This window comes from Triticum urartu, chromosome 5A (genome assembly GCF_056163025.1).
Source record: "Triticum urartu cultivar PI428250 chromosome 5A, HENAU_Tu73, whole genome shotgun sequence".
Lineage (NCBI taxonomy): Eukaryota > Viridiplantae > Streptophyta > Magnoliopsida > Poales > Poaceae > Triticum > Triticum urartu.
In genome coordinates, this window is record NC_141877.1 from 325,935,259 (window position 1) to 326,007,347 (window position 72,089).

Consider the following 72,089-nt stretch of genomic DNA (forward strand, 5'->3'; position numbering starts at 1 on the left):
GTTTGCAGTACATTGCCTTAGAACATATGCTGTATTTGATTTTGTTATTCTTCTCAGGGACAAACCTAGGCCAAGCAAGAAGGCCCGCCTGGACAAAGCGGCCGAAGAAGATGTCATTCTTGAACCAGGCAAGACACCCAATCTTGAAGCGGCTATTCCTGAGGATATACCCAACGATCCACCGCAGCAGGACGATGATCTTATTGCTGATGAGAGACCTACTGACGCCTTAGGTCCTGTCAATCAGCCCACAGGTTCCATCCGGATTGAAAGTTCCACCGGTACAGCAAAACCTACTAACAAGCCAACAGCCCCAGTGCAAACCGGCGGTACCCAGGATGATGAGGTTGTCATTATTGGCACTGGCCATACTGAGCCAAGCAATCCTGTCACTTTATCCAAATATTCTGCCAAGGAAGAATTTGCTGCCTTTGGCAAAGGCAAGTGGAACGCTGATCTGACGACTTATGCTGCTCTGAACGCCCAAGATATCCATTCCGGCTATCTGAACCGGTTGTATACCAGTCGCGACTATGAAGCCGGTCTGGTTAATATGATGAAAGAGAAATATGAGGTAACTTCCATATGCTCCTTCCTGCTTGTATGCTTCCATTCTTGCCGACTCTCCTAGCCCCCAAGGGCTGGTTTGTTATATTCTTTCAAACCGGGACTTACCAATATAAATCTTGATGCTTTGAAGTTTGCTGATGTAGCCCCCAAGGGCCGGTTCAACTTAACGTAGTTAAACCGGTACTTTAAGTAATTGAAATTGCCGCATCAGAATATATACGAGCAAATAGCCATTAGCCCCCAAGTGCCAAGTTGAATACTTGTATTGATCTTGGGACTTTGTAAGCAATTGAAAGATGAAGACCGAATATGCATTAGCCCCCAAGTGCTAAGTGCATAACTTGTTATGTGATTGGTACTTGAATCCTTATACCGATTTGTTGAAGCATATATCTGTATGCATGCAGGCGGAGCTGAAGACGAAAGAAAACCAAGTCACCGATCTCCAAAAAAACCTAAAAACCCAACAGGCTGAAACCTCCAAAGCAAAAGAGGAATTGGCTAGCACTTTAAGCGCCATGGAACAGCTTAAGGAGAGCTTCAAGAAGAAGCGGGCGGATTGGGCCACTGAAAAGTCCGCTTTGATCAAACGAGCAGAGGATGCAGAGGCTGCACTAAAACCAGTGGCGGATGAACTGACCAGCATAAAGCGGCACGTGCATGCCATGACTACTGCTATCTTTGGTAAGCCAGTTTGCCTTTAGAATTGGCTCTGCCTTCTGACAGAGTCACCGGTTTATTAACCCTTTATGGTATTTCAGGGACACGCATTGATCACTTGGGGTCAGATGTGTGGAAGAAACTAAAAGCCGCCTATACATTGGTTGAACAATTGTATATTGGTGCCCAGCGGATCATCTGTACCGCATCTCATAACAAACCGGCGCCCACTTTGATTCAAGATACTTTGATGAAACTGTCGGTGCTTCCTACCCGGGTTGAAGAGCTGACGAAATCTGCTGCTCGAACCGGTGCAATCAATGCCTTAATCCGGGCAAAAGCCTGGGTGCCGGATTTTGATCCTATTGAAGCGGCTCAGGGCTATCCCAGCTTGAAGGAAGATGGGTCAGAATTTGGCGAAGGGGATCTGCGAGCAATAAACCGGGAGGTACGTCCGCTAGCTTGTCAACTGGCTGAGGAAGCAGACTTGTCTCATTATCAAGCCCAATATGACAGTCAGAACAAGCGAATAGCTGCACCAATCCATGAATCGGAAAATCTGATCCCTCCAATCCGTAAGCATACTTACGCTCCCGATATTGACTCGTCATTGCTGATCCATGATGAAGCTGTTTTTCAAGCATTAATGGGAATCGACTGGACAACTGTGGATAGAGAAACGAAAGCTGAAGCGGCGCAGGATGACCCACAACCATCAGGCCAGGCTGGTGGCCAAGCTTGAACCGGAAGCCGGTTTTAAAACTGCCTTTCCTTTGTGAAAAACAATTATATTATTATGGGCACCATGTTGCCTTGTAATAGGCTAGCTGATACCTTTGATGTTGATATGCCTTCGTGCATAACTTGTTCTTCCTGTGGTAATGAACTTTCCAAAACACTTTCTGAAATAAGAAATTCATCAAGTGCCACCGCGGTTATACCGTCAGGCGGAATATGATGTCTGTATATGTGAAATCAAAACATCCAAAACAAAATTTTAAGTATATGATCAAATTTTTGAGATACATAATACCTGCCATCGTTGAGTGTGAAGTTGGCTTGGCCAACCTTGAAGCGGAGTTTTGCAAACCCACACTATTGGAGGAGATAACAGCTCATGTATATATATATATGACGCTGGTTTACCATGTAAACCGTGCTGGGTTATAATAAACACCGTGTTACTCCATAAGAGGATGTTAACAACAAGGATCAAACCGGACAAATAGTCTCCGGATTGACGTGAACTGTGTTCCGTCAATTGATTGGTTAAAAAACTTTGTCGGTTTAAAAAATACAATGAAAAGCAAAAAAACCCTTCAAAGAAAAGTGTGAAGCAAAAGCAACAACAAAACCGTTTGCCAAAAAAGGTTTATTTAAGCTGATCAAATGGCGTTACCATGGCCAAACACGACCAAGCTCCCGTTAGGTGTAACTATGGTTCTAGTCAGCCAGGTCCCCAAATGAAACCGTGGCATTTATGCTGACCAAATGGCATGGTCATGGTTCGGGTTCGACCAAGCCCCCAAGTGATTCTGTGGCCTTAGGCCGATCAAGAGGCATGACTGGTTCAGACATGACCAAGTCCCCAAGTGATCTGGTGGCTCTCGCCTATCAAGAGGCATGGTATTGGTTCGGACACGACCAATCCTCCAAGTGATATAACACGATGCTTTTAGCAAAGCGAACTCAAGGGGTAAACCGGAGGCCGCTTTAGAGCAACTCCGTGTAACCTCACATGATGTAAAAGAACAGATACCCCGCTTTAGCTGAGGTTCTGGTTTATTATATTTAATCATAGTATATACATTGTCGTAATATGTACATAAGTATAGCCAATGGCTCAGGTATAGTAAGGCCGAAGATGAGCTATATTCCACAGCCTGTTAGTCTCCTCCTCTGATGTACGTGAGTCCTTATGCTCTCGAATATCGATCAGATAGTACGACCCGTTGTGCAGATTCTTGCTGACCACGAAAGGCCCCTCCCAAGGTGGGGATAGCTTATGCATATCAGTCTGATCTTGGATGAGCCGAAGCACCAAATCTCCTTCCTGAAAGGCTCTGGTTCTGACCCGGCGACTGTGATAACAACGAAGATCCTGCTGGTAAATCGCCTGATCAGGTGGCTGTGATGTCACGCTCTTCATCCAACCGGTCCAAAGCATCTTGCCATGCTGTCTTGTTGTCCGCTTCAATATAAGCCGTGACACGAGGTGAATCATGACGGATATCACTGGGGAGAACCGCCTCCGCTCCATAAACCATGAAGAACGGTGTGTATCCTGTTGATCTGTTGGGTGTTGTATTGATGCTCCATAACACAGATGATAATTCTTCTACCCAACAACCCGGCGTTCTCTGCAAAGGAACCATGAGTTGGGGCTTGATGCCTCTCAAGATCTCTTGATTAGCTCTTTCTGCTTGACCATTGGACTGTGGATGTGCCACTGATGAAACGTCGAGCCGGATGTGCTCCCGTTCGCAGAACTCCTTCATAGCACCTTTGGACAAGTTGGTACCATTATCTGTGATAATACTGTGCGGAAAGCCAAACCGGAAAATCACCTTTTTGATGAACTGAACCACCGTGGCCGCATCACACTTGCTAACAGGTTCTGCCTCCACCCACTTTGTAAACTTGTCAACTGCCACCAGGAGGTGGGTCTTCTTATCTTTGGACCTTTTGAAAGGCCCAACCATATCCAGCCCCAAGTCGCAAACGGCCAAGTAATTGGAATCATTCTCAATTCTTGAGCCGGTACATGAGCACGCCTTGAAAACCTTTGGCAACCATCACATCGTCTGACCAGATCCTCCGCATCAGCATGAGCAGTTAACCAATAAAAACCATGGCGAAATGCTTTAGCCACTAGAGACTTTGAACCGGCGTGGTGACCATAATCTCCTTCGTGGATCTCACGCAAAATTTCACGGCCTTCTTTCGGAGACACGCAGCGTTGAAAAGCTCCTGATATACTGCAATGATGCAACTCGCCATTTATGATGGCCATGGATTTGGATCGCCGGATTATCTGCCGGGCTAGAATCTCATCCTCTGGCAACTCACCCCGGTTCTTGTACGCCAGGTAAGGAAGCGTCCAATCTGGAATAACATGAAGAGCCGCCACCAATTGAGCCTCCGGATCAGGAATAGCCAAATCCTCTTCACCAGGGATCTTGACCGACGGGTTGTGCAGCACATCCAGAAAAATATTGGGTGGGACCGGTTTGCGCTGAGAGCCCAGTCGGCTTAAAGCGTCTGCCGCTTCATTTTTCCGCCGGTCCACGTGGTCCACCTGATAGCCTTTGAAATAACCTGCGGCAGTATCCACCTCACGACGATATGCTGCCATGAGTGGGTCCTTGGAGTCCCAAGTGCCAGACACTTGCTGAGCCACAAGGTCCGAGTCACCGAAGCACTTAACTCGACTTAGATTCATCTCCTTAGCCATCCGGAGACCATGGAGCAAGGCTTCATACTCAGCTGCATTGTTAGTACAAGGGAACATTAAACGGAGAACATAACAAAACTTATCACCTCGTGGGGAAGTTAATACGACTCCAGCCCCCGAGCCTTCCAACTGCCTGGATCCGTCAAAATGGATGGTCCAATACGTATGATCCGGCTTTTCTTCAGGTGCTTGCATTTCCGTCCAATCATTGATGAAATCAACAAGTGCTTGAGACTTAACTGCTGTCCGAGGCACATACTTCAAACCGTACGGCCCCATCTCTATGGCCCACTTTGCAATCCGGCCAGTTGCTTCCCGGTTCTGGATGATATCTCCCAAAGGAGCAGAACTGACCACCGTAATTGAGTGCCCTTGGAAATATTGTTTAAGCTTCCGGCTTGCTATAAAAACTCCATACACCAGCTTCTGCCAATGCGGATACCTTTGCTTGGACTCAATGAGCACCTCGCTGATATAATAGACCGGACGTTGAACCGGATGCTCCTTACCTGCCTCCTTTCGCTCCACCACAATAGCTACGCTGACCGCCCGAACATTAGCAGCAACATATAGCAGTAACGGCTCCTTGTCAACGGGAGCGGCGAGCACAGGCGGATTGGCCAATTGCCGCTTTAAGTCCTCAAATGCTTCATCAGCAGCAGAACTCCAGACAAACTGATCCGTCTTTTTCAACATCTGATACAAAGGGATTGCCTTCTCACCCAGGCGACTGATAAACCGGCTTAGCGCAGCAATCCGGCCTGCCAGGCGTTGAACATCGTTGATACACTTCGGTTTAGCCAGGGAGGTGATAGCCGTGATCTTCTCCGGATTAGCCTCAATTCCCCTGTTGGACACTAGAAAACCCAATAGCTTGCCCGCCGGTACACCAAAGACACACTTGTCCGGATTAAGCATCATCTTGTATGTTCTCAGGTTATCAAAGGTTTCCTTCAAATCAATAATCAGAGTCTCCTTCTCCCTGGATTTAACCACGATATCATCCATGTAAGCATGTACATTACGGCCAATCTGCTTGTGAAGACAATTTTGTACACACCATTGGTAAGTTGCCTGGGCACTCTTGAGCCCGAAGGGCATAGACACATAGCAGAAGGCTCCAAAGGGAGTTATAAATGCTGTCTTCTCCTGGTCCTTAACTGCCATTTTGATCTGATGATAGCCAGAATACGCATCCAAAAAACTTAAACGCTCACAACCCGCCGTAGCATCAATAATTTGATCAATACGGGGGAGGGCAAAAGGATCTGCTGGACAAGCTTTATTAAGATCTGTGTAATCCACACATATGCGCCAGGTGCCGTTTTTCTTGAGGACCAGCACCGGATTGGCAAGCCACTCGGGGTGAAAAACTTCAACAATAAAGCCAGCTGCTAAGAGCCTGGCTACCTCTTCTCCAATCGCCTTGCGTCTTTCTTTGTTAAACCGGCGGAGGAACTATTTCACCGGTTTATATTTAGGATCCACATTAAGTGTGTGCTCAGCGAGTTGCCTCGGTACACCTGGCATGTCGGAGGGCTTCCATGCAAAAATGTCCCAATTCTCACGGATGAACTCGATGAGCGCGCTTTCCTATTTCGGATCCAAGTTGGCACTGATGCTGAACTGCTTGGACGAATCACCAGGTACGAAGTCAATAAGCTTAGTTTCTGCTGCCGATTTGAACTTCAGGGCCGGATCATGCTCCGTAGTTGGCTTCTTCAACGGAGTCATGTCCGCCGGATCAACATTGTCTTTATAGTACTTCAACTCCTCGGTGGCACAAACCGACTCTGCATAAGCCGCATCTCCTTCCTCGCATTCCAAAGCGATTTTGCGGCTTTTGTGAACCGTTATTGTCCCCTTGTGACCCGGCATCTTGAGCTGCAAATACACATAACAGGGCCGAGCCATAAACTTGGCGTATGCTGGTCGCCCAAACAGGGCATGATATGGACTTTGGATTTTCACCACTTCAAACGTCAATGTCTCCGACCTGGAATCATGATCATCCCCAAAGGCCACTTCGAGAGCTATCTTACCAACGGGATATGCTGATCTGCTAGGCACTACACCGTGGAATACTGTATTAGACGGTTTGAGATTCTTATCTGTTAGTCCCATACGACGGAAGATCTCATAGTACAGGATGTTAATGCTGCTCCCTCCATCCATGGTGAACTTATAACCTCCCACCTGAGGCGCCACCACCAGAGCCAACTAACCCGGATTATCGACCTGGGGTGGGTGATCCTCTCTGCTCCATATGATTGGCTGTTCAGACCAACGTAGATAACGGGGTATGGCCGGTTCAACATAGTTGACTTCCCGCCTCTGAACCTTCCGGTCTCGCTTGTCCAAGCTAGTGGTAAAGACATGGTACTGCCCACTACTCAACTCTTTGGGTTGCTCTGGTAACCTGACTGTTGCTACTGTTGGTTGTAACCACCCTGGTTGTTCTGACTATTTTGACCATTATGTCCGCCCGGATTACCATTAAATCCTGAACCGGAACTTCCTCCACTGTAACCCGGCCCGGACCCTAAGCCACCGCCAGATTCGTGATCATACCGGAAATTATTAGAATTCTTGAACTCCTGCATAATAAAGCAATCCTTCCAAAGGTGGTTTGCTGGCTCCTCCTTCGTCCCATGTCTTGGACAGGGCTGGCTTAGCAGATAGTTTAGGCGGTTTGGGTTAGGGTTGGGTGCTCCATTATGATTTTTCGGCCTACCCTTGCGTCGCTGGCCATTGTCCTGTGCGTTGGTATTAGCCACAAAGTCCATGTTACCATCCGCTTTACGCTTGCCTCCTCCGCCATTGCCTACCCAGTGATGCTGCTGACCTTTGGAGCTGTTGTTCTTCTTCCCTTTCCCTGTCTTGTCATCATTAGATTCGGGATCCTTGGTACTATCAGAATCAGCATATTTCACCAAAGCGGCCATGAGGGTCCCCATGTCAGTGCAATGACACTTCATCCGTCCCAATTTCAACTTCAGGGGCCCAAACCGGCAGTTGCCTTCTAGGGTTAATACTGCGGTGTCAGCGTTGATGCGGTCTGAGGAGTGCAACACTTGTGAAACCCGGCGCACCCAATGAGTCGTTGATTCTCCTTCCTCCTGGACGCATGCAGCTAAGTCCACTATCGACATAGGCTGTTTATAGGTATCCTTGAAATTGCTGATAAACCGTGCTCGTAATTGGGCCCATGAACTGATAGAATTAGCTGGCAAGCTTTTTAACCAAGTACGGGCCGTTCCTTCAAGCATCATGGTGAAGTATTTCGCACACGCCGTGTCATCCACATCAAGCATCTCCATGGCCATCTCATAGCTCTCCACCCATGTCTCTGGAGGTTGATCCGCCGTGTAATTTGGTACCTTGCGCGGGCCTTTGAAATCCTTGGGTAGGCGCACGTTGCGTAAAGCGGGGATAAGGCAAGGCACTCCCAAAGAACTAGAGGTAACACCAGGTTCGATCGAGATGGTTGGATGAACCGGCGTGAGCTGCCGAGCCTGATGTTGTGCGGCTAACTCGGCCTCCCTGCGCGCTCGGGCCCGGTTCACCACTTCCTGAGCGTCATCAATGAAGGAAATATGCCTAGAGGAAATAATAAAGTTATTATTTATTTCCTTATATCATGATAAATGTTTATTATTCATGCTAGAATTGTATTAACCGGAAACATAATACATGTGTGAATACATAGACAAACATAGTGTCACTAGTATGCCTCTACTTGACTAGCTCATTAATCAAAGATGGTTACGTTTCCTAACCATGGACAAAGAGTTGTCATTTGATTAATGGGATCACATCATTAGTTGAATGATCTGATTGACATGACCCATTCCATTAGCTTAGCACCCGATCGTTTAGTATGTTGCTATTGCTTTCTTCATGACTTATACATGTTCCTATGACTATGAGATTATGCAACTCCCGTTTGCCGGAGGAACACTTTGTGTGCTACCAAATGTCACAACGTAAATGGGTGATTATAAAGGTACTCTACAGGTGTCTCCAAAGGTACATGTTGGGTTGGCGTATTTCGAGATTAGGATTTGTCACTCCGATTGTCGGAGAGGTATCTCTGGGCCCTCTCGGTAATGCACATCACATAAGCCTTGCAAGCATTGCAACTAATGAGTTAGTTGCGAGATGATGTATTACGGAACGAGTAAAGAGACTTGCCGGTAACGAGATTGAACTAGCTATTGAGATACCGACGATCGAATCTCGGGCAAGTAACATACCGATGACAAAGGGAACAACGCATGTTGTTATGCGGTCTGACCGATAAAGATCTTCGTAGAATATGTAGGAGCCAATATGAGCATCCAGGTTCCGCTATTGGTTATTGACCGGAGACGTGTCTCGGTCATGTCTACATTGTTCTCGAACCCGTAGGGTCCGCACGCTTAAGGTTTCGATGATAGATATATTATGAGTTTATGAGTTTTGATGTACCGAAGCTAGTTCGGAGTCCCGGATGTGATCACGGACATGACGAGGAGTCTCGAAATGGTCGAGACATAAAGATTGATATATTGGACGGCTATATTCGGACACCGGAAGTGTTCCGGGTGATTTCGGAGAAAACCGGAGAGCCGGAGGGTTACCGGAACCCCCCCGGGAGAAGTAATGGGCCATATGGGCCTTAGTGGAGAGAGAGAGGGGCAGCCAAAGGTGGGCCGCGCGCCTCCTCCCCCCTGGTCCGAATTGGACTAGGAGAGGGGGGGCGGCGCCCCCCTTTCCTTCTCCCTCCCCACTTCTTTCCCCCTCCTAGTAGGAGTCCTCCTTGGCGCGCCATAGAGGCCGGCCGGCCTCCTCCCCTTGATCCTTTATATATGGGGGCAGGGGGCACCCCTTGACACACGAGTTGATCCATGTGATCATATTCTTAGCCGTGTGCGGTGCCCCCTTCCACCATAGTCCTCGATAATATTGTAGCGGTGCTTAGGCGAAGCCCTGCGACAGTAGAACATCAAGATCGTCACCACGCCGTTGTGCTAACGGAACTCTTCCCCGACACTTTGCTGGATCGGAGTCCGGGGATCGTCATCGAGCTGAACGTGTGCTAGAACTCGGAGGTGCCGTAGTTTCGGTGCTTGATCGGTCGGGCCGTGGAGACGTACGACTACATCAACTAAGTTAACGCTTCCGTTGTCGATCTACAAGGGTACGTAGATCACACTCTCCCCCTCTCGTTGCTATGCATCACCATGATCTTGCGTGTGCGTAGGAATTTTTTTGAAATTACTACGAAACCCAACAGTGGCATCCGAGCCTAGGTTTTATATGTTGATGTTATATGCACGAGTAGAACACAAGTGAGTTGTGGGCGATATAAGTCATACTGCTTACCAGCATGTCATACTTTGGTTCGGCGGTATTGTTGGACGAAGCGGCCCGGACCGACATTACGCGTACGCTTACGCGAGACCGGTTCTCCCGACGTGCTTTGCACATAGGTGGCTTGCGGGTGACAGTTTCTCCAACTTTAATTGAACCGAGTGTGGCTACGCCCGGTCCTTGCGAAGGTTAAAACAGCACCAACTTGACAAACTATCGTTGTGGTTTTGATGCGTAGGTAAGATTGGTTCTTGCTTAAGCCCGTAGCAGCCACGTAAAACTTGCAACAACAAAGTAGAGGACGTCTAACTTGTTTTTGCAGGGCATGTTGTGATGTGATATGGTCAAGACATGATGCTAAATTTTATTGTATGAGATGATCATGTTTTGTAACCGAGTTATCGGCAACTGGCAGGAGCCATATGGTTGTCGCTTTATTGTATGCAATGCAATCGCGTTGTAATGCTTTACTTTATCACTAAGCGGTAGCGATAGTCGTGGAAGCATAATATTGGCGAGACGACAACGATGCTACGATGGAGATCAAGGTGTCGCGCCGGTGACGATGGTGATCACGATGGTGCTTCAAATATGGAGATCACAAGCACGAGATGATGATGGCCATATCATATCACTTATATTGATTGCATGTGATGTTTATCTTTTATGCATCGTATCTTGCTTTGATTGACGGTAGCATTATAAGATGATCTCTCACTAATTATCAAGAAGAGTTCTCCCTGAGTATGCACCGTTGCGAAAGTTCTTCGTGCTGAGACACCACGTGATGATCGGGTGTGATAGGCTCTACGTTCAAATACAACGGGTGCAAAACAGTTGCATACGCGGAATACTCAGGTTATACTTGACGAGCCAAGCATATACAGATATGGCCTCGGAACACGGAGACCGAAAGGTCGAGCGTGAATCATATAGTAGATATGATCAACATAGTGATGTTCACCAATGAAACTACTCCATCTCACGTGATGATCGGACATGGTTTAGTTGATTTGGATCACGTAATCACTTAGAGGATTAGAGGGATGTCTATCTACGTGGGAGTTCTTTAAGTAAATTATTTGAACCTAAATTTATCATGAAACTTAGTACCTAATAGTATCTTGCTTGTTTATGCTTGATTGTAGATAGATGGCCCGTGCTGTTGTTCCGTTGAATTTTAATGCGTTCCTTGAGAAAGCAAAGTTGAAAGATGATGGTAGCAATTACACGGACTGGGTCCGTAACTTGAGTATTATCCTCATTGCTGCACAGAAGAATTACGTCCTGGAAGCACCGCTGGGTGCCAGGCCTGCTGCTGGAGCAACACCAGATGTTATGAACGTCTGGCAGAGCAAAGCTGATGACTACTCGATAGTTCAGTGTGCCATGCTTTACGGCTTAGAATCGGGACTTCAACGACGTTTTGAACGTCATGGAGCATATGAGATGTTCCAGGAGTTGAAGTTAATATTTCAAGCAAATGCTCGGATTGAGAGATATGAAGTCTCCAATAAGTTCTATAGCTGCAAGATGGAGGAGAACAGTTCTGTCAGTGAGCATATACTCAAAATATCTGGGTATAATAATCACTTGATTCAATTGGGAGTTAATCTTCCAGATGATTGCGTCATTGACAGAATTCTCCAATCACTGCCACCAAGCTACAAGAGCTTCATGATGAACTATAATATGCAAGGGATGAATAATACTATTCCTGAGCTCTTCGCAATGCTAAAAGCTGCGGAGGTAGAAATCAAGAAGGAGCATCAAGTGTTGATGGTCAACAAGACCACTAGTTTCAAGAAAAAGGGCAAAGGGAAGAAGAAGGGGAACTTCAAAAAGAACAGCAAGCAAGTTGCTACTCAAGAGAAGAAACCCAAACCTGGACCTAAGCTTGAAACTGAGTGCTTCTACTGCAAGCAGACTGGTCACTGGAAGCGGAACTGCCCCCAAGTATTTGGCGGATAAGAAGGATGGCAAGGTGAATAAAGGTATATATGATATACATGTTATTGATGTGTACCTTACTAATGCTCGCAGTAGCACCTGGGTATTTGATACTGGTTCTGTTGCTAATATTTACAACTCGAAACAGGGACTACGGATTAAGCGAAGATTGGCTAAGGACGAGGTGACGATGCGCGTGGGAAACGGTTCCAAAGTCGATGTGATCGCAGTCGGCACGCTACCTCTACATCTACCTTCAGGATTAATATTAGACCTAAATAATTGTTATTTGGTGCCAGCGTTAAGCATGAACATTATATTTGGATCTTGTTTGATGCGAGACGGTTATTCATTTAAATCTGAGAATAATGGTTGTTCTATTTATATGAGTACTATCTTTTATGGTCATGCACCCTTAAAGAGTGGTCTATTTTTATTGAATCTCGATAGTAGTGACACACATATTCATAGTGTTGAAGCCAAAAGATGCAGAGTTGATAATGATAGTGCAACTTATTTGTGGCACTGCCGTTTAGGTCATATCGGTGTAAAGCGCATGAAGAAACTCCATACTGATGGACTTTTGGAACCACTTGATTATGAATCACTTGGTACTTGCGAACCGTGCCTCATGGGCAAGATGACTAAAACACCGTTCTCCGGTACTATGGAGAGAGCAACAGATTTGTTGGAAATCATACATACAGATGTATGTGGTCCGATGAATATTGAGGCTCGTGGCGGATATCGTTATTTTCTCACCTTCACAGATGACTTAAGCAGATATGGGTATATCTACTTAATGAAACATAAGTCTGAAACGTTTGAAAAATTCAAATAATTTCAGAGTGAGGTTGAAAATCATCGTAACAAGAAAATAAAGTTTCTACGATCTGATCGTGGAGGAGAATATTTGAGTTACGAGTTTGGTGTACATTTGAAACAATACGGAATAGTTTCGCAACTCACGCCACCCGGAACACCACAGCGTAATGGTGTGTCCGAACGTCGTAATCGTACTTTACTAGATATGGTGCGATCTATGATGTCTCTTACTGATTTACCGCTATCGTTTTGGGGTTATGCTTTGGAGACGGCTGCATTCACGTTAAATAGGGCACCATCAAAATCCGTTGAGACGACGCCTTATGAACTATGGTTTGGCAAGAAACCAAAGTTGTCATTTCTGAAAGTTTGGGGTTGCGATGCTTATGTGAAAAAACTTCAACCTGATAAGCTCGAACCCAAATCGGAGAAATGTGTCTTCATAGGATATCCAAAGGAGACTATTGGATACACCTTCTATCACAGATCCGAAGGCAAGACTTTTGTTGCTAAGTTCGGAAACTTTCTGGAGAAGGACTTTCTCTTGAAAGAAGTGAGTGGGAGGAAAGTAGAACTTGATGAGGTAACTGTACCTGCTCCCTTATTGGAAAGTAGTGCATCACAGAAAACTGTTTCTGTGACACCTACACCAGTTAGTGAGGAAGCTAATGATGATGATCATGAAACTTCAGAACAAGATACTACTGAACCTCGTAGATCAACCAGAGTGAGATCCGCGCCAGAGTGGTACGGTAATCCTGTTCTAGAAGTCATGCTACTAGATCATGATGAACCTACGAACTATGAAGAAGCGATGGTGAGCCTAGATTCCGCAAAATGGCTTGAAGCCATGAAATCTGAGATGGGATCCATGTATGAGAACAAAGTATGGACTTTGGTTGACTTGCCGATGATCGGCAAGCAATTGAGAATAAATGGATCTTCAAGAAGAAGACTGACGCTCACGGTAATATTACTGTCTACAAAGCTCGACTTGTCGCAAAAGGTTTTCGGCAAGTTCAAGGGATTGACTACGATGAGACCTTCTCACCCGTAGCGATGCTTAAGTCTGTCCGAATCATGTTAGCAATTGCCGCATTTTATGATTATGAAATTTGGCAGATGGATGTCAAAACTGCATTCCTGAATGGATTTCTGGAAGAAGAGTTGTATATGATGCAACCAGAAGGTTTTGTCGATCCAAAGGGAGCTAACAAAGTGTGCAAGCTCCAGCGATCCATTTATGGACTGGTGCAAGCCTCTCGGAGTTGGAATAAACGCTTTGATAGTGTGATCAAAGCATTTGGTTTTATACAGACTTTTGGAGAAGCCTGTATTTACAAGAAAGTGAGTGGGAGCTCTGTAGCATTTCTGATATTATATGTGGATGACATATTACTAATTGGAAATGATATAGAATTTCTGGATAGCATAAAGGGATACTTGAATAAGAGTTTTTCGATGAAAGACCTCGGTGAAGCTGCTTACATATTAGGCATTAAGATCTATAGAGATAGATCAAGACGCTTAATTGGACTTTCACAAAGCACATACCTTGACAAAGTTTTGAAGAAGTTCAAAATGGATCAAGCAAAGAAAGGGTTCTTGCCTGTGTTACAAGGTGTGAAGTTGAGTAAGACTCAATGCCCGACCACTGCAGAAGATAGAGAGAAAATGAAAGATGTTCCCTATGCTTCAGCCATAGGCTCTATCATGTATGCAATGCTGTGTACCAGACCTGATGTGTGCCTTGCTATAAGTCTAGCAGGAAGGTACCAAAGTGATCCAGGAGTGGATCACTGGACAGCGGTCAAGAACATCCTGAAATACCTGAAAAAGGACTAAGGATATGTTTCTCATATATGGAGGTGACAAAGAGCTCATCGTAAAAGGTTACGTTGATGCAAGCTTTGACACTGATCCGGACGATTCTAAATCGCAAACCGGATACGTGTTTACATTAAACGGTGGAGCTGTTAGTTGGTGCAGTTCTAAACAAAGCGTTGTGGCGGGATCTACATGTGAAGCGGAGTACATAGCTGCTTCGGAAGCAGCAAATGAAGGAGTCTGGATGAAGGAGTTCATATCCGATCTAGGTGTCATACCTAGTGCATCGGGTCCAATGAAAATCTTTTGTGACAATACTGGTGCAATTGCCTTGGCAAAGGAATCCAGATTTCACAAGAGAACCAAGCACATCAAGAGACGCTTCAATTCCATCCGGGATCTAGTCCAGGTGGGAGACATAGAGATTTGCAAGATACATACAGATCTGAATGTTGCAGACCCGTTGACTAAGACTCTTCCACGAGCAAAACATGATCAGCACCAAGGCTCCATGGGTGTTAGAATCATTACTGTGTAATCTAGATTATTGACTCTAGTGCAAGTGGGAGACTGAAGGAAATATGCCCTAGAGGCAATAATAAAGTTATTATTTATTTCCTTATATCATGATAAATGTTTATTATTCATGCTAGAATTGTATTAACCGGAAACATAATACATGTGTGAATACATAGACAAACAGAGTGTCACTAGTATGCCTCTACTTGACTAGCTCATTAATCAAAGATGGTTACGTTTCCTAACCATGGACAAAGAGTTGTCATTTGATTAACGGGATCACATCATTAGTTGAATGATCTGATTGACATGACCCATTCCATTAGCTTAGCACCCGATCGTTTAGTATGTTGCTATTGCTTTCTTCATGACTTATACATGTTCCTATGACTATGAGATTACGCAACTCCCGTTTGCTGGAGGAACACTTTGTGTGCTACCAAACGTCACAACGTAAATGGGTGATTATAAAGGTACTCTACAGGTGTCTCCAAAGGTACATGTTGGGTTGGCGTATTTCGAGATTAGGATTTGTCACTCCGATTGTCGGAGAGGTATCTCTAGGCCCTCTCGGTAATGCACATCACATAAGCCTTGCAAGCATTACAACTAATGAGTTAGTTGCGATATGATGTATTACGGAACGAGTAAAGAGACTTGCCGGTAACGAGATTGAACTAGGTATTGAGATACCGACGATCGAATCTCGGGCAAGTAACATACCGATGACAAAGGGAACAACGTATGTTGTTATGCGGTCTGACCGATAAAGATCTTCGTAGAATATGTAGGAGCCAATATGAGCATCCAGGTTCCGCTATTGGTTATTGACCGGAGACGTGTCTCGGTCATGTCTACATTGTTCTCGAACCCGTAGGGTCCGCATGCTTAAGGTTTCGATGACAGATATATTATGAGTTTATGAGTTTTGATGTACCGAAGCTAGTTCGGAGTCCCGGATGCGATCACGGACATGACGAGGAGTCTCGAAATGGTCGAGACATAAAGATTGATATATTGGACGGCTATATTCGGACACCGGAAGTGTTCCGGGTGATTTCGGAGAAAACCGGAGAGCCGGAGGGTTACTGGAACCCCCCCGGGAGAAGTAATGGGCCATATGGGCCTTAGTGGAGAGAGAGAGAGGGGCAGCCAAAGGTGGGCCGCGCGCCTCCTCCCCCTAGTCCGAATTGGACTATGAGAGGGGGGGCGGCGCCCCCCTTTCCTTCTCCCTCCCCACTTCTTTCCCCCTCCTAGTAGGAGTCCTACTCCTACTAGGAGGAGGACTCCTCCTTGGCGCGCCATAGAGGCCGGCCGGCCTCCTCCCCTTGATCCTTTATATACGGGGGCAGGGGGCACCCCTTGACACACAAGTTGATCCACGTGATCATATTCTTAGCCGTGTGCGGTGCCCCCTTCCACCATAGTCCTCGATAATATTGTAGCGGTGCTTAGGCGAAGCCCTGCGACAGTAGAACATCAAGATCATCACCACGCCGTCGTGCTGACGGAACTCTTCCCCGACACTTTGCTGGATCGGAGTCCGGGGATCGTCATCGAGCTGAACGTGTGCTAGAACTCGGAGGTGCCGTAGTTTCGGTGCTTGATCGGTCGGGCCGTGGAGACGTACGACTACATCAACTAAGTTAACGCTTCCGTTGTCGATCTACAAGGGTACGTAGATCACACTCTCCCCCTCTCGTTTCTATGCATCACCATGATCTTGCGTGTGCGTAGGAAATTTTTTGAAATTACTACGAAACCCAACAATCAGCACCACCCGCCGGGTTGTTGCCACGGGGTGCTCCACATCGTTCATTACTCGACACTGTTGGTTCATCCATATGTCTGCTATAGCTCCAGCTTTGACGGGGGTTCGAGTGGATCCGGTCGCGACTGTACGAGTACGCTTCCTGTTGGGCCAAAGCTGTCCTCAGAAGTTCCTTGACCCGTCGCGTCTCTACTGCCTGCGGCGAGTCACCTTCAATTGGAATGGCTTCCAGCCGTGCAGCAGCGGCAACAAGATTGTCCATTGGGTTGGAGTAGTGACCCGAAGGTGTTAAAGCATCCTGAGGTATAACGGTGTTTTGACGAGGCGGGTCCATCTGACGAGGCTGAACCGGTGCACCGGTCCCAGGGGCTTCTGCCCGGTTCCCCTCCAGCGGATTGCCGGCTCTTGGTCCTGGAGTGTTGAAAAGGTCTCTGGCCTCGAAAACCGGAGGTAAGCCGGATCGGTGCTTCCTCCTCATGACTTCATGTGACGCGCTCTGGTACAACATAAGCCTGTAGGCCTGTGCGTCTAAAGCGGCCCGCTCTGCGGCCATCCTGGTGTCCTCAGCCGCCAGATCCGCCTTGGCCTGGGTGATCTGTTCCTTTACCTTTGCAATCTCCGTGTTGTGAACGTCCTGATCTGGCGGATTAACTTCCGCCATAAGCACAGCCAACGCATCAAATAGTTCTGGTAGAACCTGAGCCGGCGGGCGCACAGGGCCTCCTGCCCCGGCAACCGTCGCCGCCGCTGAACCGGAGATCGTTGCCGCGGCTGTCGAAGAATGAAGCGCTGCTTGTGTCCCGGTCATGAATATTCCAACCCGGTTGGGCAGATCAGAGGGGTCCGGAATACTGTCGCCATCGGAACAGCTCCCAATCCGGCCATCTTGTAGCTGATAAAGAGATTCGGTTTCTCCGGTCAAAGATTCATCACCGGAACAAACGACAGTCGCCCCGCGAAACTCCGATCCGTCCTCATAACTTCCTCCATGGATGACTCCCACGAAGGCACGCTTCATGGCCGGTTTAACCCGGGCGGATCGCGCACGCTGAGCCGTCTCGACGAGGTCGGTGCAGATGTCCGGCTTAGGGCCCGGTTCACCGATCTTGCCAATGAAAACGTGAATGCTACCAAAGGGGACCCGGTACCCGTACTCAATTGAGCCGGCCTCGGGGCCCCAGCTTGCGTCGTCGATGTAGAGCTTGCCGCGACGACTCTTAGTCATCCGGCCTATAGCGTAGCCCTCGAGTCCTTCAGTGCGGCCCTCCAAGAACCGGAAACCATCGTGCGATAGCCCCACGGTGGGCGCCAACTGTCGTGGTTTTGTCATGGCAGATGTCCTAGAGAAAGGACTTAGTCATGGAGCCATCGCGACGGGTTAGCTTGAAGGGGTTAAAGCGGACACAAGGACGCAAGAGAGTTTATACTAGTTTGGCCCCTTCGATGAAGGTAAAAGCCTACGTCTAGTTGTGATGGAATTGATGGGGTTTCGATGACTAGGGAGCAAACAAGCTTCGCCTATGTCTCGAGTTGTTGTCTGTTGTCCTTGAACCGCCGCCGGGTCGTCCCCTTATATACATGGGTGACTCTCGTCGGCTTACGGAGTCCCAATACCGGCTTATAGATGTGTCCGGTTTGGTCTCTTCTTATTCCTAACTTACAATATAGGTTAACTACTAACGCCAGTTTACGGCTGCAGGCCTTGAGCCGACCATGGGCCTTGAGCCCTCCTCTGTCTTCTTGGGCTTTAACTTACTTAGCTACTGACGAAGTTAACCCGGCCCAGATAGGCCAGTTTACGCCCAGTAGTAATATCCCCAATAGTAATGGTGTGTCCGAACATCGTAATCGCACTCTATTGGATATGGTGCGATCTATGATGTCTCTTACCGATCTACCGCTGTCATTTTGGGATATGCTTTAGAGACTGCCGCATTCACTTTAAATAGGGCTCCGTCGAAATCCGTTGAGACGACACCGTATGAATTATGGTTTGGGAAGAAACCTAAGCAGTTGTTTCTAAAAGTTTGGGGATGCAATGCTTATGTCAAGAAACTTCAACCTGAAAAGCTCGAACCCAAATCGGAAAAATGCGTCTTCATAGGATACCCTAAAGAAACTATTGGGTATACCTTCTACCTCAGATCCGAAGGCAAGATCTTTGTTGCCAAGAATGGGTCCTTTCTAGAGAAAGAGTTTCTCTCGGAAGAAATAAGTGGGAGGAAAGTAGAACTTGATGAAGTATTACCTGTTGAACCGGTAAGTGGTGCAGCTCAAGAAAATGTTCCTGAGGTGCTTGCACCGACTAGAGAGGAAGTTAATGATGATGATCATGAAACTTCAGATCAAGTTGCTACTGAACTTCATAGGTCCACAAGGACACGTTCCGCACCAGAGTGGTACGGCAACCCTGTCTTGGAAATCATGTTGTTAGACAACGGTGAACCTTCGAACTATGAAGAAGCGATGGCGGGCCCGGATTCCGACAAATGGCTGGAAGCCATGAAATCCGAGATAGGATCCATGTATGAAAACGAAGTATGGACTTTGACTGACTTGCCCGATGATCGGCGAGCCATAGAAAATAAATGGATCTTTAAGAAGAAGACAGACGCGGATGGTAATGTAACCATCTATAAAGCTCGACTTGTCGCTAAGGGTTATCGACAAGTTCAAGGGGTTGACTACGATGAGACTTTTTCACCCGTAGCGAAGCTGAAGTCCATCTAAATCATGTTAGCAATTGCCGCATTCTATGATTATGAGATATGGCAAATGGACGTCAAAACGGCATTCCTTAATGGTTTCCTTAAGGAAGAATTGTATATGATGCAGCCGGAAGGTTTTGTCAATCCTAACAATGCTGACAAGGTGTGCAAGCTCCAACGCTCGATTTATGGGCTGGTGCAAGCATCTCGGAGTTGGAACATTCATTTTGATGAGATGATCAAAGCGTTTGGGTTTACGCAGACTTATGGAGAAGCCTGCATTTACAAGAAAGTGAGTGGGAGCTCTGTAGCATTTCTCATATTGTATGTGGATGACATACTGTTGATGGGAAATGATATAGAATTCTTGGAAAGCATAAAGGCCTACTTGAACAAGTGTTTTTCAATGAAGGATCTTGGAGAAGCTGCTTATATATTAGGCATCAAGGTCTATAGAGATAGATCGAGACGCCTCATTGGTCTTTCACAGAGTACGTACCTTGACAAGATATTGAAGAAGTTCAAAATGGATCAGTTAAAGAAGGGGTTCTTGCCTGTATTGCAAGGTACGAGATTGAGCACGGCTCAATGCCCGACCACGGCAGAAGATAGAGAAAAGATGGGTGTCGTCCCCTATGCCTCGACCATTGGGTCTATCATGTATGCTATGTTGTGTACCAGACCTGATGTAAACCTTGCCGTAAGTTTGGTAGGAAGGTACCAAAGTAATCCCGACATGGAACACTAGACAGCGGTCAAGAATATTCTGAAGTACCTGAAGAGGACTAAGGATATGTTTCTCGTTTATGGAGGTGACGAAGAGCTCGTCATAAGGGGTTACATCGATGCTAGCTTCGACACAGATCTGGATGACTCTAAGTCACAAACCGGATACATGTATATTTTGAATGGTGGGGCAGTAAGCTGGTGAAGCGGAGTACATGGCAGCCTCGGAGGCAGCTCAAGAGGCAATCTGGGTGAAGGAGTTCATTACCGACCTAGGAGTCATACCCAATGCGTCGGGCCCGATGACTCTTCTGTGACAACACTGGAGCTATTGCCCTTGCCAAGGAGCCCAGGTTTCACAGGAAGACCAGGCATATCAAGCGTCACTTTAACTCCATTCTTTAAAGTGTTAAAAATGGAGACATAGATATTTGTAAAGTACATACGAACCTGAATGTGGCAGATCCGTTGACTAAACCTCTCCCTAGAGCAAAACATGATCAACACCAAAACTGCATGGGTGTTCGATTCATCACAATGTAACTAGACTATTGACTCTAGTGCAAGTGGGAGACTGTTGGAAATATGCCCTAGAGGCAATAATAAAATGGTTATTATTATATTTCTTTGTTCATGATAATTGTCTATTGTTCATGCTATAATTGTGTTATCCGGAAATCGTAATACATGTGTGAATACATAGACCACAACACGTCCCTAGTGAGCCTCTAGTCGACTAGCTCGTTGATCAAAAGATAGTCATGGTTTCCTGACTATGGACATTGGATGTCATTGATAACGGGATCACATCATTAGGAGAATGATGTGATGGACAAGACCCAATCCTAAGCATAGCTCAAAGATCGTGTAGTTCATTTGCTGTAGCTTTTCCGAATGTCAAGTATCATTTCCTTAGACCATGAGATTGTGCAACTCCCGGATATTGTAGGAGTGCTTTGGGTGTGCCAAACATCACAACGTAACTGGGTGACTATAAAGGTACACTACAGGTATCTCCGAAAGTGTCTGTTGGGTTGGCACGAATCGAGACTGGGATTTGTCACTCCGTATAACAGAGAGGTATCTCTGGGCCCACTCGGTAATGCATCATCATAATGAGCTCAATGTGACCAAGTGGTTGATCATGGGATCATGCATTACGGTACGAGTAAACTGACTTGCCGGTAACGATATTGAACGAGGTATTGGGATACCGACGATCGAGTCCCGGGCAAGTAACGTACCGATTGACAAAGGGAATTGTATACAGATTGATTGAATCCTCGACATCGTGGTTCATCCGATGAGATCATCGAGGAGCATGTGGGAGCCAACATGGGTATCAAGATCCCGCTGCTGGTTATTGACCGGAGAGTCGTCTCGGTCATGTCTGCGTCTCTCCCGAACCCGTAGGGTCTACACACTTAAGGTTCGGTGACGCTAGGGTTCTTGAGATATTAGTATACGGTAACCTGAAAGTTGTTCGGAGTCCCGGATGAGATCCCGGACGTCACGAGGAGTTCCGGAATGGTCCGAAGGTGAAGATTTATATATAGGAAGTCAAGTTTCGTCCATCGGGAAAGTTTCGGGGGTAATCGGTATTGTACCGGGACCACCGGAAGGGTCCCGGGGGTCCACCGGGTGGGGCCACCTATCCCGGAGGGCCCCATGGGCTGAAATGGGAGGGGAACCAGCCCCTAGTGGGCTGGTGCGCCCTCCTTGGGCCTCCCCCTGCGCCTAGGGTTGGAACCCCTAGGGGTGGGGGCGCCCCACTTGGCTTGGGGGATAACCCACCCCCTTGGCCGCCGCCCCCCTTGGAGATTGGATCTCCTAGGGTCGGCATGTAGCGACCAGACCTCAAACAGTCTGATCTCTGTGCTCCGGTGTCATCCCTGGATCAGTAATGCTGACACCACACAGTACTCGGAGGATTTATAGCAGAGTAGCAATCACACACTTAATACATCGAGTGTCTCAAAAGAGAACCTATTACAATAAATATGGCTTAAGGCCATCTAATAACGATAACAGCGGAAGGCTTGGAAGAATAGTGAGTCCATCAACTCCAACAGCATCACTAAGTATAGAACCACGACCTAAAAACTCCTTAATCCTCGTCTGAAAAGTCTGCAACATTAACGTTGCAGCCCGAAAACGGGTCAGCACATGGAATATGCTGGCAAGGTAACACATAGAGAGTAATGGAATGCAACAGCTATACTATATGCATATTTGGCTGGTGGAAAGCTCTATGGTTACAGTTTTTGCGTAAAGCCAATTTTTCCCTACTCCAAAGGAATAAATTTAATTACTATCTATGTGGTTGTTAAACATTGAGAATGGTTGACAGCATTCTCAATCCCAATTAAAATAACATCATTTAACCCAACAAAATTAACTTTAGAGTAACATGTTGAGATTCACATGAAAATCCAGGTACTAGATACTCAAGATGTCCATAACCGGGGACACGGCTAATCATGATTAGTTTATTACACTCTGCAGAGGTTTGCGCACTTTTCCCCACAAGACTCGATCGCCTCCGTTTGGTTTCTCGCACTACAGGGTGTTTGAGAAGACGGATGACCGAGACATAGTCTTTCAGAAGCGCTAGCACCTTACGATCGGGTAGACCGTACCACCTACATCCCCTACATCTGCTAGTCTACCACTGTAAGAGTTCGCACAACTTAATCAACTATGCCAGAGCCCATAATGGCTTGTGGCCGCACACAGAAGTTTCTAGTATTAATAATCTCATGATCCCTTTGAGCCTGGGTGGCGGTCCAAAAGAAAAACAGGCAAGTCCTGGAAACCAGGTGCCTCAATCCACCCAGATGTGTGTTTAGGTTGCCACCTTAGATAAACCATTAATTAACAATCTCACATCTGTCATGGATTTCACTCACCCAATCCACGTCTACTAGCATAGCATGGCATAATAAGCAAACGTAGTAGTAACTCCCAAAGGTTTGATAATAAACAGGTAATAGGTACTACCTCATCTACTTCCCATCCCACAATTTAATTAGATCCTAATCATGCAATGTGTGAGGATTGATCTAATGCAATAAAACTGGGTTGTAGAAAAAGGTATGATCAAAGTGTTACTTGCCTTGCTGATGATCCGAAAAACCTAGAGATTCGAAGTAACAAGCGGCGCACTCCGGGTATTCTATCGCAGACAAACAAATAAGCATACAATAAGTACTCATATAATGCACAGGTAAAACTCAAATAGAATATCTAACCAAAAAGTTCAACTTAAGAACCCTGGTTTGGAAAAAGAATCAAATCGAACGAAGCAAAGAAAGTCAAACGGCGAAAGAAAACAACTTCGTTCTAGTAATCTGGATCTAGGGCAAATTTTACAGTAGCAAAAACTTGTTTAAGTTGATTATTCGGAAAGAGGGTTTCGAGACGAAACTCCAGGCGCTTGAATCGCCTGATTCCGATAAACGAGCGAAAAGTTATACTAAAACGAAAATCGGATCAGAAATCGCGATCAGAAAAATAACCGCGGAAAATCCGACGAAAAAGAAAAACGACGAACAGGATTTTTTTTAAAAAACAGCACGGATTTCGAGGGCGGCGAACCTCGGGCGACGCGCGGCTCCGGCGGATCGGCGGCGGCGGCGGCGGCTGGCGGCGGCGGCGGCTGGGGCGGCGGCTGGGGCGCGCTAGGGTTTGGGGCTGGGGCGGCTGGCCTTTCAGGCCCCGGGGCGGCGCCTTATAAAGGCCTCGGCCGGCGGTGTCCTGGCCGAGTACGGCCCATAGTCGGTTTCGCTGTTTTTTTAATAATAATTCTGCTCAGAAGAAAAATAAAAAGAAATACTAAACGAACTCCAAAAAACCCGAAATAAATTTTCCCGGGCTTCTAAAATCAAGCCTGATAAAGTGAACATTTATTTGGGCCCTAAATGCAATTTTGAAAAACGCGCATTTTTCCTAAATCCAAATAAAAATACCGAAAAACTCCGAAACAAAACTTATTTGATTTTTTTATTAAATCCTTAATATTTCTATATTTTGGGAAAGTCATTTTATTCCCTCTCTCATATTTTTGTAATAGAAATAATTGATGATAAAATAAATAAAATCAAATGATCCTGTTTACAAAATTTGAGAAAACTCAAATATGTAAATAACGAAATCCCCAACTCTCTCCGTGGGTCCTTGAGTTGCTTATAATTTTCTAGGATCAAAACCAAAAGCAAAATAAAATATGATATGCATGATGATCTAATGTATAACATTTCAAATTCAAAATTTGGGATGTTACAAACCTACCCCCCTTAAGATGAATCTCGCCCTCGAGATTCGGGTTGGCTAGAAAATAGGTGAGGGTGGTCCTTGAGCAAATCTTCCTCTTGCTCCCAGGTGGCTTCATCCTCCGTGTGGTGGCTCCACTGAACTTTGCAAAACTTGATAACCTTGCTGCGAGTGACTCGGCTGGCAAACTCGAGAATCTTGACTGGTTTCTCCTCATAGGTCAAATTGTTATCCAACTGAATTGCTTCTAATGGCACTGTGTCTCTCAAAGATATGTCAGCCATCTCCGCGTGACACTTCTTCAACTGAGAAACGTGGAACACATCATGAACTCCTGTCAATCCTCCTGGCAATTCCAACTTGTAGGCCACTTCTCCCATACGCTCCAAAACTCGATATGGCCCTACAAATCGTGGCGCTAACTTCCCTTTAACTCCAAAGCGCTTAATCCCTCGAAGTGGGGATACTCGAAGATAAGCTCTATCTCCGACATCGTAAACTGTCTCTTTGCGTTTAGAATCTGCGTAGCTCTTCTGCCTGGACTGGGCTACCTTGAGCCTATCGTGAATCAACTTCACCTTCTGTTCAGACTCTTTAATCAGATCTAGTCCAAACAACTGGCGGTCTCCAACTTCGTCCCATGACAATGGTGTCCTGCACCTCCTTCCGTACAGAGCTTCGAAAGGGGCCATCTTCAAACTGGTCTGATAGCTATTATTGTAAGAGAACTCTGCATATGGCAAATTATCGTCCCAACTAGATCCATAATCTAGCGCACAAGCTCTCAGCATATCCTCCAAAATCTGATTGACTCTCTCGGTCTGTCCATCTGTCTGTGGATGAAAAGTTGTACTGAATTCTAGCCTAGTACCCAAAGTCTCATGCAACTGCTTCCAGAACTTTGAGGTAAACTGGGTTCCTCTATCTGATACGATGCTCCTCGGAACTCCATGCAAACATACGATCCTGGTCATGTATATCTTTGCCAACTTAGCACTGGTGCAAGTGGTCTTTACTGGGATGAAATGAGCTACCTTCGTCAATCGATCAACTACAGCCCAAATCGAGTCATAGCCTGAACGAGTCCTTGGTAATCCCGTGATAAAATCCATTTCTAGCTTATCCCACTTCCATTCGGGTATCGGCAATGGTTGTAACAATCATGCTGGCTTCTGATGCTCTGCCTTTACTCTCTGACATACGTCACAAACTGCTACATACTCCGCAATATCCTTCTTCATTCCGGTCCACCAGAAAATATCCTTCAAATCCAAATACATCTTGGTATTTCCTGGGTGAATCGAATACGGTGAATCATGTGCCTCTTGCAAAATCAACTTCCTGATCTCCGGGTTATTGGGCACGTAAACACGGTCTTCAAACCATAGGGTGTCGTGCTCATCCTCACGAAATCCTTTAGCTTTTCCTTGGCTCATTTTCTTTTTTATAGAAGCAATCTCCTTGTCAGTTTTCTGAGCCTCTCTGATTCCATCCATCAAAGTTGACTGAATTTCCAGCGCTGCTACATAGCCTCTCGGAACTATTTCCAAACATAGTTCATGAAGATTTTCTGCTAACTCCTTGTGTATTTCTCCCGTCATTAACGTATTGATATGGCTCTTACGGCTTAACGCATCAGCTACTACATTAGCCTTCCCGGGATGATAATGCAATTTCATATCATAATCCTTGATGAGCTCCAACCATCTCCTTTGTCTGAGGTTCAACTCCTCCTGTGTGAAAATGTACTTCAAACTCTTATGATCCGTGTACACCTCACAATGATTTCCGATGAGGAAATGTCTCCATGTCTTCAAGGCATGCACTACGGCTGCTAACTCCAAATCATGTGTGGCATAATTCAATTCGTGAGGCTTCAGTTGTCGTGAAGCATACGAAACAACTCTCCCTTCCTGCATAAGCACTGCTCCAAGTCCTCGACGTGAAGCGTCGCAATAAACCTCATAATCCTTGGTTTGATCTGGCAAAATCAACACTGGTGAGGTAACCAAACGGTTCTTCAATTCCTGAAAACTTGCCTCACACTCCTCAGTCCATTTGAACTTAGTATCCTTCTTCAGCAACTCCGTCATAGGCTTTGCAATCTTTGAGAAATTCTCAATAAACCTCCGGTAGTATCCTGCGAGTCCAAGAAAACTCCGGATCTCTCTAACGGTAGTTGGTGCTTCCCACTTGGTCACGGTTTCAACTTTAGCGGGATCTACTGCTATACCTTCTTCGGATATAACGTGTCCGAGGAATCCTACTTCCTTCAACCAAAACTCACATTTGCTGAACTTGGCATATAATTGGTGTTCTCTGAGCTTTCCAAGTACCAAACGCAAATGCTCCTTATGCTCCTCTTCATTCTTCGAATATACCAGGATATCATCAATGAACACTACGACGAACTTATCCAAAAACTCCATAAACACTTTGTTTATCATGTTCATAAAATAGGCAGGCGCGTTAGTCAGACCAAATGACATAACGGTATACTCATACAACCCATACCTGGTGGTAAAAACTGTCTTCGGAATATCCTGTTCTCAAATCTTCAACTGGTGGTATCCTGATCGCAAATCGATCTTGGAAAATACCTTAGCTCCTTGCAATTGATCAAATAGATCGTTGATCATTGGTAGTGGGTACTTGTTCTTGATCGTTACTTCATTCAATCCTCGATAATCAACAACCATCCTTAACGATCCATCCTTCTTATCCACTAGAAGTACTGGCGATCCCCAAGGCGAAGAACTTGGGCGGATATATCCCTTATCCAGTAACTCCTTAATCTGCTTCTTAATTTTCACCAAATCCTTTGCTGGCATCCTATATGGTCTCTTTGATATTGGCCCAGTGCCTGGCAAAAGCTCAATCAAAAACTCAATGTCTCTATCCGGTGGCATGCCTGGCAATTCTTCGGAAAATACATCAGGGAAATCCTTTACCACTGGTACTTCCTCCTGCACAACTCCTGTTAGGCAATTTACTTGGGTCCTCTTTGGCACATGCCGGGATACATACTTGATCCTTCTCCCTTCTGGTGTGGTAAGCAAAATTGACTTACTAGCACACTCAATATTGCCTTCATACTTTGATAACCAATCCATGCCTAATATCACATCCAATCCTTGAGATTCCAATACTACTAGGTCTGAGGGAAAAAAACATAGTTACCAATCCTTAATGGTAACCGATCACACCATACACTAGCCACATACTCTGCTCCTGGCGAGGTTACTAACATGGGTGACCTAAGGGCTTGGGTTGGTAGGTTATACTTATCCACAAATCCCCTTGAGATGTATGAATGCGATGCACCAGTATCAAAAAGAACGAGTGCAGTAAATGACTTAACCAAAAACTTACCTATTACTGCATCGGGCTGAGTTTCAACCTCCTCCATGCTAACGTGGTTCACCTGTCCCCTGTTGAAAGGGTTCGGCTTCTTCCCAGAACTTCCATTGCCATTTTGGCCTTCAAGACATTCATTGGCATAATGTCCGGTCTTCGAACACTTAAAGCAAGTGACTTGGCTTAGGTCCTTCTTGGCTGGGGTTGAGGGGTTGGTGCGGTTCTGGCCGTTGCTTCCTCCGTTGCCATTACCATTCTTGGTGCCATTGTGATTGTGCGAGCTACCTCCTCCATGGGTATGCTGAAAATGTCCTCCCGGTCTAGGCGTAAAACGTGGCTTCTACTGAGCTCTTGAATTGTACTTTCCTTGTCCATACTTCCTCTTGCGATTCTCAATCTGCTGCTGCTTCCCTTCAATCATAAGAGCACGATCTACCAACTCCTGGTAGTTGTTGAAGGTTGCTACCATCAACTGCATGCTCAACTCATCATTCAGTCCTTCTAGAAACTTCTCCTGCTTAGCTGCATTCGTAGCGACGTCATCTGGGGCATAGCGTGCTAGCTTACTAAATTCCTCCACATACTGGCCAACTGTCCTTCCTCCTTGGCGCAAGTTGCGAAACTCACGCTTCTTCATGGCCATAGCTCCTGCTGAAACGTGTGCAGTACGAAAAGCCTGCTGAAACTGGTCCCATGTGACAGTGTCAACTGGGAAAGTGGCTGTGAAATTCTCCCATCATGATGCTGCGGGTCCTTCTAGCTGATGTGCGGCAAACTTCACCGTCTTCGCATCTGTGCATCCTGCTGTGGTCAACTCCCTAGCTGTCTTGCGGAGCCAATCATCTGCTACTATCGGCTTGGTGCTACTGGAAAACACCGGCGGATTCAGCCTAAGAAAACGGGCTAAGTGGTCAATAGGTGGTGGTGGTGCTGGTGGGTTGTTGTTGTTGTTTCCCTGATTCTGATTCTGAACTAGCAACTGCATCAAGGTGTTCTGCTGCTGGATCAACTGGGTGAGCTCCGGCGGAAAGGCAAATCCGGGGTCACGTCTCGGAGGCATCTGAGGGTTTAGAAAGGATGAGATATAAGAATAGAGGGGGTCTAAAGAGAAAACACTACCCATATGCACATGAGGCAAAAGCAAACAAATCACTTCAGTCAAACAAACAAAGGCATACAATCGATCTAACTATCGCAAAGTGCTCGGACTACTATATTTACATGGTGGACTACTACTACTGATGAGGTGGTCTACTAGAAATATTCTACGGTTGTAGACTCCATGATATCTGCTCCTGCTTCATCAACATAGTCATCATTGCTACTATCTTGTTCCGAGTCGGTGCCGTTAATGATGATGTAGTCTTCCGGGCTAATCTCCTTGGGTTCCTCGTCTTCCTCTACTGACGTTGGGCCTCCCATAAATATTGCTAGCTTCATAGTTAGGTCGGCATTCTTATCCACCAATACTTCAATTTCTTCTTCATAATCTTCGCGTGTAGCCTTGAGTTCTTCCTCCAGTTCCTTGATTCTAGTCTTAGCCTTCTTCAGATCTATCATGTCGGCGCACATCTGATTCTCCTGTCGTCGAATGTGCTGGTTTAACTCCTGGATAAAAGCTGCAATTGATCTATCTTTCCTGGTGTTGATCATCTCCCAGTGTTCATCTCGGCGTCCGCAAATCTGGTAGATAGTATCCTTGAGATCCTTGCGGTAGACTTATCCAATGCGTCCCATGGCAATGTGAGCTGCCATACTCTTTCCTAGACTCCAAGTTGGTGCATCAAAAGAAAACTCTATGGGCTCAGTGACTGGCATGAACGTCCTTCCTGGAACTTGAACTTGAATCATCTAGCGCTCTTCTTCAGGTAAAGTGGCGTTGTAGGTTCCCGTGAAGCTTGGTACTCCTATGTTCAGGTATCTAGTGACTTCCTTCAAGTGGCGTCCAAAGGGTGTATCTTCATCTGGTTGGGTGAACTTGTTCCTTGCATCCGCCATCCTAAAGAGTAGAAAAGATGAGAAGTCGGAAGAGAAGAGAGTGATCTAGGTCTGTAGCTTAGTGGTCGTGTCCTACAGTCAGCGTGTGCTCTGATACCATCTCTGTAGCGACCAGACCTCAAACAGTCTGATCTCTGTACTCCGGTGTCATCCCTGGATCAGTAATGCTGACACCACACAGTACTCGGAGGATTTATAGCAGAGTAGCAATCACACACTTAATACATCGAGTGTCTCAAAAGAGAACCTATTACAATAAATATGGCTTAAGGCCATCTAATAACGATAACAACGGAAGGCTTGGAAGAATAGTGAGTCCATCAATTCCAACGGCATCACTGAGTATAGAACCACGACCTAAAAACTCCTTAATCGTCGTCTGAAAAGTCTGCAACATTAACGTTGCAGCCCGAAAACGGGTCAGCACATGGAATATGCTGGCAAGGTAACACATAGAGAGTAATGGAATGCAACAGCTATACTATATGCATATTTGGCTGGTGGAAAGCTCTATGGTTACAGTTTTTGCGTAAAGCCAATTTTTCCCTACTCCAAAGGAATAAATTTAATTACTATCTATGTGGTTGTTAAACATTGAGAATGGTTGACAGCATTCTCAATCCCAATTAAAATAACATCATTTAACCCAACAAAATTAACTTTAGAGTAACATGTTGAGATTCACATGAAAATCCAGGTACTAGATACTCAAGATGTCCATAACCGGGGACACGGCTAATCATGATTAGTTTATTACACTCTGCAGAGGTTTGCGCACTTTTCCCCACAAGACTCGATCGCCTCCGTTTGGTTTCTCGCACTACAGGGTGTTTGAGAAGACGGATGACCGAGACATAGTCTTTCAGAAGCGCTAGCACCTTACGATCGGGTAGACCGTACCACCTACATCCCCTACATCTGCTAGTCTACCACTGTAAGAGTTCGCACAACTTAATCAACTATGCCAGAGCCCATAATGGCTTGTGGCCGCACACAGAAGTTTCTAGTATTAATAATCTCATGATCCCTTTGAGCCTGGGTGGCGGTCCAAAAGAAAAACAGGCAGGTCCTGGAAACCAGGTGCCTCAATCCACCCAGATGTGTGTTTAGGTTGCCACCTTAGATAAACCATTAATTAACAATCTCACATCTGTCATGGATTTCACTCACCCAATCCACGTCTACTAGCATAGCATGGCATAATAAGCAAACGTAGTAGTAACTCCCAAAGGTTTGATAATAAACAGGTAATAGGTACTACCTCATCTACTTCCCATCCCACAATTTAATTAGATCCTAATCATGCAATGTGTGAGGATTGATCTAATGCAATAAAACTGGGTTGTAGAAAAAGGTATGATCAAAGTGTTACTTGCCTTGCTGATGATCCGGAAAACCTAGAGATTCGAAGTAACAAGCGGCGCACTCCGGGTATTCTATCGCAGACAAATAAATAAGCATACAATAAGTACTCATCTAATGCACAGGTAAAACTCAAATAGAAGATCTAACCAGAAAGTTCAACTTAAGAACCCTGGTTTGCAAAAAGAATCAAATCGAATGAAGCAAAGAAAGTCAAACGGCGAAAGAAAACAACTTCGTTCTAGTAATCTGGATCTAGGGCAAATTTTACAGTAGCAAAAACTTGTTTAAGTTGATTATTCGGAAAGAGGGTTTCGAGACGAAACTCCAGGCGCTTGAATCGCCTGATTCCGATAAACGAGCGAAAATTTATACTAAAACAAAAATCGGATCAGAAATCGCGATCAGAAAAATAACCGCGGAAAATCCGACGAAAAAGAAAAACGACGAACAGGATTTTTTTTAAAACAGCACGGATTTCGAGGGCGGCGAACCTCGGGCGACGCGCGGCTCCGGCGGATCGGCGGCGGCGGCGGCTGGGGCGGCGGCTGGGGCGCGCTAGGGTTTGGGGCTGGGGTGGCTGGCCTTTCAGGCCCCGGGGCGGCGCCTTATAAAGGCCTCGGCCGGCAGTGTCCTGGCCGAGTACGGCCCATAGTCGGTTCCGTTGTTTTTTTTTAATAATAATTCCGCTCAGAAGAAAAATAAAAAGAAATACTAAACGGACTCCAAAAAACCCGAAATAAATTTTTCCGGGCTTCTAAAATCAAGCCCGATAAAGTGAACATTTATTTGGGCCCTAAATGCAATTTTGAAAAACGCGCATTTTTCCTAAATCCAAATAAAAATACCGAAAAACTCCGAAACAAAACTTATTTGATTTTTTTATTAAATCCTCAATATTTCTATATTTTGGGAAAGTCATTTTATTCCCTCTCTCATATTTTTGTAATAGAAATAATTGATGATAAAATAAATAAAATCAAATGATCCTGTTTACAAAATTTGAGAAAATTCAAATATGTAAATAACGAAATCCCCAACTCTCTCCGTGGGTCCTTGGGTTGCTTAGGATTTTCTAGGATCAAAACCAAAAGCAAAATAAAATATGATATGCATGATGATGTAATGTATAACATTCCAAATTGAAAATTTGGGATGTTACACGGCGCCCCTCCTAGGGACCCTATATATAGTGAGGGGGAGGGAGGGCAGCCGCACCCTAGCCCCTGGCGCCTCCCTCTCCCTCCCGTGACACTCCTCCCTCTCCCTGAGCTTGGCGAAGCCCTTCCGAGATCACCGTTGCTTCCACCACCACGCCGTCGTGCTGCTGGATCTTCATCAACCTCTCCTTCCCCTTTGCTGGATCAAGTTGGAGGAGACGTTTTCCCAACCGTACGTGTGTTGAACGCGGAGGTGCCGTCCGTTCGGCGCTAGGTCATCGGTGATTTGGATCACGACGAGTACGACTCCATCACCCCCGTTCTCTTGAACGCTTCCGCGCGCGATCTACAAGGGTATGTAGATGCACTCTCCTCTCCCTCGTTGCTAGATGACTCCATAGATTGATCTTGGTGATGCGTAGAAAATTTTAAAATTCTGCTACGTTCCCCAACACATCCAATCAAGGATCACCATAAACGGTGAGATAGCTACAGTGCACTTCTACAGTACCCCGGTCTGCGTCACATCACGAACAACAAAACATGAACAATGGCTTGTTGCTACAGTTCTTGATCTAGGTTGTCCAATTTCAGATCAAACAGATAGGTGCCCGCAAGTTACAACGTGACTGGCTGTGGGCAAGCCACCTGATCCCTATCGGCACAGAGATCAAGCCAAGTGTCACGAGCTGGGCAATACAAATCTTCTTTTAATACTTGCATGTGTTTCAATCTTTATTTGACCTAAAGTTACTCTCTACTATGATAGCCTTCCATCATGACCACCCTTATGGCTTGTAAACATATGCAAATGACTTTTTTTTTGCGAGTGTACACCAATGACTTAGCATATATGTTCGTGCCGAAAGTAGCAAAAGATGAAGCTAAATACATTACTTCCACCCATATAAGAATCACAACAGATAATCTTGTCCATAAAGAAATGTAAATGCACGTCCAAAAACATCAAACAAATCCCGAATAATAAATGTTGCATAAAAGAGAAGACGAAACCAGATGCTCGTTCTCCTCCCTACACGACCGGCGGAACTCGCTCCACCTCCGCTGCCACCGGGCTCCACCACCACCACACAGCCCAAAATATCCCCGCCCGCGCGTTCGCCCGCCACGCGCACCCCACGCGCCCCCGTCCCTCCCAGCCCATCTCCGCCGTCCACGTGCCGCGGATCCGCGGCCACCACGCGCCTATATCTATCCCCATCCCCACCTCTCCCACCTTCCACCGCACAAACCAAATCCCGCTCCCACAATTTCCGGAATAGCAAGCGCGCCGCCGCCGTTCGGGTTCGAGATGTTGCCTAGGGTTGCGCCGTCTCCGGCCACCGCCGCCGCCGCCGCAGCGGTTGGCCAGCTCTCCGGGGCGGGGCTCGCCGCCGGTTCGGTGAGGCTGCCGGGGCCCCTGCCGTCTGCGGCGGGGTCGGCGGTCTGCTGCCGGGCCGCGGCGAAGGGGAAGGAGGTGCTCAGCGGCGTGATGTTCCAGCCGTTCGAGGAGCTCAAGGGGGAGCTCTCCCTCGTGCCGCAGGGCAAGGACCAGTCGCTCGCCAGGCACAAGTTCGTCGACGAGTGCGAGGCCGCCCTCAACGAGCAGATCAAGTGAGTGTTGCTCCGCTTGGTAAAAATAAAATGAATCCTTCTTCTCCGGTGCGTGTTTCTCTGACGAATCATGCGGAGATTTACCAGTATTTCCGTGTACGGATCGTGAAACCGTTTTAAACTGCCATAAAAGAGACTCTGTTTCCGCTATGATTTCAATACGAAATGGATGGAACTGTTGATTTAATCTTTAAAATTGTCATCGCAGTGTGGAGTACAATGCCTCGTACGCGTATCACTCCCTCTTCGCCTACTTCGACCGCGACAACGTTGCTCTCAAGGGATTTGCCAAGTAAGTCCCCACTCACCGCACCACCAAATTTGGCCCGGTGGATTCGTTACAGTACAGTGTTCTGATGAGCGCTTGTTCTTGCAGGTTCTTCAAGGAATCAAGCGACGAGGAGAGGGGACACGCCGAGAAGTTAATGGAGTACCAGGTATCAATTTCGCTACCTCTCTAATTGCTAGCTTTGATTGGTCCTGGTCGTTGCCCCGTGCTGTTATATACTCATGCTTCGTGTGTTTATGTGTCGACCAGAACAAACGTGGAGGGAGGGTGAGGCTCCAGTCAATTGTCACACCCTTAACCGAGTTCGACCATGCTGAGAAAGGCGATGCCCTGTATGGTAAGTTTCTTCCTTGTAGATTTATTCTGAACGTCTTTGCATTTTATTACAGTGCTTTACATTACATGGGGAATGCATGTGATGTGCTTATTGTGTGATAACGAGTGTCTGGTTGTTCATGTGAAACTTGAGTTGTCTGGAGTGGTTAGATGCGTTGCCAAATCAGGAACACTGACAAAAACTCAATGTTTTTGCAAAAGTTCAGTAAACCTTAGGGTGAATCTGTTTGTATGAGTTAGGATTTGCATCATTTCTTTTAGGGGAGGATAAATTAATGGGCTTGTTGAGGAGAGGTCAGATCTCTCAATATTGTTCAGATGGGTATCAGCTGCGTGCTGTACTCACTACACTCACAGCTATTTGATGGCCTTTTGATTATTTGTAATATATGTTGTGTTTTAGAAGCTTTTATTTAAACTGCATGAAGAGGAAGAAAAATCAAAACATGTATCGTAACACAAAGTAGCTAAGCTTTTTGTAATCATTATTATTAATAGTTTCCCTGACTCGATACATAAGTTTTGATGGCTATATTTGTAGCAAAGCAACACCTGACCTGATACCCTATGTTTTAACTTGTGCCTCTCTCGTGATGTCAGCAATGGAGTTGGCTCTAGCTCTTGAAAAGCTGGTGAATGAGAAACTGCACAACCTGCACAGTGTAAGTTGCTCGCTCTTCCATGCCTACTTACAGTCAAATTATTGTGGGATATGCAATGTTGCGTCACAGAATCTAAAATGAGGTGCTCCATATTAACAGGTAGCTACAAGGTGCAATGATCCTCAGCTGACCGACTTTGTTGAGAGTGAATTCCTTCAGGAGCAGGTAAACCTACTTCCATACTCTCGGGTTAAATACAGAACAAGACATGTAGCATACGACATTTGCTATTCAGATATGTTTATTGTGTATTTTACTAAGTAGAAACACCTCAAATTTATGTGAAAGGTTGACGCCATCAAGAAGATCTCTGAGTATGTGTCGCAGCTGAGAAGAGTCGGCAAAGGCCACGGTCAGTATCTTCCTGGACACTGCTGCATCAATTCTATCGTCTGTGTTTCCACGGTTTCTTACATTGTTTGGATGAAATGCAGGAGTGTGGCACTTCGACCAGATGCTGCTTGAGGAGGCAGCTTGAAGGACACGGACACGACGACTACGGGCAATGGAGGATGTAGGTGTGATATGTCAAGTAGTGGACAGATAAGCCAACCACTGGATGTGGTTTTGAGGGATTTTTGCAGTGGGGTTTGTAGGGTGCTATGCTGCGCTGGGTTTGGGATTTGAAATAAAACGAAGGGAGATGTGCCACGCTCTTAAATGCCAGTCTTCTGCTCTAATCTTGCTAAATTTATGCATCTTGTTACATCTTGCAGCCTGTCTACTTATTTTACAAATATTGGCTGATAATTTAGGAAGGGCCCGGTTGCAACGAAATTTGGCTAGAGCCTCTAAAAATGCAGGGCACGACTGTTTTTAGCGCACGAGAAGGCAAAAAAATGCCCTCCAAATTTTAGGGCAGCCCTAAAAATGGCTTCTCGTGAAAATTTTGGGCACTTCGGAGGCTGCCGCTACTACTCTCAGCGACGCACAAACCGTTGCTCTTTTCTTCTCGCGCGTTGACCGGAACGCCGGCCATCGGTTCACCATGGCCAGCTCCTCCGACCCTGTAGCCGACCCTACGAAAGCTTGCTGCTGCTCCCGCCTTCCTCGCTATGGCTGGAGCCTCCAATGTCACTCCTTTCGTCGTCGCCACCATGGCTGCAGCTGCCCTTGCCCGCAGTCGCTCCTTCCTCTGGCTTCCTCCTCCTGGCTGGGATGCAGCTGCCCTTGCCCGCAGTCGCTCCTTCCTCTGGCTTCCTCCTCCTGGCTGGGATGCAGCTGCCCTTGCCCGCAGTCGCTCCTTCCTCTGGCTTCCTCCTCCTGGCTGGGATGCAGCTGCCCTTGCCCGCAGTCGCTCCTTCCTCTGGCTTCCTCCTCCTGGCTGGGATGCAGCTGCCCTTGCCCGCAGTCGCTCCTTCCTCTGGCTTCCTCCTGGCTGGGATCTTTGCGTCGGATCTGTTCTGACTCGGAGAAATCCTGTGAAGATGTCGTCGTGGTGCTCTTCTTCGTGCACAGGTTTCGGGTGAAAACCTTTGTCCGTCTGCTCTCGACAGTAACGACCATTAGCGCCGTTATCCCTCCTGTGAGTGTTGTCGTGAAGCTTAACTGTTTTAGGGCGTTGCGTCGGATCTATGCTTTATTTTAGTAGCCTAGTCCTATCCTGCATGATACGGGTAGTCTAAGATCGTCATTGTATGAGAGCTACCCGTAACTTTGTATCATTCGTCCGTGTACATGATTCGATATTTACTTTACATATTTCCTCTAAAAAAATGTTTACTTTATATATAAAGCGGGATGACATCTTGTTTCTAACTCCGGCGGCCGCGTCCTCCAGGTGCCCACGTCGACTCGGAGGCGGCGCTGGGGAGAATTTGCCCGCAGTCGCTGGGGCGCTGCCTGCGTGTTCCTCCTGGACGCTCTGCGCGCACGGGAACCCGGCTCGTCCGCCGCTGCGAGGAGGCGGCCAAGCTTGTGTGCCGTTGATGGATCCAGCCGCTTGCTTGGCCAAGAAGGGCTCAAGTGCGGTGGCTGCTTTCGGTGACTGCGAGCATGGCCATAGGTGTGCTCTGTTTCGGCGTTCAGTTTATCTGAACTATGGCAAATGCTCAGTTCAGTTTATCTAAACTATGGCAATGTCACTAACATACATTTGTTCATCTTATGAATCTTTATATGTGTTTATTTCAAGTTTAGTTTATGCTCAGATAGATACATTTGTATATAACTAGAAAAATTGTCCATGCGTTGCACCGGGAGATAGGCTTCACTGCCTAACAAGGATATAAGCCCCCATCCTGAAGAAAACATTGAATGTAAGAATGTCACAGTAGAAAATTACTCAGAAAATTATAAAAATAAGCCAGCCGATCAGCAATAGGAACAAATCAAAACTCATGAGAGGAATATAACAGCAGTAGTTTTCAGCGAGTGAAACATGCTTCTAACCATCAGGATTTGATTAGTTGCTACTAACTGGTGGCACAATGAGTATTCTTTTCGAGATGCAGTAAGTTCGGTTTCCAACATAACAACAGCTAGCTTGCATGCATGTTATGTTTCACTGGGGAAAAAATCGATAGCAGGTCTTGTACTGAAAACACAAACAACTCACACTTTCAATTGAGATGGCTCTCTTCGCAAAATAAAAATAAGATGGCTCTGGCTTAACTGTGGCAGCTTCAAGCACTCTCATCAATGTGCCTATGTCAAACCGATGTAGATTTTCCAACAGGGATTTAGTGACAGCAACAAATGATTCACAGCCAGTAAAAATGAAGAAGGGAAACAGAGGATAACTGGAAACTCAAAAAAGAAGCAAGCAAAAAAGTTTTGGGTGCTTACTGTCCCACCCAAAGACATTGTTTCATTCGAGGCAAAAGTTGCAGCGCTTTTTACAATAATATTAGTCATGTCCACCTTGCTAAGTTAGACAACGCAAAATAGAAATTCGTACAAAAAAATAAAACCTTATTCATCTGCAGGAAATTAACATGAATTTTGTAGTGATTCTGCAAAGAGCAGTTGACATATTTACATTGTATAATAATTTTGTAAACTAAAAAAGGATCCTCGAGCTTAGCCTACATGTGGTGGTAAGAGTCTCTGATGCAATGGACGCGTACATGAGAATACAACGACCTGTGGTGATTGGAGAAGTGGGGAGAAGAAGCCAGGACAGAGTTAGTCGGACCTAGGGTGGTGCGGGGGGGGGGGGGGGGGGGGGTGTCAGAGGTGGTTCTTGATTTATGGTTTCCCTGTATAATAATAAAAAACCGTGATTTTCTCTATATAAAATTTTCTACACTAACTTCACATTTATGTCCAAATTGGTGTCGTATTACAATTATTATTCTTATGAACATTAAAGAATATCATTTCGAGCTAGTGTGTAAGATTGCCTAATTTGCAACAGAGCAGATCAGAAGAAACTAAATAGTAACTCATTCTCTTGGTTAGGCGAGTAATTAAATATAGAGGTTTGCTGAATGGTAATACAAAAAGAGAACTTGACTAAATTGTGTAGCTAAAGGAAAATGCCTGAGATGAGTTTGCATATGTAAGATAGACCTACCTAAATTTAAATTCATATTTTATAGAATTATACTTTGAAGAATTAGCACCCTGGTGTGTGAAATGAAAGGTAGTGCTATTTGTGTTCGAAAAATCCAAGGAAGAATTAGCACCCACGTGCGTGCAAAAGCTAGTGATATTTGCGTACATAAGTTTAGTATACTTCTAAGGGTAACTTGTTGACACCACATACCTAACAGTGCTCATACAAGCAAGCCCCACGAGTGCCAACCTTCAACTTCAATATCTTCAGTTCGATAGAAATCTCACTACAGCGTCCCTATCGACAATAGAAGCTCAAAGAAATATCCATCCTCCATGATCAGCATAACAATAATATCTTCACCTGCTTATCCATTTATGCATCTTTCAGTTTTTTCAGAAATTACATAAGGTTAATTTAAACATTGAAAACAGTAACTATACAAATAATACATAACAACAGATAAGGAAATAGATAAGGCACACTACAATTTTCACATAATTCCAATTAAATCTATACAATATCGTCTCAATTTTGATTGTGAGACTCAAAGTTGTTTACTATTTTCCTTTTTCAGGCTTCCAAGTCCATAGGCAGCTCCCTATATTTAAATTGGTATAGTGATATAGGTGTATAGCAGGGGAAGAAATATGGTGTCGTGACTGCATTAGTTCATATTAAATATTTGAGGATAATGACTAAGAACAATTATGCTGAAACTAAACCAGATTAATTAGGAGTACAGAAGCAAATCTCTTGTGCTTTTCTAATAGAAAAGTACACAATTAGTATGGCAATGCCATCTATTAGTTTATAGAAAAGGATATATAGAGAGGTCTGGTCACATAGGCATCTCCATGGGATGTCTTTACCCTGAGATTTTCTAATAGAAAAGCACACAATTAGTATGGCAAGGACAACTATTAGTTTATAGAAAAGGATACATAGAGAGGTCTGGTCACAGAGGCATATCCATGAGCTGTCTTTACCCTCAGATATTTACACAAACTGTTATTGCATACAATCCAACCTCAAAATAGGAGAGCAAAAGAATACTACAGATCAGACTGGAATTTCACGGCGGGGTGAGTAGGCTACATAAAGAACAACTGTTATACCTGAGCATGGTTCACGAGTCCTCGCGGGCTGAGGTGGCTCCCGCATCCTTGAGAGCTGTGGTGTGTGAGTGTGCTCACGTACTCGCTGCCCATGGAGACTCCCATGTCCTTGGAAGTTGCGGCACCCACATGAGCTTGCGTCGTCGCTAGATGCGATGGCGTCATTGTGAATCCGGTCCCGCGACGAAGGTGTGGGAGAAGGATGACACCGTGGTGGCAGCCGCTGCCTCCGCCCACTTGGATGGCGCCACAAGAAAATCAAGTGTTCATAATGATTTACATGACAATTTGTTTGGGCACACATCACAGGCAGCTAACTACTCATAACAAACCCTAAACTCCCAAATCCTTGGGCTACTTGTGGACAAATTAATCAAGGATCCCTTCATTCAAGCATCTCATATATCATAATACTCTTACATGAGACAAAGAACTGAATAACATCGTGGATGCGGTCACTGCTTAGGCATACTGTCGAACACCAGAAGTGCAAACCAGTCATGGGGCATTCAACAGATATTTTTTAGGAAGAAGTAGAGCATTGTGTAGAGTACTGCACTCGGATTAGCATAGAGACGCAGGAGTGGCGTACTTACATGCGAGACGCCGTCCTGAGCCTCACTAAGCCGCCTCACCACTCTCTCCTCGCTGCAGATTGACATAGTCAAGAATCAAATCGAATTGAATAAAACAACTTTTACAGATTGTAGACGTACCTCAAGTGGGCACGGCTAGCAGGACGGCGTTCCGGTTAAGTCCATGGTCCAGCGAGATTAGAAGGGCTCGATGGCAGGAGGTTGCAGGTTGAGGGGGCTTCAGGTGGCGCCGGAGAAGATTGGGACGGATGGGGAGGGGAAGGAGAACGGGGCGACGGGTGGCAGAGAGGCCGCGCGCGGCAGCGGCGGCGGATGGCCGCAGAGGCGGCGTGCGGCAGCGGCGGCGGCAGCGGCGTACCCGTACGCATCGAAGGCGAGCCCTCGTGCTCGTGTGTGCCTATGTTTTTCTGTTCGCTCGTAAGGCCCAAGTCGATCCACGAAACGTTTTCTCTACAAACTTAAAATAGGACTGCGCGTTCAACACGTAATTCATCAGGGACTTTTTTACAAGAGCGCCACGACGGTGAATCCAGAAACTTAATCCGTGCTTTATTATTATTAGGGAGAAACTTCTCCCGAATTAATCGATTCTTTTTTGCATCGTTTCCTGGCAAGGGCTACTGAGAGGTGTTGTAATTGTGCACTGCAACAGTTTGATGATATGTCTAAAATAAAGATATGGTGCAGCCTTGGAGCAGTCGTGCTCTATTATAGAGCTGCTGTTGGAGACCACATTTGCTCGTGCCTAAAATACCAGTTCTCGTGTCCAAACTTTTTACTCCATCAACTTTTGACGTCTTAAAATAGGGCAGCTTTTGGAGATGCTCTTAGTCATACTTTGCCAACTCCATTGACGATGTGGTACGCTGAGTACGATGATATGATCAGAAGAACATGCCCTTGCCTATGTAGAGCATCTATATCTAAGTGCAACGATTCGGTGCCTGGGTGCATTGGAAGTGAACAATAAATTCATTTAAAATGGAAAAAAAAATCAAACAAATCTGAATTTTAAAACCTATTTTTTTTTCTCATCCAAAATGCTTGAATGTGTGATGTATGTGCAAAAGTTAGTGGTGTTTGGACATTCGAGGAGGTTGTGTTAAAAACAACAAAATTTGGTAGTAAAAAAACTTCAAAAAAGTACAATGTTTGGGTCCAATTTTTTTTCTTAGAGCTCCTCGAATGTTTAAACACCACGAAATTATTTCATCATCCTTGAGCATTTGAGCATCTTTGATGTAGAAAAAAACATATTGTTTTACTTTTTTTTCTAAGAATTAACTGTTCACCGGGTGTAGGTAAGTAGCCTCGACTCATACGCGAATTACTGATCTATATCCTTCTCAAATTTAACTCATTAGGGCATCTCCCAAGGGGCAGCCATAAAATGCTCGCACATGTTCGTTTGTCTCTTTGCATCCACAACTGGGCTGGAAAACTAACCCAACACGTCAAGCCGATGCCCCATTTCTCCAAACCGTGGGTCGACTTGTTGGAGTCCGGTTGTATGCATGTTCGCTGCCATGTTGGACTCGTCCGCGTCAACATCACCCAGTGCGGATGGAAACCTCTTCTCTTTACTTTTGCACTCCCTTCGCTCTCACGCCCGCCTCCTTGACTTCTCGCCTAGACCCATCCAGCCGCCGACCGCCCCAGATGCTTCCTATCTTGTCGGTGCCAACACAATCGTCGTACTGGAGCTGGCTAATACGGCTTGAACTATGTCGGTATTTTCTCAAAGAGGAAGGGATGATGCAGCACAACTACGATAGGTATTTTTCTCAATGACGAGACCAAGTTTATTGAATCAGTAGGAGAACCACGCAACACTACGTGAACGACACATGCACACAATAAACAAATATTTGCAACCCGACGTAAAAGAGTGGTTGTCAATCTCTCCCTGGTAAAAGATAGATAAAAATTATAGTAAATTGAATAAATAGATCTCACGGGAACGGGAAATAAAATAAATAAATAAAAATTGTAGCAACATATTTTAGGGTTTTTGGATTAATAGATATGAAAATAAAAGCAAATAAAAATAGATCTCATATAGGAATAGACCACATCTGTTATCCTTAATAGCAACGAGACATACATGTCGTTTCCCCTTGGGATTGAGCACCGTAAGATCGAACCCATCACAAAGCAGTTCTTTCCATGGCAAGAAAAATCGATCTACTTGGCCTAATTAAACCAAAGATTCGAAGAAGAAATATGGGGCTATAAGTAACCATGCATATAAGAGATCAAAAGACTCAAATAACTTTCAGGGATAAAAACATAGATCTGATCATAAACTCAAAGTTTATCGGATCCCAACAAACACACCGCAAAAGAGTTACATCGAATAGATATCTAAGAGACCATTGTATTGAGAATCAAAAGAGAGAGAAGAAGTCATCCAGCTACTAACTACGGACCCGTAGGTCTACAATGAACTAGTCACACATCATCGGAGAGGCACCAATGAGGATTATGAACCCCTCCGTGATGGTGTCTAGATTGGATGTGTGGTTTCTGGAACTTGCGGCGGCTGGAATTAATTTTCATCGACTCCCCTAGGGTTTTGGGTATTTATAGAGCAAAGAGGCGGTGTGGGAGGCCATCAAGGTGGGCACAACCCACCAGGGCGTGCCTGGGCCCCCAGACGTGCCCAGGTGGGTTGTGCCCCCCTCAGGGCACCCCTCTGGTACTTCTTTGGCCCATCCCGTGTCTTCTGGCCCAGAAAAATTCTCCAAAAAGTTTCGCTGCGTTTGGACTCCGTTTGGTATTGATTTTCCGTGAAGTAAAAAGCAAGCAAAAAACAACAACTCGCACTGAGCACTATGTCAATAGGTTAGTCCCAAAAAATTATATAAAGTTGCTATAAAATGATTATAAAACATCCAAGAATGATAATATAACAATATGGAATAATCAAAAATTATAGATACGTTGAAGACGTATCAACATCCCCAAGCTTAATTCCCGCTCGTCCTCGAGTAGGTAAATGATAAAAACATAATTTTTGATGTGGAATGTTGCCTAACATGCTCATCACATATTCTTTTGTTTGTAGCATGGACATTTGGACTTTTATATGATTGAAAGCAATAGTCTAGTTTTGACATGAAGATTTCAATACTCAAGCATATCAACAAGCAACCATGTCTTTCAAAATATCAACACTAAAGCAAGTTATCCCTAGCCCATTATGCTCAACCATTGATCCATTCATCAAACACACTCGCATATTATCCACACCCAATGCTCAAGTACGATCATAGTGCCTCTTAGTTGGTGCTTTATAAGAGAAGATGGAGACTCAAAATAAAAATTGCATAAAGTAAATAGAAAGGCCCTTCGTAGAGGGAAGTAGGGATTTGTAGAGGTGACAGAGCTCAAAGCGAAAAAGATAGAGATAAAAACATTTTAGGTGGCATGCTTTTCCTGTCAACGAAAACGATCGAGTAGTTCCCAATACTTCCCATGCTAGATATATCATAGGCGGTTCCCAAACAGAAAAAAAGTTTATTCCTTTTTCCATCATACTTTCACATTCCACGGCTAACCGAATCCACCGGTGCCATCCATACCAACACTTTTCAATTATTTGACAACATAAAGTAAATCCATTTTTCATTTCGGGACTGGACATCCCTAATAACTTTGCCGTACTCTCGTGCAATGACAAGTGAAAAAACACTCATCTTGATAATAACACATCTAGCATGAAAACATATCAGTCACCCACTATCGTTTCATGAGCGGTACAAGCACACAAAAGAGAAGTTTATTTTGAAAATTAGAGATGGCACATACAAATTTGCTTAGAACGGCAAAAGAATACCGCATATAGGTAGGTATAGTGGACTCATGTGGCAAATCTGGTTTAAAGATTTTGGATGCACAAGTAGTGATCATACTTAGTGCAAATGAAGGCTAGCAAAAGATTGAGAAGCGTCCAACCAAGAAACGAAAAATCTCATAAGCGAGCATTAAGTATAACTAACACCGAATAATGCACCACAAGTAGGATATAATTTCATTGCATAACTATTGAATTTCGTGCTTGCATAGGGAATCACAAACCTTAAAACCAATATTCTTACTAAAGCATAATTACTCATCGACATGACTCATGTATTATATCATCATATCGCAAAACTATTACAAGGAATCAAGTTTATTTTGTTCAATGATCTTCATGAAAGTTTTTATTATATCCCCCTTGAATATCTATCACTTTGGGACTAGTTTTATCTGTTGCTTTTGATAGCTCAAACAAATCTAAGTGAAGAACATGAGCATACAATTTTTCTTCTCTCAAAATAATTTAAGTGAAGCATGAGAGAATTTCTTAAAAAATTTACTAACTCTCAAATAAATCTAAGTGAGGCATGAGAGCATTTATTCAAAAATACTAAAGCACATCATGCTTAAAAAGATATAAGTGAAGCACTAGAGTAATTCCATAGCTCATAAAGATTTAAGTGAAGCATAGAGAGCAATTCTAACAAATCATAGCATAATTTTGGCTCTCTCAAATAGGTGTGTCCAGCAAGGATAGATGACTTAAAATAAAAATCAAAACAAGCAAAGATTCTTATCATACAAGACGATCCAAGCAAAACTCATGATATGTGACGAATAAAATATAGCTCCAAGTAAAATACCGATGGTCGTTAGAAGAAAGACGGGATGCCACTCGGGCATCCTCAAGCTTAGTTGCTTGCTTCTCTTTTAGATAATAGCTTGGGATGCCATGGGAATCCCCAATCTTAGGCTCTTCTTACTCCTTATTCCTTCATCCATCGTGATCTCATCCAAAACTTGAAAACTTCAATCACACAAAACTCAACAAAACCTTCGTGAGATCCGTTAGTATAACAAAGCAAATCACTACTATAAGTATTGTTGCAAACCCATTTATATTTTATTTTTGCATTATATATACTGTATTCCAACTTTGCTATAGCTTATACCCTCCAATACAAACCATAGACTCATCGAAATAAGCACACAACACAAAGAAAAGATAATCTGTCAAAAACAGAATAGTCTGTAGTAATCTGAATACTTTTAATACTTATGAACTCCAAAAATTCTGAAAATTAGGAGAACGTGGGAAATTTGTATATCAATCTTGTGTACAAAAATTAGGATTTTATCGCGTTTCTATTAAAAACGAAAATTGTTTTTCTGGACGCAAAAGTTTATGTTTTTCAACAAGATCAAATCAAGTATCACCCAACATGATTCCAAAGGCTTTGCTTGGCACAAACACTAATTAAAACATAAAAACACAATCATAACAGTAGGATAATTGTGCAAACACTCAAGAACAGAAAGAAAAGACAAAAATAAATAAATTTATTCATCGGGTTGTCTCCCAACAAGCGCTATCGTTTTATGCCCCTAGCTAGGCCTAAGGATTTCATTGATGCTCACACGAAAGATAATAATTGAAACACAAAGAGAGCATTATAAAACATGTGACAAACACATTTAAGTCTAACATACTTCCTATGCATGGGAATTTTATAAGAAAATAAATTATCAAGACAAGAAATATCTAGCATATGCAAAGGATAGGAATAAAACATTGAAATCTCAACATAACGAGAGGTAATTTAGTAACATGAAAACTTCTAAAACCATATTTTCCAATCTCATAATAATTACATGTAGGATCATACTCAAATTCAATAATATAACAATCATATAAAATTTTCTCTTCATTATCCTCATGCATAAAAGTTTTATAATCTTCCAAGATAGTGGGATTAACATCAACTAAAGTCATGACCTCTCCAAACCCACTTTTATCAAAAATTTCATAAGATTGAATACTCTCCAAATTTGTGGGATTATTTTTAGCTAAAGTTGACACTCTTCCAAACCCACTTTTAATATTATCGCAAGCATATTCACCATGAGGTTTAAATAAACTTTTAAGATCATAAGAATTATTATCACCCCAATTATGATCATTCCAATAAGGAGTGGACATAACAAAACAAACATCCCCAAGCTTGGGGTTTTGCATATCACTAACACAATTAACATTAATAGAATTTATAATAACATCATTGTAATCATGCTTTTCATTCAAGGAGCTATCGTGAATCACTTTATAAATTTCTTCGTTTAACACTTCATCACAATTTTCAGATTCATAAATCTCAAGCAAAACTTGACGAAGACAATCTAGTGAACTCAATTCACTATCAATTGGTTTATCATAATTGGATCTTTTTAAAAGATTAGCAAGCGGATGAGGATCCATATCAATATATTTTTAGCAAGCGAAGATGCAAGCAAATAGGAGAACCACTCAACACTACGTGAACGGCACCTGCACACACAAAATAAATACTTGCAACCCGACGTAAAAGAGGGGTTGTCAATCCCTCTCACGTAAAAGATAGATAAAAATTGTAGTAGATTGAATAAATAGATCTCATGGGAAAGTGAGATAAAATAAATAAATAAAAATTGCAGCAAGGTATTTTTGGGGTTTTGGATTAATATATCTGAAAACAAAAGCAAGTAAAAATAGACCTCGATGGCAAATATGATAAAGAAGAGACCGGGGGTCATAGGTTGCACTAGTGGCTTCTCTCGAGAAAAATAGCAAACGGTGGGTAAACAAATTACTGTTGGGCAATTGATAGAAATTCAAATAATCATGATGATATCCACGCAATGATCATTATATAGGCATCACGTCCAAGATTAGTAGACCGACTCCTGCCTGCATCTACTACTATTACTCCACACATCGACCGCTATCCAACATGCATCTAGTGTATTAAGTTCATGGAGAAACGGAGTAATGCAATAAGAACGATGACATGGTATAGACAAGATCTACTCATATAGGAATAGACCCCATCTTGCTATCCTTAATAGCAATGAGACATACGTGTCGTTTCCCCTTCTGTCACTGGGATCGAGCACCGTAAGATCGAACCCATCACAAAGCATCTCTTCCCATGGCAAGAAAAATCGATCTAGTCGGCCTAACTAAACCAAATATTCGAAGAAGAAATACGAGGCTATAAGTAATCATGCATATAAGAGATCAAAAGACTCAAATAACTTTCATGGATAGAAACATAGATCTTATCATAAAATCAAAGTTCACCGGATCCCAACAAACACAGCGCAAAAGAGTTACATCAAATATATCTCCAAGAGACCATTGTATTGAGAATCAAAAGAGAGAGAGAGGAAGCCATCTAGCTATTAACTATGGACCCGTAGGTCGTCAATGAACTACTCACGCATCATTGGAGAGGCACCAATGAGGATGATGAACCCCTCTATGATGGTGTCTAGATTGGATGTGTGGTTTATGGAACTTGCGGCGGTTGGAATTGATTTTCGTCGACTCCCCTAGGGTTTCTAGAATATTGGGGTATTTATAGAGCAAAGAGGCGGTGCGGGAGGCCACCGAGGTGGGCACAACCCACCTGGGCGTGCCTTGGGCCCCCCTTGGGGCACCCCTCTGGCACTTCTTTGGCCCATCCTGTGTCTTCTGGCCCAGAAAAATTCTCCCAAAAGTTTCGCTGTGTTTGTACTCCATTTGGTATTGATTTTCTGCGAAGTAAAAAACAAGCAAAAAACAGCAACTGGCGCTGGGCACTATGTCAATAGGTTAGTCCCAAAAAATGATATAAAGTTGCTATAAAATGATTGTAAAACATCAAAGAATGATAATATAACAGCATGGAACAATCAAAAGTTATAGATATGTTGGAGACGTATCACTGGCCATGATGGTGTGTCACGGCACCCAGAAGAGTTGCTTGAGGAATCATTGACGCTATCCTGCACCGAGGGTGGCTCCCTCAAGGGGGCATGGCCTCGGTATCCACCAGGGGCCCACTTGGCCGAGGGCAAAGGAGAAACCCCGAGGAAGCAACGAAGACCTTCTTTCCCTCCAAGATAGGGGCGACGATGCCTTGGATCACATCTACCATCATGTAAACCCTAGACCTCCCTGCCTATATAAAGGGAGGTTGGGGCAATCCTCTAGGCATCTCATCTCAGATAACAACTCTTAGTAGTAATCTCATACACCATTGTAACCCCTTGCATGAGGTATCCCTCCACCATGAATAACAAAAGCAAGCATGATGTAGGGTATTACTCTATGGAGGCCCGAACCTGGATAAACCCTCTGAGCGACCTACGATCCAAGACTTCCAGCTGCCTCAGACCCCTCCAAGGGATCTAATGGTATTTTGCACTGTTAGTTGGTGCGCTAGGCACGGTCGGTGCAGGATAGAGATCGATCTTGGATCAGATTTTCTTCTACCTCCCGTCGGGAGAGAGCTAAATGAAGGAAATATGCCCTAGAGGCAATAATAAAGTTATTATTTATTTCATCATATCATGATAAATGTTTATTATTCATGCTAGAATTGTATTAATCGGAAACATAATACTTGTGTGAATACATAGACAAACAGAGTGTCACTAGTATGCCTCTACTTGACTAGCTCGTTGATCAAAGATGGTTATGTTTCCTAGACATAGACATGAGTTTACATTTGATTAACGGGATCACATCATTAGGAGAATGATGTGATTGACATGACCCATTCCGTTAGCTTAGCACTTGATCGTTTAGTTTACTGCTATTGCTTTCTTCATGACTTATACATGTTCCTATGACTATGAGATTATGCAACTCCCGAATACCGGAAGAACACTTTGTGTGCTAACAAATGTCACAACGTAACTGGGTGATTATAAATGTGCTCTACAGGTGTCTCCAAAGGTACTTGTTGAGTTGGCGTATTTCGAGATTAGGATTTGTCACTCCGATATCGGAGAGGTATCTCTGGGCCCACTCGGTAATGCACATCACTACAAGACTTGCAAGCATTGTAACTAATGAGTTAGTTGTGGGATGATGTATTATAGAACGAGTAAAGAGACTTGCTGGTAACGATATTGAACTAGGTATTGAGATACCGACGATGGAATCTCGGGCAAGTAACATACCGATGACAAAGGGAACAACATATGTTGTTATGCGGTTTGACCGATAAAGATCTTTGTAGAATATGTAGGAGCCAATATGAGCATCCAGGTTCCGCTATTGGTTATTGACCAGAGACGTGTCTCGGTCATGTCTACATAGTTCTTGAACCCGTAGGGTCCGCACGCTCAAAGTTAGATGATGATCGATATTATGAGTTTTGTGTTTTGATGTACCGAAGGTAGTTCGGAGTCCCGGATATGATCACGGACATGAAGAGGAGTCTCGAAATGGTCGAGACATAAAGTTTGATATATTGGAAGCCTATATTTGGATATCGGAAGTGTTCCGGGTGAAATCGGGATTTTACCGGAGAACCGGGGGTTACCGGAACCCCCCGGGGAAGTAATGGGCCTATTGGGCCTTAGTGGAGAAGAGAGAGGGCAGCCAGGAGGTGGCGCGCGGCCCCCCTTGCCCCAATCCGAATTGGACAAGGGAAGGGGGCAGCGGCTCTCCTCTCCTTCCTTCTCTCCACCTCCTCCTTCCCCCCTTCTCCTACTCCTACTAGGAAAGGAGGAGTCCTACTCCTGGTGGGAGTAGGACTCCCCCCTTGGCGCGTCCTCCCTGGCCGGCCGCCTCTCCCCCTTACTCCTTTATATACGGGGGCAGGGGGGCACCTCTAGACACACAAGTTAATATATTGATCTATTCCAGCCGTGTGCGGTGCCCGCCTCCACCATATTCCACCTCGGTCATATCGTAGCGGTGCTTAGGCGAAGCCCTGCGTCGGTAGCAACATCATCACCGTCACCAAGCCGTCGTGCTGACGGAACTCTCTCGTGAAGCTCTGCTGGATCGGAGTTCGCGGGACGTCATCGAGCTGAACATGTGCTGAACTCGGAGGTGCCGTACGTTCGGTACTTGGATCGGTCGGATCGTTAAGACGTACGACTACATCAACCGCGTTGTGCTAACTCTTCCGCTTTCGATTTACGAGGGTACGAGGACGATACTCTCCCCTCTCGTTGCTATGCATCACCATGATCATGTGTGTACGTTTGGTACTTAGATCGGTCGGATCATTAAGACGTACGACTACATCAACCGCGTTGTGCTAATGCTTCCGCTTTCGGTCTACGAGGGTACGTGGATGATACTCTCCCCTCTCGTTGCTATGCATCACCGTGATACCGTGTGTGCGTAGGATTTTTTTGAAATTACTACGTTCCCCAATAGTGGCATCCGAGCCAGGTTTTATGCGTAGATGTTATATGCACGAGTAGAATACAAGTGAGTTGTGGGCGATACAAGTCATACTACTTACCAGCATGTCATACTACTTACCAGCATGTCATACTTTGGTTCGGCGGTATTGTTGGATGAAGCGGCCTAGACCGACATTACGCGCACGCTTACGTGAGACTGGTTCTATCGACGTGCTTTGCACATAGGTGGCTGGCGGGTGTCAGTTTCTCCAACTCTAGTTGAACTGAGTGTGGCTACGCCCGGTCCTTGAGAAGGTTAAAACAACACTAACTTCACGAACTATCGTTGTGGTTTTGATGCGTAGGTAAGAACGGTTCTTGCTCAGCCCGTAGCAGCCACGTAAAACTTGCAACAACAAAGTAGATGACGTCTAACCTGTTTTTGCAGGGCATGTTCTGATGTGATATGGTCAAGGAATGATACTATATTTTATTGTGTGAGATGATCATGTTTTGTAACAAAGTTATCGGCAACTGGCAGGAGCCATATGGTTGTCGCTTTATTGTATGCAATGCAATCACCCTGTAATTTCTTTACTTTATCACTAAGCGGTAGCGATAGTCGTAGAAGCAATAGTTGGCGAGACGACAACGATGCTACGATGGAGATCAAGGTGTCGCGCCGGTGACGATGGTGATCATGACGATGCTTCGGAGATGGAGATCACAAGCACAAGATGATGATGGCCATATCATATCACTTATATTGATTGCATGTGATGTTTATCTTTTATGCATCTTATTTTGCTTAGTACGACGGTAGCATTATAAGATGATCTCTCACTAAATTTCAAGGTATAAGTGTTCTCCCTGAGTATGCACCGTTGCCAAAGTTCTTCGTGCTGAGTCACCACGTGATGATCGGGTGTGATAGGCTCTACGTTCAAATACAACGGGTGCAAAACAGTTGCACACGTGTAATACTCAGGTTAAACTTGATGAGCCTAGCATATGCAGATATGGCCTCGGAACACTGAGACCGAAAGTTCGATGCTACCTCTTGAGCACTGCGTTGGTTTTCCCCAAACAGGAAGGGATGATGCAACAATGTAGCGTAAGTATTTCCCTTAGTTTTTGAGAACCAAGGTATCAATCCAGTAGGAGGCTACGCGCAAGTCCCTCGCACCTGCACAAAACAAATAAATCCTCGCAACCAACGCGCTAAGGGGTTGTCAATCCCTACACAGCCACTTACGAGAGTGAGATCTGATAGATATGATAAGATAATATTTTTGGTATTTTTGTGGTAAAGATGCAAAGTAAAATAAAATCAAAGTAAAAAGCAAAGGAAATAACTAAGTATTAGGAGATTGATATGATGAAGATAGACCCGGGGGCCATAGGTTTCACTAGTGGCTTCTCTCGAGAGCATAAGTATTCTACGGTGGGTGAACAAATTACCGTTGAGCAATTGACAGAATTGAGCATAGTTATGAGAATATCTAGGTATGATCATGTATATAGGCATCATGTCCGAGACAAGTAGACCGACTCCTGCCTGCATCTACTACTATTACTCCACTCATCGACCGCTATCCAACATGTATCTAGAGTATTAAGTTAATGAAAACAGAGTAACACCTTAAGCAAGATGACATGATGTAGAGGGATAAACTCATGCAATATGATGAAAACCCCATCTTGTTATCCTCGATGGCAACAATACAATACGTGCCTTGCTGCCCCTACTGTCACTGGGAAAGGACACCGCAAGATTGAACCCAAAGCTAAGCACTTCTCCTATTGCAAGAAAGATCAATCTAGTAGGCCAAACCAAACTGATAATTCGAAGAGACTTGCAAATATAACCAATCATACATAAAAGAATTCACAGAAGATTCAAATATTGTTCATAGATTGACTTGATCATAAACCCACAATTCATCGGTCTCAACAAACACACAGCAAAAAGAAGATTACATCGAATAGTTCTCCACAAGAGAGGGGGAGAACATTGTATTGAGATCCAAAAAGAGAGAAGAAGTCATCTAGCTAATAACTATGACCCGTAGGTCTGAGGTGAACCACTCACACTTCATCGGAGGGGCTATGGTGTTGATGTAGAAGCCCTCCATGATCGATTTGCCTTCCGGTGGAGCTTCGAAACAGGCCCCAAGATGGGATCTCGTGGATACAGAAAGTTGCGGCGGTGGAATTAGGGTTTTGGCTCCGTATCTGATCGTTTGGGGGTACGTAGGTATATATATATATGAGGAAGGAGTACGTCGGTGGAGCAACAAGGGGCCCACGAGGGTGGAGGGCGCGCCTGGGGGGGTAGGCGTGCCCCCTACCTCGTGGCCTCCTCTTTTATGTCTTGACGTAGGTTCCAAGTCTCCTGGGTCTTGTTCGTTGAGAAAATCACGTTCCCGAAGGTTTCATTCCGTTTGGACTCCGTTTGATATTCCTTTTCTTCGAAACCCTAAAACAGGCAAAAAACAGCAATTCTGGGCTAGGCCTCCGGTTAATAGGTTAGTCCCAAAAATAATATAAAAGTGGATAATAAAGATCAATAATGTCCAAAACAGTAGATAATATAGCATGGAGCAATCAAAAATTATAGATACGTTGGAGATGTATCAAGCATCCCCAAGCTTAATTCCTGCTCGTCCTCGAGTAGGTAAATGATAAAAACAGAATTTTTGATGCGGAGTGCTACTTGGCATAATTTTAATGTAATTCTTCTTAATTGTGGTATGAATATTTAGATTTGAAAGATTCAAGACAAAAGTTCATATTGACATAAAAATAATAATACTTCAAGCATACTAACAAAGCAATTATGTCTTCTCAAAATAACATGGCCAAAAAAAGTTCATCCCTACAAAATCATATAGTTTAGTCATGCTTCATTTTCGTCACACAAGAATGCTCTCATCATGCACAACCCCGATGACAAGCCAAGCAATTGTTTCATACTTTAGTAATCTCAAACCTATAAACTTTCACGCAATATATGAGCGCGAGCCATGGACATAGCACTATGGGTGGAATAGAATATAATGAGGGGGGTTATGTGGAGAAGACAAAAAGGAGAAAGTCTCACATCAACGAGGCTAATCAATGGGCTATGGAGATGCCCACCGATTGATGTTAATGTAAGGAGTAGGGATTGCCATGCAACGGATGCACTAGAGCTATAAATGTATGAAAGCTCAACAAAAGAAACTGAGTGGGTGTGCATCCAACTTGCTTGCTCACGAAGAACTAGGGCACTTGAGGAGGCCCATTGTTGGAATATACAAGCCAAGTTATATAATGAAAATTCCCACTAGTATATGAAAGTGACAAAACAAGAGACTCTCTATCATGAAGATTATGGTGCTACTTTGAAGCACGAGTGTGGCAAAGGATAGTAACATTTTCCCTTTTCTCTTTTTCTCTCATTTTTTTTTCTTTTTTGGGCCTTCTCTTTTTTAATATGGCCTTTCTCTTTTTTTGGGCCTTCACTTATTTTTTTATGGCCTTTCTCTTTTTTTATTCCTCACTTGGAACAATGCTCTAGAAAAATGATGATCATCACACTTCTATTTATTTATAACTCAATGATTACAACTCGATACTAGAACAAAAGATGACTCTATATGAATGCCTCCGGCGGTGTACCGGGATATGCAATGGACCAAGAGTGACATTTATGAAAGAATTATGAATGGTGGCTTTGCCACAAATACTATGTCAACTACATGATCATGCTAAGCAATATGACAATAATGAATGTGTCATGATGAACAGAATGGTGGAAAGTTGCATGGCAATATATCTCGGAATGGCTATGGAAATGCCATAATAGGTAGGTTTGGTGGCTGTTTTGAGGAATATATAAGGAGGTTTATGTGTGAAAGAGCGTATCATATCACGGGGTTTGGATGCACTGGCGAAGTTTGCGCCAACTCTCAACGTGAGAAAGGGCAATGCACGGTACCGAAGAGGCTAGCAAGGATGGAAGGGTAAGAGTGCGTATAATCCATGGACTCAACATTAGTCATAAAGAACTCACATACTTATTGCAAAAATCTACAAGTCATCAAAAACCTCAGCACTACGCGCATGCTCCTAGGGGGATAGATTGGTAGGAAAAGACCATCGCTCGTCCCCGACCACCACTCATAAGGAGGACAATCAAATAACACCTCATGTTTCAAATTTGTTACATAACATTTACCATACGTGCATGCTACGGGACTTGAAAACTTCAAGACAAGCATTTCTCAATTTCACAACTACTCAACTAGCACGACTTTGATATTATTACCTCCATATCTCAAAACAATCATCAAGCATCAAACTTTTCTTAGTATTCAAAACACTCATAAGAAAATTTTACTAATCTTGAATACCTAGCATATTAGGATTTTAAGCAAATTACCATGTTATTTAAGACTCTCAAAATAATCTAAGTGAAGCATGAGAGATCAATAGTTTCTATAAAACAAATCCACCACCGTGCTCTAAAAGATATAAGTGAAGTACTAGAGCAAAACTATATAACTCAAAAGATATAAGCGAAGCACATAGAGTATTCTAACAAATTCCAAATCATGTATGGCTCTCTCAAAAGGTGTGTACAGCAAGGATGATTGTGGTAAACTAAAAAGTAAAGACTCAAATCATACAAGACGCTCCAAGCAAAATACATATGATGTGGCGAATAAAAATATAGCTCCAAGTAAAGTTACCGATAGAAGTAGACGAAAGAGGGGATGACTTCCGGGGCATCCCCAAGCTTTGGCTTTTAGGTGTCCTTAGATTATCTTGGGGGTGACATGGGCATCCCCAAGCTTAGGATCTTGCCACTCCTTGTTCCATAATCCATCAAATCTTTACCCAAAACTTGAAAACTTCACAACACAAAACTCAAAGTAGAAAATCTCGTGAGCTCCGTTAGCGAAAGAAAACAAAAGACCATTTCAAGGTACTGTAATGAACTCATTATTTATTTATATTGGTGTTAAAACTACTGTATTCCAACTTATCTATGGTTTATAAACTATTTTACTAGCCATAGATTCATCAAAATAAGCAAACAACACACGAAAAACAGAATCTGTCAAAAACAGAACAATCTGTAGTAATCTGTAGCTAGCGCAAGATCTGGAACCCCAAAAATTCTAAAATAAATTGCTGGACGTGAGGAATTTATCTATTAATCATATGAAAAAATAATTAACTAAATATCACTTTCCAAATAAAAATGGCAGCAGTTCTCATGAGCGCTAAAGTTTCTGTTTTTTACAGCAAGTGTAACAAGACTTTCCCCAAGTCTTCCCAACGGTTCTACTTGGCACAAACACTAATTAAACACAAAAACATAACCTAAAAAGAGGCTAGGTAAATTATTTATTACTAAACAGGAGCAAAAATTAAGGAATAAATATAAAATTGGGTTGCCTCCCAACAAGCGCTATCGTTTAACGCCCCTAGCTAGGCATAATATATCAATGATGTTCACATGAAAGACAAGAATTGAAGCACAAAGAGAGCATCATAAAACACGTGACAAACACATATAAGTCTAACATACTTCCTATGCATAGGCATCTTATAGGCAAACAAATTATCAAGGAAAGCAAAAACTAGCATATGCAAGAAAGCGGAAAGAAACAATAGCAATCTCAACATAACGAGAGGTAATCTAGTAACATGAAAATTTCTACAACCATATTTTACTCTATCATAATAATTACATGTAGGATACTAAGCAAATTCAACAATATAGCTATCACAAAACATATTCTTAACAAGATCTACATGTATGCAAAGTTGACACTCTTCCAAAATAGTGGGATTAACATTAACTAAAGTCATGACCTCTCCAAACCCACTTTTATCAAAAACTTCATAAGATTGAACATTCTCCAAATATGTTGGATCTAAAGTTGACACTCTTCCAAATCCACTTTCAATAATATTGCAAACACTATTATCAATCTCATATTCATCATGGGGCTTAAATAAATTTTCAAGATCATAAGAAGAATCACCCCAATCATGATCATTGCAACAAGTGGTGGACATAGCAAAACTAGCATCCCCAAGCTTAGGGTTTTGCATATCATTAACACAATTGACATTAAGAGAATTTATAATAACATCATTGCAATCATGCTTTTCATCAAAGGAACTATAAGTATGGGTGCAACAACAACGATCTCATGTTTAACATAAGGAACTATAGCAAATTCATCTTCATAAATATTGGCATCATGGCCACAAGAATAGAAAGCATCATGTTCATCAAGGGATATTTCAATCAAATCATCGGAATCATAATTATCTATAGATTTATGCATATCATTATTTTCTTCTGAAGCAACGGTCATTCTTTCAATAAATTCTTTGACATAGTGTGACGCCCCCGATTTGACCGTACACTAATCATGCACGCAAATGTGTACGATCAAGATCAAGGACTCACGGGAAGATATCACAACGCAACTCTACAAATAAAATAAGTCATACAAGCATCATATTACAAGCCAGGGGCCTCGAGGGCTCGAATACAAGAGCTCGATCATAGACGAGTCAGCGGAAGCAACAATATCTGAGTACAGACATAAGTTAAACAAGTTTGCCTTAAGAAGGCTAGCACAAACTGGGATACAGATCGAAAGAGGTGCAGCCCTCCTGCCTGGGATCCTCCTAACTACTCCTGGTCGTCGTCAGCGGGCATCACGTAGTAGTAGGCACCTCCGGTGTAGTAGGAGTCGTCATCGACGGTGGCGTCTGGCTCCTGGACTCCAGCATCTGGTTGCGACAACCAGAAAGAAAGGAAAAGGGGAAAAAGGGGGAGAAAGCAACCGTGAGTACTCATCCAAAGTACTCGCAAGCAAGGAGCTACACTACATATGCATGGGTATCAAATGGAATAAGGGTATCATATGTGGACTGAACTGCAGGAAGCCAGAATAAGAGGGGGATAGCTAGTCCTTTCGAAGACTACGCTTCTGGCAGCCTCCGTCTTGCAGCATGTAGAAGAGAGTAGACTGAAGTCCTCCAAGCAGCATCGTATAGCATAATCCTAACCGATGATCCTCCCCTCGTCGCCCTGTGAGAGAGCGATCACCGGTTGTATCTGGCACTTGGAAGGGTGTGTTTTATTAAGTATCTGGTTCTAGTTGTCATAAGGTCAAGGTACAACTCCAAATCGTCCTGTTACCGAAGATCATGGCTATTCGAATAGATTAACTTCCCTGCAGGGGTGCACCACATACCCCAACACGCTCGATCCCATTTGGCCGGACACACTTTCCTGGGTCATGCCCGGCCTCGGAAGATCAACACGTCGCAGCCCCACCTAGACCAACAGAGAGGTCAGCACGCCGGTCTAAACCTAAGCGCCCAGGGGTCTGGGCCCATTGCCCTTAGCACACCTACACGTTGTGAACGCGGCCGAAAGCAGACCTAGCCTAGTGGCCTTCCAGTCCAATCCGGTGCGCGCCACTCAGTCGCTGACGTCACGAAGGCTTCGGCTGATACCACGACGCCGGGATACCCATAACTACTCCCGCGTAGATGGTTAGTGCGTATAGACCAAATGGCCAGACTCAGATCAAATACCCAGATCTCGTTAAGCGTGTTAAGTATCCGCGAACGTCGACCAGGGCCAGGCCCACCTCTCTCCTAGGTGGTCAGAACCTGCCCTGCCGCTCTGCCTCAAAACTCCACTCGCGGGTGCTCCTCAAGCCGACCCATCTTTAGTCACCACATGTATCATGTATAAAGTATATAGTATATACCCGTGATCAACTCCCGAGTGATCACGGCCCGATAGTATAGCATGGCAGACGGACAAGGATGTAGGGCCACTGATGATAAACTAGCATCCTATACTAAGCATTAGGATTGCAGGTAAAGGTAACAACAGTAGTAGCAAGGATAGGCTATGCATCAGGATAGGATTAACGGGAAGCAGTAACATGCTACACTACTCTAACGCAAGCAGTATAGAGAAGAGTAGGCGATATCTGGTGATCAAGGGGGGGGCTTGCCTGGTTGCTCTGGCAAGAGAGAGGGGTCGTCAACTCCGTAGTCGTACTGGGTAGCAGCGGCGTCGATCTCGGTGTCTAGCGAGAGAAGAGGGGGAAGAACAATAAATATAATGCAAACAAATGCATGACGATGCATTACATGACAAAGCGTGATGCTAGGTGTGCCCTAACGCGGTACGAGGTGGTACTGGTGAAGGGGGGAACATCCGGGAAACTATCCCCGGTGTTTCGCGTTTTCGGGCAAAGGAGCCGGAGGGGGAAAGTTGCGTGTTCGCTATGCTAGGGATGCGTGGCGGACGAACGGGATGCGTATCCGAATTCGTCTCGTCGTTCTGAGCAACTTTCATGTACAAAGTTTTTCCATCCGAGCTACGGTTTATTTTATATTAATTTTAAAAGATTTAAATCATTTTTAGGATTTATTTATTTAATGTAATCAACATTATCCAGAATAGTGTCTGCTGACGTCAGTAGTTGACTTGGTCAACCTGACAGGTGGGTCCCGATCGTCATACTCTGTTTTAATTAACTAACAGTTAATTAGGTTAATTAGTGATTAGGTTAATCTAATTATAATTATTAAGTTAATTAACTCTTTGATTAATTAAATAATTAATATTTTAATTATTTATTTAGCTATTATCTTTTTTTTAAATCTTCTTTTTTTTGTTAAAAACGTTCTGGTCGTGGGCCCCCCTGTCATAGGCACAGGGGGCCTTAACGGGTTTTGGGCGCTGGGGCGACGGCTGTCGCCTGAACGGGCACTGGGCGTGCTGGCGCCCGACTCGGAGGGGGGGCGAGCAGGCGCAGCTGCGGCGCGGGAGCCGGCAGCAAGCAAGGGACGGCGCCGGCGCGGCCTAGCACGGCGGAGCCGAGGCGGGAGGCGAGGTGACAGGAGGGGCGTGGTGTGACGGGGCAGAGGCGGCGCGGTTCAGGCGACGACGCGGGGCAGGCAGCAGGGGAGGAGGCGCGCGCCGGGGCGAAGCCGTGGTGGGCAGCGGCAACAGCGCGGCGGTGCGGCGTGTGCGCGATGCGGCGAGGAGCGGCGGGGCTGCTGCGGTGGCCGCGCGGGCGCGCGCGGGCGCCGGCGAGGCGCGTGCGTGCCGGAGCGCAGACGGCGCGATGAGCGAGCGAGGGGGGAGAGAGGAGGTGCGCGGAGGCCGTGGCCTCACCGGAGATGTAGGGTCTAGGGCAGTGGGTGTCGGGGTGGTCGACGGGGACGGCGGCGAAGATGATGCAGGCCGGTGGGGAAGGGCGCCGGCGAGGTCCAGGCGGGGAAGGGGGGCGACGGCGTTCGGCGGCGATGAGGGCGAGGCGGCGGCGTCGAGCCCGATCCGATCTGGATCGGGGGAGAATGGGGCGCGTCGTGGGGAGGAGGGGGAAAGGGGATCGTGGGGAGAGTGGGGGGATGGGGTTAGGGTTTCTGGTAGTGGGGGGGGGGGGGGTTATAGCCCGGGGTGGGCCGGCTGGGCTAGGTGGGTTGGCCCAGTTGGGCCACGGCCCAGGGAGGGGGGGGCTTTCTCTTTTTTGTTGTTGTTGTTTTGTCCTTTTTCGTATTTTCTTTCTTTTATTTATTTTCTCTTGTGTTTCAATTCAGTTTAAAATATTTATGCATTTTATAAAACTGGGTCTCCTACACCACAATTATCTATGTAATATTTAGTACAAACCGAACATTTTTATTTCAATGTTTGAAAACTTTTATTATTTACCAAAGTTTGAATTTGAATTTTGGTCCGGTTTTGATCTAACGATCGATTAGCAACAGTAACGTAGGTAACGTGGCTCCATTAGCGTGGGATTACTGTAGCTTAATTACCCGGGCGTTACAAATCTCCTCCACTACAAGAAATCTCGTCCCGAGATTTAGGAGGTAGAAGGAAACAACGCGGGGTATTCTTCACGCAGGCGATCCTCGCGTTCCCAAGTGGCTTCGTCTTCAGAGTGATTCGACCACTGGACTTTGAGGAATTTGATCGCCTTCTGACGTGTGCGGCGTTCAGCTTGGTCAAGAATGCGGACCGGATGCTCTTTATAAGAGAGGTCCTGTTGCAATTCGAGCACTTCATGATCCACCGCTCGGATTGGATCCTTAAAGCAACGGCGGAGTTGTGACACATGGAACACATCGTGAACCTGAGAAAGGTTCGGCGGAAGCTCCAGTTGATATGCCACCTTTCCACGCCTTTCGAGAATAGTGAAGGGACCGATATAGCGAGGAGCTAGCTTGCCCTTGATCCCGAAGCGGTGAGCACCCTTCATTGGGGTAACTCGAAGATAAGCCTTTTCGCCAGGTTGATAGACCATGTCTTGGTGATGACGGTCATACTGACTTTTCTAACGTGACTGAGCAGTCTTGAGATTCTCGCGAATAATGCGAACTTGTTCTTCGGCCTGTTGGATAATATCCGGACCGAAGAGTGGGCGTTCCCCAGTTTCTGACCAGTTCAGAGGGGTTCGACACTTTCGTCCATAAAGCACTTCGAAGGGGGACATCTTCAGACTAGCTTGATAGCTATTATTATAAGAGAACTCGGCATATGGAAGAGATTCCTCCCATTTCTTGCCGAATGAGATTACACAAGCTCGAAGCATGTCTTCGAGAACTTGGTTGACACGTTCAACTTGCCCTTGTGACTGCGGATGAAACGCAGTACTGAAAGATAAGTGAGTCCCCATAGCTTCTTGGAAACTTGCCCAGAATCTTGAAGTGAATAAACTGCCACGGTCTGAACTGATAACCAGTGGGATACCGTGAAGTGAAACAATTCTGGCCATGTAGAGAGTAGCAAGCTGACTAGCAGTGATTGTCTCTTTGACCGCCAGGAAATGGGCAACTTTGGAAAGCTGGTCAATGACGACAAGAATAGCATCATTACCTTTCTGCGATTTGGGAAATCCAGTGACGAAGTCCATCTCAACATGGTCCCATTTCCATTCAGGAATAGAGATAGGTTGCAGAGTTCCAGCAGGCCTTTGATGCTCTGCTTTGATTCGGTGACAAACATCACACTCAGCAACATAACGAGCAATGTCCTGCTTCATATTAGACCACCAGAATCTTTGACGAATATCCTGGTACATCTTTGTACTACTAGGATGGATGGACAGAGGCGTATCATGAGCTTCTTGCATAACCCTTTTAGTCTTATCCAGGTTTTTCTTCGAACATGGTACCACTAGGCGGCCTTTGAAATACAAGGCGCCATCGTCGGCGATCGTGAAGAATGAGGGCTTTCCTTTTTTTAGGTCGCGCTTAATCTTGAGGACTTCATCGTCACATTTCTGTATCCATTTGATGGTGTCCACAAGATCTAGTTTTGCAACCAGGGTATTGAGAGAACCCTTGGAAACAACATGGAGGTTCCGTTTAGGGAAATCTTTGGGAGGGGGAGCGAGTGATCCCGGAGGAACAATATGGAGGTTCAGCCTTCTAAATTCTTCGGTAAGCGAGGGCTGAACTTTGTGGACCTGGAGGTGGTTGCAGTAAGACTTGCGGCTCAAGGCATCAGCCATTACATTAGCCTTGCCAGGGGTATAGGATATACCCACGTCAAAGTCTGCAACAGTCTCCATCCATCTTTGCTGGCGTAGGTTCAAATCTGGCTGAGTAAACAGATACTTCAGACTTTGATGGTCGGTGAAGATCTCGCAACGATTACCGAGAAGGTAATGTCGCCACTGCTTCAGTGCATGAATGACAGCAGCAAGCTCGAGGTCGTGAACTGGGTAGTTTTCTTCGTGAGGGCGCAGTTGACGAGAGGCATAAGCAATCACTCTGCGCTCTTGCATTAGGACACAGCCTAATCCTTGACGGGAAGCGTCGCAGTAAATGACGAAGTCCTTCTTAGTATCAGGTGGAGCAAGTACGGGGGCAGAAGTCAACTTGTCTTTGAGCGCCTGGAAACTTTCCTGACACTTGTCTGTCCAGTCGAACTTGACACCCTTATGCAACAAATTAGTCAGAGGCCTGGCAATCTTGGAGAAGTTCTCGACGAATCGACAGCAATAGCTGGCGAGACCGAGAAAACTTCGGACTTGCTTCACATTCTTCGGAGGAGTCCAATCGAGTATAGCCTGAACTCGTTCAGGGTTGACGGCAATACCATCTTTGGAGATGACATGCCCAAGATAGGTTACTTCGGGGAGCCAGAATTCACACTTGGAATACTTAGCATACAGCTGATGCTCCCGAAGCTTTTCCAGCACAAGACGAAGATGTTCAGCATGTTCCTCCTTGTTCTTGGAAAATACGAGGATATCGTCCAAATAAACCACGACGAACTTGTCGAGGTAATCCATGAATATATAGTTCATCAGACGAGAGAAGGTGGCTGGAGCATTCGTTAAGCCGAATGACATGACGGTGTACTTGTATGATCCATACCAAGTCACGAAGGCGGTTTTTGGGATGTCCTCTTCACGAACACGGATCTGGTGGTAACCCAACCTCAAGTCGAGTTTGGAGAACACTGATGAGCCAGCCAGTTGATCATAAAGATCATTGATTCGAGGAAGAGGATATTTATTCTGAATGGTAGCTTGGTTTATAGGACGGTAGTCTTGGACTAATCGGTTTGTCCCATCCTTCTTCTTAACAAAGAGAGAAGGTGCTCCCCAAGGAGAGAAACTTGGGCGAATGAAACCTTTGACAAGAGATTTGTCGATTTCCTCCTTAAGCTCAATGAGTTCATGCGGCGGCATCTTGTAGGGTCGTTTAGCTATAGGGGTAGTGCCGGGTTTCAAGTCGATGATGAATTCGACAGCTCTAGCAGGAGGAATCCCTGGAAGTTCTTCTGGGAAGACGTCTTGGAATTCACGAACGACGGGAATGTTTTCAATGCCCTCGAGTGGTGCAGCGTTCAACGCGTTCAAGGCATAAAGTCGTGCCTCGGCGTTCTGAACTAGATGAGCTTGGTAAGCTATTATTTCGTCAGAAGGGTGTAGCAGATGGACGACCTTAGTGGCGCAAACTATAGAAGCAGTATGCGCTTTCAACCAATCCATTCCCAGAATGAGGTCGATGCTACAGGACTTTAGTACGATGGGGGAGGCAAGGAATTCCAGTCCTTCAATTTCAACGGGAACGTTGTGACTAACCATAGAGGTTTGACACTGGCCCGCAGGGGTGTGTACCACAATCGCAGTGTTCATCTCTTCGTATTTGATGCCATGCATGAATGCAAACTCAGCTGATATGAAAGAATGTGATGCTCCTGTATCAAATAAAACAGATGCTGGTACTGAATTTACGAGGAGTGTACCCATCACGGTAGCAGGCTGGTCTAGAACTTCATTGAGATCAACATGGTTGGCATGAACACGACCATAAGACTTGGCACTGTTGTTGCGAGGCTGGTTGCTTCCACGACCAGTTGCTGGAAGGGCCAGTTGATTCTGTTTCTGGTTGCATTCCCTAGCACGGTGCCCTGGTTGTCCACACCTGAAGCACAAACCATTCTCGGGAGTAGGAACAGGAGCTTGGGGTGGTGGAGCTGGAAGCCTTGGCTGCCTAGTTGGAGCCGTAGGCAGACGAGGTGCAGCATAGGACTGCCTTGGGGCAGGTGCATTCGGCTGGTACATGCTGTTGGGAATCCATATCTTGCGCTTCTGCGAGGACGGGCCCGAAGATGAGCCCGTGTCACGGCTGCGCTTGTGAGAGCTCTGGTATTCCTGCAGACCAGTTTCGACATTGATGGCTTTGTTCACCAGAGTGGCGAAATCAGCAAAGTCATGCACTAGAAGTGCGAGTTTGATGTCAGCTTGAAGGCCATCCCGGAACTTCTCCTGTCTGCGTGCATCAGTTGCAATGTCTTCTTCAGCATAGCGGGACAAGTCAAGAAACTCCCGCTGGTAAGCTTCCACAGTTTTGTTGCCTTGGGTGAGGTTGCGGAACTCACGCTTCTTCCGGTCCATGACTCCCTGAGGAATGAAGCAAGCATGGAAGGCAACTTGGAAGTCTGGCCAGGTGATGATTGTTCCAGCTGGCAGTGTACGCCTGTGGCTGTCCCACCATTGAGCTGCGGGTCCCTTCAGGAAGAAGGAAGCAAAGGTGACATAGCTGGCAGGGGCTACATCAGCAGACTCCATCTCATAGGTGATGTCTCGGAGCCAGTCATCAGCATCCAGAGGCTGAGTTGAGCTGCGGTACACAGTTGGGTTCAGGCGCATGAAATCCTGCAGAGTTACTGGGGTTGGCTGCTGGTTCATATTGGGGCGAGGAAACTGAGCCATAATATTCTCCATGAACTGACGATTCAGCTCAAACTGTTGCATCATCCCAGCCATGTACTCAGGCGGTGGTGGGGCATTGCCACCACGACCACGACCACCTGGTCTAACCATCCTGCTAATATTTAACAGGGGTAGTTCAGCATTGAGGAATTGCAAAAAAAACAAGAATCATTCATGATGAAACATGCACAACGAACGTAGCACGATGGATACTACATAGTAGTCGGCATATCTTACAAAAGAGATCAGCATAGAGTTCGTTACACAGAGTTCGGTACATAGGCTAAGACATCATAGGCGGCACACGGGCTCGCGGCGAATGTAGCTAACACTAATAAGCAAGTCTACGTCAGTCCCATGCGGTACTGCGGAGGTAGGTGTAGCCCGACAGCTGGTAGTGACGCGAAGGGAAGACCTCCACGCGAGTAGTCTGGGGTCCGCGGATACTCTGGTGCGGAACCCGATGCGCAGGTGGTAGGAGAGGACCCAATGTAGGAGAGTAGCCTCCCACATCTGGCCAGCCGACGCCCTGGGGCATCACGGTCCGGGCAGGGTAGATCGCAGAACGCGACAGATCACCAGAGCGGACAGAGGGGTGCAACAGCGTCAGAGCACGATACAGGTGTTGACGGGTGGTGTACAACTCGTGACGAAGAGCTCGGTTAGCTCTATCCAGCCCATCAGCATGCAGAACCAGGTTCTGATGGTAGAAGGGCTCTCGGGTGACAGTGGAGTAGGCAGCAGTGTAGTATCCCTCCGCACCAACATCGGATGCGATAGCAATGTGCCTGAAGGGGGAGGTGTCCAACTCCTGATACTCTCCACGAAGACGTGTCAGAGCAGCATAAGCAGCATCGTGGACCGCCATATCAATAGTCACTCCAACACCATGAGCAGTGTGCAGCACGGTAGTGGAGTCATACTCCCGAGAGTAGAGGTGGACGATGGCACGGTACTGCTCCTGGTTGAAGTCCTGATACTCCTCATAGACGGTGTACTCAGGGTGCCAGCGATAACCCAGATAGGTCATCATCTCAACTAACACAGCAGGTGATCCTGAGGCACCAATGGCCGTCGTGTGGCGCACGACCTGCCTCGTGGGTTCCATCTGAAAACAAAGATGTTTTCACAGGAGTCAAATGACAATGTGGATAATGTTCAAGTACTACTCTAAAGAATAACTAGGGCTTATCCAACTTTGGGGTGAATGTCGTAACGGGATCCTAGTGTCAGAGTTAGTAAATTCGTTTAACCCGAGTAGAAGAGAGTTCAGAGTCCCAGAGTAAAGGTCGAGGAGTAAAAGATCCTAGTACCACCCGATGGCGACGTGGGCCCGTAAGGCACACAGCCAAGTTAGTAAAAGTTTTTGCAATGTCTAGACTCGACTTCGGCCAAGGAGTGTGGAAGGGGGTTCCTACAGGCAGTCGGCTCTGATACCAACTTGTGACGCCCCCGATTTGACCGTACACTAATCATGCACGCAAATGTGTACGATCAAGATCAAGGACTCACGGGAAGATATCACAACGCAACTCTACAAATAAAATAAGTCATACAAGCATCATATTACAAGCCAGGGGCCTCGAGGGCTCGAATACAAGAGCTCAATCATAGACGAGTCAGCGGAAGCAACAATATCTGAGTACAGACATAAGTTAAACAAGTTTGCCTTAAGAAGGCTAGCACAAACTGGGATACAGATCGAAAGAGGTGCATCCCTCCTGCCTGGGATCCTCCTAACTACTCCTGGTCGTCATCAGCGGGCATCACGTAGTAGTAGGCACCTCCGGTGTAGTAGGAGTCGTCATCGACGGTGGCGTCTGGCTCCTGGACTCCAGCATCTGGTTGCGACAACCAGAAAGAAAGGAAAAGGGGAAAAAGGGGGAGAAAGCAACCGTGAGTACTCATCCAAAGTACTCGCAAGCAAGGAGCTACACTACATATGCATGGGTATCAAATGGAATAAGGGTATCATATGTGGACTGAACTGCAGAAAGCCGGAATAAGAGGGGGATAGCTAGTCCTTTCGAAGACTACGCTTCTGGCAGCCTCCGTCTTGCAGCATGTAGAAGAGAGTAGACTGAAGTCCTCCAAGCAGCATCGTATAGCATAATCCTAACCGATGATCCTCCCCTCATCGCCCTGTGAGAGAGCGATCACCGGTTGTATCTGGCACTTGGAAGGGTGTGTTTTATTAAGTATCTGGTTCTAGTTGTCATAAGGTCAAGGTACAACTCCAAATCGTCCTGTTACCGAAGATCACGGCTATTCGAATAGATTAACTTCCCTGCAGGGGTGCACCACATACCCCAACACGCTCGATCCCATTTGGCCGGACACACTTTCCTGGGTCATGCCCGGCCTCGGAAGATCAACACGTCGCAGCCCCACCTAGACCAACAGAGAGGTCAGCACGCCGGTCTAAACCTAAGCGCCCAGGGGTCTGGGCCCATCGCCCTTAGCACACCTGCACGTTGCGAACGCGGCCGAAAGCAGACCTAGCCTAGTGGCCTTCCAGTCCAATCCGGCGCGCGCCACTCAGTCGTTGACGTCATGAAGGCTTCGGCTGATACCACGACGCCGGGATACCCATAACTACTCCCGCGTAGATGGTTAGTGCGTATAGACCAAATGGCCAGACTCAGATCAAATACCCAGATCTCGTTAAGCGTGTTAAGTATCCGCGAACGCCGACCAGGGCCAGGCCCACCTCTCTCCTAGGTGGTCGGAACCTGCCTTGCCGCTCCGCCTCAAAACTCCACTCGCGGGTGCTGCTCAAGCCGACCCGTCTTTAGTCACCACATGTATCATGTATAAAGTATATAGTATATACCCGTGATCAACTCCCGAGTGATCACGGCCCGATAGTATAGCATGGCAGACGGACAAGGATGTAGGGCCACTGATGATAAACTAGCATCCTATACTAAGCATTAGGATTGCAGGTAAAGGTAACAACAGTAGTAGCAAGGATAGGCTATGCATCAGGATAGGATTAACGGGAAGCAGTAACATGCTACACTACTCTAACGCAAGCAGTATAGAGAAGAGTAGGCGATATCTGGTGATCAAGGGGGGGGCTTGCCTGGTTGCTCTGGCAAGAGAGAGGGGTCGTCAACTCCGTAGTCGTACTGGGTAGCAGCGGCGTCGATCTCGGTGTCTAGCGAGAGAAGAGGGGGAAGAACAATAAATATAATGCAAACAAATGCATGACGATGCATTACATGACAAAGCGTGATGCTAGGTGTGCCCTAACGCGGTACGAGGTGGTACTGGTGGTATTTTAATTATTTTTAATTATTTATTTAGCTATTATCTTTTTTTAAATCTTCTTTTTTTTGTTAAAAACGTTCTGGTCGTGGCCCCCCCTGTCATAGGCACAGGGGGCCTTAACGGGTTTTGGGCGCTGGGGCGACGGCTGTCGCCCGAACGGGCGCTGGGCGTGCTGGCGCCCGACTCGGAGGGGGGGCGAGCAGGCGCAGCTGCGGCGCGGGAGCCGGCAGCAAGCAAGGGGCGGCGCCGGCGCGGCCTGGCACGGCGGAGCCGAGGCGGGAGGCGAGGTGACAGGAGGGGCGCGGCGTGACGGGGCAGAGGCGGCGCGGTTCAGGCGACGGCGCGGGGCAGGCAGCAGGGGAGGAGGCGCGCGCCGGGGCGAAGCCGTGGTGGGCAGCGACAACAGCGCTGCGGTGCGGCGTGTGCGCGATGCGGCGAGGAGCGGCGGGGCTGCTGCGGTGGCCGCGTGGGCGCGCGCGGGCGCCGGCGAGGCGCGGGCGTGCCGGAGCGCAGACGGCGCGGGCACGGCGCGATGAGCGAGCGAGGGGGGAGAGAGGAGGTGCGCGGAGGCCGTGGCCTCACCGGAGACGTAGGGTCTAGGGAAGTGGGTGTCGGGGTGGTCGACGGGGACGGCGGCGAAGATGATGCAGGCCGGTGGGGAAGGGCGCCGGCGAGGTCCAGGCGGGGAAGGGGCGAGGCGGCGGCGTCGAGCCCGATCCGATCTGGATCGGGGGAGAATGGGGCGCGTCGTGGGGGGGGGGGAAGGGGATCGTGGGGAGAGTGGGGGGATGGGGTTAGGGTTTCTGGTAGTGGGGGGGGGGTTATAGCCCGGGGTGGGCCGGCTGGGCTAGGTGGGTTGGCCCAGTTGGGCCACGGCCCAGGGAAGGGGGGGGGCTTTCTCTTTTTTGTTGTTGTTGTTTTGTCCTTTTTCGTATTTTCTTTCTTTTATTTATTTTCTCTTGTGTTTCAATTCAGTTTAAAATATTTATGCATTTTATAAAACTGGGTCTCCTACACCACAATTATCTATGTAATATTTAGTACAAACCGAACATTTTTATTTCAATGTTTGAAAACTTTTATTATTTACCAAAGTTTGAATTTGAATTTTGGTCCGGTTTTGATCTAACGATCGATTAGCAACAATAACGTAGGTAACGTGGCTCCATTAGCGTGGGATTACTGTAGCTTAATTACCCGGGCGTTACACATAGACATTATGAGCATAGTTTTCATAGCAATATTTAAGTATGTCAAAAATTTCAGATTCGTAGAGAGTAATATCATATTTTCAATCAAAGAAGCAACTTCATAAGCACCCTTAAAAGCAACAAATTCTTCAATTCGTTCGACATCGTAGTAACTATAAACACCCTTTGCATAAGAAGATAAGATTTCAATATCATTAAACTCACATAGGTAGGGGAGGTGTTTTTTAGGGTTCTTAGAGCAACAAGTAAAATCACAAATTTCACAAAGATTCCAAGCATAACACAACAATCTGTTTATTTGATTCCATAAGAGTCTCCCTTTTTCCGACAAACGGTGACACACAAAATGAGCATGCTTATCTAAAGATTTCCCATCAATTAGGCTAGTTGGGGTATCAGCACGAGCGCATAAGGATCGAAGATGATCTAAGTAGAACACTTTAAGTGGATCCATATCAATAGATTTTTAGCAAGCAAAGATGCAAGCAAATAGAAGGCACATGGAAACACAAACAAGGATACATACGGAGAAGGCAAACAAAAGAAGAGGCAAATAGGGAAAGAGAAGGACGATGGAGAGAGAGAGGGAGAATAAAACGGCAAGGGTGAAGTGGGGGAGAGGAAAACGAGTGGCAAATGGCAAATAATGTAATGTGGGAGATAAGGGTATGTGATGGGTACTTGGTATATTTGCTTTTGTGTAGACCTCCCCGGCAACGGCGCCAGAAATCCTTCTTGCTACCTCTTGAGCACTGCGTTGGTTTTCCCCGAAGAGGAAGGGATGATGCAGCAAAGTAGCGTAAGTATTTCCCTCAGTTTTTGAGAACCAAGGTATCAATCCAGTAGGAGGCTACGCGCGAGTCCCTTGCACCTGCACAAAACAAATAAATCTTCGCAACCAACGCAATAAGGGGTTGTCAATCCCTACACGGCCACTTACGAGAGTGAGATCTGATAGATATGATAAGATAATATTTTTGGTATTTTTGTTGTAAAGATGCAAAGTAAAATAAAAGCAAAGTAAAAAGCAAAGGAAATAACTAAGTATTAGGAGATTGATATGATGAAGATAGACCCGGGGGCCATAGGTTTCAGTAGTGGCTTCTCTCGAGAGCATAAGTATTCTACGCTGGGTGAACAAATTACTGTTGAGCAATTAACAGAATTGAGCATAGTTATGAGAATATCTAGGTATGATCATGTATATAGGCATCACGTCCGAGACAAGTAGACCGACTCCTGCCTGCATCCACTACTATTACTCCACTCATCGACCGCTATCCAGCATGCATCTAGAGTATTAAGTTAATGAAAACAGAGTAACGCCTTAAGCAAGATGACATGATGTAGAGGGATAAACTCATGAAATATGATGAAAACCCCATCTTGTTATCCTCGATGGCAACAATACAATACGTGCCTTGCTGCCCCTACTGTCACTGGGAAAGGACACCGCAAGATTGAACCCAAAGCTAAGCACTTCTCCTATTACAAGAAAGATCAATCTAGTATGCCAAACCAAACTGATAATTCGAAGAGACTTGCAAAGATAACCAATCATACATAAAATAATTCAGAGAAGATTCAAATATTGTTCATAGACTTGATCATAAACCCACAATTCATCGGTCCCAACAAACACACCGCACAAAGAAGATTACATCGAATAGATCTCCACAAGAGAGGGGGAGAACATTGTATTGAGATCCAAAAAGAGAGAAGAAGCCATCTAGCTAATAACTATGGACCCGTAGGTCTGAGGTGAACTACTCACACTTCATCGGAGGGGCTATGGTGTTGATGTAGAAGCCCTCCGTGATCGATGCCCCTTCCGCCGGAGCTCCGGAACAGGCCCCAAGATGGGATCTCGTGGATACAGAAAGTTGCGGCGGTGGAATTAGGGTTTTGGCTCCGTATCTGATCGTTTGGGGGTACGTAGGTATATATAGGAGGAAGGAGTACGTCGGTGGAGCAACAGGGGGCCCACGAGGGTGGAGGGCGCGCCTGGGGGGGGGGGGCGTAGGCGCACCCTCCTACCTCGTGGCATCCTCTTTTGTGTCTTGACGTAGGGTCCAAGCCTCCTGGGTCTTGTTTGTTGAGAAAATCACGTTCCCGAAGGTTTCATTCTGTTTGGACTCTGTTTGATATTCCTTTTCTTCGAAACCCTAAAACAGGCAAAAAAGCAATTCTGGGCTGGGCCTCCGGTTAATAGGTTAGTCCCAAAAATAATATAAAAGTGGATAATAAAGCCCAATAATGTCCAAAACAGTAGATAATATAGCATGGAGCAATCAAAAATTATAGATACGTTGGAGACGTATCAGTCGAGCGTGAATCATATAGTAGATATGATCAACATAGTGATGTGCACCATTGAAACTACTCCATCTCACGTGATGATCGGGCATGGTTTAGTTGATATGGATCACGTGATCACTTAGATGATTAGAGGAATGTGTATCTAAGTGGGAGTTCTTTAATAATTTGATTAACCGAACTTTAATTTA

General features: G+C 45.3%; 2 protein-coding genes across 2 annotated transcripts; one reads left to right on the forward strand and one right to left on the reverse strand.

Moving 5' to 3' along the window:
• The first annotated feature begins 33,733 nt into the window (after positions 1-33,733).
• Positions 33,734-36,076, forward strand: LOC147971253 (ferritin-1, chloroplastic-like). The gene is made up of 8 exons (XM_087525976.1): positions 33,734-34,128; positions 34,337-34,420; positions 34,505-34,565; positions 34,667-34,754; positions 35,354-35,415; positions 35,515-35,580; positions 35,704-35,767; positions 35,850-36,076. Exons 1-8 carry the CDS (start codon positions 33,827-33,829, stop codon positions 35,891-35,893), a joined length of 771 nt encoding a protein of 256 aa, XP_087382102.1. The 5' UTR covers positions 33,734-33,826; the 3' UTR covers positions 35,894-36,076.
• A 1,080-nt stretch (positions 36,077-37,156) lies between these two features.
• LOC125508700 (uncharacterized) lies at positions 37,157-43,214 on the reverse strand. Its single transcript, XM_087525977.1, has 4 exons — positions 40,749-43,214; positions 40,033-40,680; positions 39,125-39,277; positions 37,157-38,615 (listed from the first exon to the last, which is right to left on the reverse strand). The coding sequence occupies exons 2-3, from the start codon at positions 40,334-40,336 to the stop codon at positions 39,201-39,203; spliced, it is 381 nt and encodes a 126-aa protein (XP_087382103.1). The 5' UTR covers positions 40,337-40,680; positions 40,749-43,214; the 3' UTR covers positions 37,157-38,615; positions 39,125-39,200.
• Positions 43,215-72,089: the final 28,875 nt, after the last annotated feature.

Coding starts and splice junctions, on each gene's coding strand:
- LOC125508700 (XM_087525977.1), bottom strand. CDS start 40,336: ATGTGTGCCCAAACAAATTGTCATGTAAATCATTATGAACACTTGATT. Junction 39,278..40,032: donor GACTCGTGAACCATGCTCAG/GTATAACAGTTG, acceptor ATGGATAAGCAG/GTGAAGATATTATTGTTATG.
- LOC147971253 (XM_087525976.1), top strand. CDS start 33,827: ATGTTGCCTAGGGTTGCGCCGTCTCCGGCCACCGCCGCCGCCGCCGCA. Junction 34,421..34,504: donor GCTCTCAAGGGATTTGCCAA/GTAAGTCCCCAC, acceptor TTGTTCTTGCAG/GTTCTTCAAGGAATCAAGCG. Junction 35,416..35,514: donor AACTGCACAACCTGCACAGT/GTAAGTTGCTCG, acceptor CCATATTAACAG/GTAGCTACAAGGTGCAATGA.